At 34.0% G+C, this 68,709-nt stretch overlaps 11 protein-coding genes across 14 annotated transcripts in view; 4 read left to right on the top strand and 7 right to left on the bottom strand.

Annotated features, from left to right (window-relative positions):
* The window catches only part of LOC130614815 (uncharacterized), a 5,163-nt gene extending 4,236 nt beyond the window's left edge, over nt 1-927 (top strand). Inside the window, exon 5 of the mRNA XM_057436272.1 lies at nt 1-927. This exon is cut by the window's left edge and continues 676 nt beyond it. The gene's annotated coding sequence lies outside the window, so the exon portion shown is untranslated.
* On the top strand, nt 786-5,626 carry LOC130614817 (selenocysteine lyase-like). The gene is made up of 4 exons (XM_057436274.1): nt 786-1,387; nt 1,851-2,034; nt 2,780-2,949; nt 4,401-5,626. The coding sequence occupies exons 1-4, from the start codon at nt 836-838 to the stop codon at nt 4,749-4,751; spliced, it is 1,257 nt and encodes a 418-aa protein (XP_057292257.1). The 5' UTR covers nt 786-835; the 3' UTR covers nt 4,752-5,626.
* Nucleotides 5,627-5,809: 183 nt separating this feature from the next.
* LOC130614811 (kelch-like protein diablo) lies at nt 5,810-11,573 on the bottom strand. Its single transcript, XM_057436268.1, has 5 exons — nt 10,405-11,573; nt 8,732-8,899; nt 7,769-7,937; nt 7,184-7,318; nt 5,810-6,400 (listed from the first exon to the last, which is right to left on the bottom strand). Exons 1-5 carry the CDS (start codon nt 11,333-11,335, stop codon nt 5,980-5,982), a joined length of 1,824 nt encoding a protein of 607 aa, XP_057292251.1. The 5' UTR covers nt 11,336-11,573; the 3' UTR covers nt 5,810-5,979.
* Nucleotides 11,574-11,711: 138 nt separating this feature from the next.
* LOC130614826 (exosome complex component RRP42-like) lies at nt 11,712-19,681 on the bottom strand. 3 transcript variants are annotated; one of them, XM_057436285.1, is made up of 7 exons: nt 19,494-19,681; nt 16,806-16,900; nt 14,372-14,534; nt 13,861-13,931; nt 12,957-13,077; nt 12,375-12,530; nt 11,712-12,068 (listed from the first exon to the last, which is right to left on the bottom strand). In XM_057436285.1, exons 1-7 carry the CDS (start codon nt 19,650-19,652, stop codon nt 12,000-12,002), a joined length of 834 nt encoding a protein of 277 aa, XP_057292268.1. In that variant the 5' UTR covers nt 19,653-19,681; the 3' UTR covers nt 11,712-11,999. The 3 variants fall into 3 exon arrangements, 1 of the variants encoding a protein (XP_057292268.1); XR_008975973.1 differs by lacking the exons at nt 11,712-12,068; nt 12,375-12,530; nt 12,957-13,077; nt 13,861-13,931; nt 19,494-19,681 and adding an exon at nt 17,365-19,487 and having other exon boundaries at nt 14,480-14,534; nt 16,806-17,325; XR_008975972.1 differs by lacking the exons at nt 11,712-12,068; nt 12,375-12,530; nt 12,957-13,077; nt 13,861-13,931; nt 19,494-19,681 and having other exon boundaries at nt 14,480-14,534; nt 16,806-19,487.
* A 4,397-nt stretch (nt 19,682-24,078) lies between these two features.
* LOC130614823 (alpha-1A adrenergic receptor-like) lies at nt 24,079-26,238 on the top strand. 2 transcript variants are annotated; one of them, XM_057436282.1, is made up of 2 exons: nt 24,079-24,097; nt 25,062-26,238. In XM_057436282.1, exon 2 carries the CDS (start codon nt 25,072-25,074, stop codon nt 26,071-26,073), a length of 1,002 nt encoding a protein of 333 aa, XP_057292265.1. In that variant the 5' UTR covers nt 24,079-24,097; nt 25,062-25,071; the 3' UTR covers nt 26,074-26,238. The 2 variants fall into 2 exon arrangements, with proteins under 2 accessions (XP_057292265.1, XP_057292264.1); XM_057436281.1 differs by lacking the exon at nt 24,079-24,097 and adding an exon at nt 24,314-24,889.
* Nucleotides 26,239-29,874: 3,636 nt separating this feature from the next.
* Nucleotides 29,875-31,285, bottom strand: LOC130614824 (L-rhamnose-binding lectin CSL3-like). Its single transcript, XM_057436283.1, has 5 exons — nt 31,236-31,285; nt 31,049-31,104; nt 30,686-30,959; nt 30,307-30,600; nt 29,875-30,237 (listed from the first exon to the last, which is right to left on the bottom strand). The coding sequence occupies exons 2-5, from the start codon at nt 31,101-31,103 to the stop codon at nt 29,946-29,948; spliced, it is 915 nt and encodes a 304-aa protein (XP_057292266.1). The 5' UTR covers nt 31,104; nt 31,236-31,285; the 3' UTR covers nt 29,875-29,945.
* Nucleotides 31,286-34,518: 3,233 nt separating this feature from the next.
* LOC130614813 (major facilitator superfamily domain-containing protein 6-B-like) lies at nt 34,519-36,253 on the bottom strand. The gene is made up of 2 exons (XM_057436271.1): nt 36,200-36,253; nt 34,519-36,079 (listed from the first exon to the last, which is right to left on the bottom strand). Exon 2 carries the CDS (start codon nt 36,065-36,067, stop codon nt 34,574-34,576), a length of 1,494 nt encoding a protein of 497 aa, XP_057292254.1. The 5' UTR covers nt 36,068-36,079; nt 36,200-36,253; the 3' UTR covers nt 34,519-34,573.
* Nucleotides 36,254-39,211: 2,958 nt separating this feature from the next.
* LOC130614830 (cytidine monophosphate-N-acetylneuraminic acid hydroxylase-like) lies at nt 39,212-42,071 on the bottom strand. The gene is made up of 4 exons (XM_057436289.1): nt 41,884-42,071; nt 41,092-41,202; nt 40,011-40,123; nt 39,212-39,703 (listed from the first exon to the last, which is right to left on the bottom strand). The coding sequence occupies exons 1-4, from the start codon at nt 41,980-41,982 to the stop codon at nt 39,487-39,489; spliced, it is 540 nt and encodes a 179-aa protein (XP_057292272.1). The 5' UTR covers nt 41,983-42,071; the 3' UTR covers nt 39,212-39,486.
* Nucleotides 42,072-43,443: 1,372 nt separating this feature from the next.
* On the bottom strand, nt 43,444-48,739 carry LOC130613379 (uncharacterized). The gene is made up of 5 exons (XM_057434734.1): nt 48,039-48,739; nt 47,385-47,697; nt 46,166-46,276; nt 44,942-45,684; nt 43,444-44,139 (listed from the first exon to the last, which is right to left on the bottom strand). The coding sequence occupies exons 1-5, from the start codon at nt 48,709-48,711 to the stop codon at nt 43,823-43,825; spliced, it is 2,157 nt and encodes a 718-aa protein (XP_057290717.1). The 5' UTR covers nt 48,712-48,739; the 3' UTR covers nt 43,444-43,822.
* A 3,077-nt stretch (nt 48,740-51,816) lies between these two features.
* On the bottom strand, nt 51,817-55,513 carry LOC130614825 (serine/threonine-protein kinase Nek7-like). The gene is made up of 2 exons (XM_057436284.1): nt 54,924-55,513; nt 51,817-53,338 (listed from the first exon to the last, which is right to left on the bottom strand). Exons 1-2 carry the CDS (start codon nt 55,462-55,464, stop codon nt 53,022-53,024), a joined length of 858 nt encoding a protein of 285 aa, XP_057292267.1. The 5' UTR covers nt 55,465-55,513; the 3' UTR covers nt 51,817-53,021.
* Nucleotides 55,514-59,034: 3,521 nt separating this feature from the next.
* LOC130614816 (dnaJ homolog subfamily A member 2-like) lies at nt 59,035-67,561 on the top strand. Its single transcript, XM_057436273.1, has 12 exons — nt 59,035-59,246; nt 63,260-63,322; nt 63,583-63,688; nt 63,956-64,009; nt 64,094-64,199; nt 64,305-64,385; nt 65,126-65,259; nt 65,337-65,413; nt 65,527-65,592; nt 65,669-65,867; nt 66,601-66,728; nt 67,229-67,561. The coding sequence occupies exons 1-12, from the start codon at nt 59,175-59,177 to the stop codon at nt 67,424-67,426; spliced, it is 1,284 nt and encodes a 427-aa protein (XP_057292256.1). The 5' UTR covers nt 59,035-59,174; the 3' UTR covers nt 67,427-67,561.
* The last annotated feature ends 1,148 nt before the right edge of the window (nt 67,562-68,709 follow it).

Here is a 68,709-nt window from a genome sequence, read left to right as displayed (position 1 = left end):
ATACATGTACAATTCTTTCTGACACGCTAAATGGTAAAAAAAGTAGCATGATGCACGCAATGCTGTAAAAAAAGGACGGGCGCACCCGCGGATTTCCTTGGACCACCGATTAGTTTTAATAAAATGAATTAGGTATTGATTATATACAAGGGACACGCCTAGTTATCACAAATCTGCTACCTATGTTGAATATATCTTCTAATTTTTCCCCTTAACTCTCCTATTTCCCTGCGATATTATTTTTACTTGCAAATCTGTGCCATATCCCGTGTAGTTTATTTATTTATTTCGATTTTATATTGACATTTAACAGTATTAGTATATGACGTCATCAAGAGTATTCAGATTCAATTTGGAAGGAAAATTTGGAGAATTAGAAATAATTCAATCTTTTGTTTGTTTTTTAGAATTTTTTTAAAGGGTTTAATATGTTTATTAGAAGTTTAGAATATTTTTACATGTGTACATATAGCATAGTGATAAGTATTGGTGATTAGGTGAATTAATTTTTCGCCAGAACCTGTCTACCATAAATTTGAAACATATTTCAAAATTAATGATTATCAAGCCTTATCAAAAAATGAAACCCCTATTCTCTGTAGACAAGAGTGTCGCTATACTTTCATTTTTAGTTTAAAACATTTTTGTTTCAAAGAAATTGTTTCATATTATTTTTTGTAAATATAACGTTATAAAGAAAAATGGACGGTGATAAAAAGCTGTTCTTTTTTTTTCAAGTCAGTGTGTACGTACTAACACATTTACGGCGATGTTTATTGGATAATGGGTTGACCAGAATTATCGAATTTTTAGATAAAACACGTTTACAAAGGTGATGAAGCGAAGCCATTCTGAAGACAATAAAAATTTGCAGACTGGTAACAAAGTTTATTTGGATTACAATGCCACCACGCCTATGGAAGAAAATGTAAAAAACAGAATAACCGAAGCAATGACAAGAGCATGGGGAAACCCTAGCAGTTCTTATGACGCAGGTGTTAAAGCTAAAGAAATGATTAACGAAGCAAGATCTCACGTTGCGAAGATGTTGAATGCAAGCGAATCGGAAATAATATTTATGTCCAGTGGAACAGAGGCTAATAATCACGTAATTTGGAATTGTGTGGAATATTTTCAAGAATACAATAAAACGAAAAGGACTTTTTCCGACGACGTCAAACCGCATATCATTACGACGACGATTGAGCATGATTCTATTTTGAAAGTGTTGCGTCATATGGAAGCCAAGAAGTTAGTTGACGTCACCTACGTGTGTGTGCCGGAGAAGTTGGGCCATGTTGATGCCAGTGATATTTTGCAGAACGTCCGCAATGAAACTGTCCTGGTGACAGTGATGCTGGCTAATAATGAAACAGGAGCAATCCAGGTTTATTGATTTATTTATTTATTGACCATTTCTTAAACTGAAATTAATCTCTGAGGACAGTATACATTATTTGTGCTAATTTTCGCGCAACTGTGCTGAGTTGAATATAGCGATAATACACGCTTTTTTATAAGCAAAGTGAGGCTCATATTTGTTAAAAATAATACAGAAACTAAAGCAACATTCTTAACATAAACTTTTTTCTTCTTGTCAACAGCTAAGCACCAAGTCAAAAGTCAAACTGCCTATGAATTAGTGTATTATTTAGAAATATTTTTCTGCCAAAAAATTCGGAATTTTGCGCTACTCTATTTTCGCACATTGCTCCCTTTTCGCGTAATAAATTTACTGACTGTTACGCGTATTTCAAAACTGTACGTGAATTTGCTTTCCCATGATCAGTATGTTTTAATCCAATCCATCTCTGTTTTTAAGACAATGTCATTGTTATACTTTTTTAAAGCCAATAAAAGAAATATGCAGCAAGTTGTCGAAACTCCAAGTAAGCCGTCACACGAAGAATTTACCTACCATTTATGTACATACAGATGCCGCGCAGGCGATTGGGAAACTTGAAGTTGATGTGCAAGTCTTGGGTGTTGACTACTTGACTCTTGTTGGGCACAAATTTTATGGACCTAGAATCGGTATGCGAAACCTTTTATTTAGTCAGATAGGTTGCAGTAATCAAATGTAAAACATCCATAGTAACTTCCAAATATTGCAAAGATATGGATTGAGCGGGATTTGAATCCAAGACCTGTTGTTTGCTGGGCAATTGCTAACTGTGATATAAGTCTGATACTATCTCCACAACACACATTTGTATAAAAACGTTATTCGCAAGTAGGACGTGCGCCTCGCCTCGTCTAATAAAAGTCGGTAGAGCTGTCGTTGTGGTAGTGGGTTTAAATCCTGCTCAGTCCCATCATCTCTGGAAGCCGCTGTACGGTTTACTTGAACTCACTATAACCTCGCATATGCACTGTTGTTCCTAAACACGTTGTAGAAAACACGTTTTTTTAAAATCGTCAGTAACAGATGATGTTGTAGGAATGAGTACACATGAGATAATCTTGCAAATGAAATAAAAACATCGCATATCTTTAGCTTTCAGAAAAATTTTAGAAATTGTTACGGTGTATTATTTGTCTTCCTATTGTTATTGTGTCAACTGCCTTGTCATTTGATCATTTCAGTAATAAAATTAAGGTTGTTTTTAGATATACTCGAAATCTGTGTTAAAAAATTATGTTCTTTCACCTGGAAAAAATAATAAACCTTTCTATAATCAACTGTGGAACATAGCTTACCAAGCCAATCTAATACCTTGAGTTCTTGTTCGTGCATCTCTTCTAAATAATTAGCATCCATCTTTAATTTGTTTTTCAGGTGCATTATGGGTCCACAGTAAATGTCCATTGTATCCTATGTTACACGGTGGTGGACAGGAGTATGGGAAACGGCCTGGTACGGAAAATACTTGTATGATAGCCGGACTTGGAGAAGCTGCTAAACTTGTGAATGAAAATTTATATCTGTATAACTGTCACTTTTACGAGGTGAGTGTTTTGTAAATTCTTGTTTTCAGTTTTTGACGCATTCATCCATTGACTGGTTTCCAGTTCTCCCAACGTGCAGAATGGAACAATTGAATTATTCTGGCTGTACCCAGGTTTTTTTTGTAAGCAGCTTGGGATTTTGGCTAGACCTCAAGTTGGTAGGTCTGGAGTTTCTTAATGGTTGGCTAATTTTATTTTATTAATCTTTGTAATTTATGTAAGAAGTGAAAAGAAGAAAAAAAGTCATATTTTTGGTAGAAGAAAATTCGTGAAGTAATTTAAATCGTGCAACGAAGAAGTTAATGTAGTTTTTTCTTGTAGTTTTAATTCTTGTTTTTGAAGCGTGAAAATAGAGTTCTATTTTTTTTTGTATAAATATACTTCCAAAGCTTTTGCCGCCTGTATCTTTTCAACAACCAATTCGAATTCTAAAAACGCTGTTATTTTTAGTATAATGGTATAATATTTAGTATAATTAGTATAATGGAGGTTAAGCATCGACGTTTAACCCTATTCGGTCTGGGGTTTTCGAGCATACTATGACCGGGAGTGAGGGGAGGGGGGTGGATTCCGCTCCCCCACCTCTCTCAATAACTTTTTATAGGGTTGTTCAAATTAAATGAAACTTGGCACACTTATAGTACGTCATAAAAGGAACAAAATGCCAGCAATAAATTTTTCCTTGCGTCAGGACATTTCCTGTGATGTTATCAGAAGCTTGAAATTTGTTAAAAATGCCAATATCTTCTCAAAATTTAATTACTTTTGTTTTAGAGCGAATTTTTAACTTCTGTTTAAAGTTTCTGAAAGCTAAATAAAAGTTATTTTAACATATTTTCCGGCTTTTACATGGATCGCATAAAAAACTGCCCGAAAATCTGTTTTTTTTTTCGATTTTCAGGTAAAACCCGATAAAAAAAGGAAATCGGATTAATCACGTGTCTAAATTATCCAAAACGATTCTTTTTGATAAAATAAAGAAGTGTTACGAGTTTTAAGTTCTAAGGATAATTATAACAGGCGTTTTTGTATTTTTCTTATTATAAGGATTTTATAGAGATTTTTAGGGGTAGTTTCGAGTAATGGCCAATATCAAAGTCCCTGGAAGGTATGGGACCTAAAAATTTAGCATGTAGGTGTCTTATAGATAAATATTGAAACTCAGTAAGTATCATAGCCAATTAACAAAGCAATAAGGAGTTCGGACACCCCCTCCTACCAAATAAGCTTAAACCCTGGAAACTGCGGTTTAGAACGCGTTACGGGGTGATCTCCCCGTTTGATAGTCCGAAAAAGTAGTAAAGTGTTTTTAGCGAAGTTGGCTGAAAGTGAATGATAAAAAGTCTGAATGATGAACATAATGTAACTTGCATAAACTTTCAGTAAACACCTAAACTAACTTCTGAGGGAACTCAAACTCAATAAAGTTTAATTTCTGTTTCGTCATTTAGATTCGTCGATACCTTAAAGAAAAACTTTTAGAAGTATTCAAGGATAAGATTGTGTTTAATGGACTTGCTTGCCCAACTTTACCTAACACTTTAAATGTTTCCTTCACTGAAAGTGAGTCATTACGAGGCAGAAAAATCTTACAAAACTGTGTTTGTTTACAAGCGAGTGTTGGAGCAGCATGTCATACATCCCTTGGAGATAAACCTTCGGCTATTCTTTTGGCGCATGGTATCCCAGAACACATTGCGAACAACGCGATTCGTTTGAGCATAGGACGTGAAACAACAGAGGATTGTATTGATAAAGTGGTGGAGGATTTAAGAGCAGCTGTACAACGAATACTCCAATGAAGGGGTGTTACAGCTATGATGGTCTTTAATGACGCGGTGTATGGTATGTATCAAACTTTGGCTAGTGGGAATTTTTTGAAATTGTTTATCAATTTGTTAGAAATTTTGACAATTTAGTGACAAATATAAAAGAAATGGATTTTACGTCGTTGCTAGTCCTTTCTAAATTTTAGGGTTAATTTTTATCTAGAATATTTTTATTTCTTATTTCTTAATATTTATTAAATTTTAAATATTTATAATATTTAAGTTAGGAAGGTCATTTTAAATGTCTGTTTATATAAAAAACGGGTCTGTTGGTGTAGCCAAATTTTATCCCGCTTAAGCAAAATGAGAAATGTCAGATTTTTTCCTCGTAAACACTTCAACCATTCGTATAATTTTTTCTCCTACCATTTTCCTTGTAAAGGTGGAACATCATCCTATTGTTAGTGTTTGACGTCAATTATTCCATCCTGTCGTCATGTAAACAGCTTATTTCATTCTGGTGTTGTCACTACTACTGGGAATGAAATAAACTCCTGCAAAAACTCCTGGAAAATAATTTTTCTAAATCTGCCATTTCGTTATAGGTTCATGTGTTAACCTCCAAATTATGGGAATTGTTTACGTTTCTTTTCTTTTCAATAAAATCTTTGTTTTTATCGAACCGTATCACCGTAAAATCCTTGACTACACTTCGTAAAAAACGAATTACCACCCGAATGATCTTATTGAAACAAAAGTTAGATTTTATATTTTACAATACATACATAAGAACGTACAAAATATAATTTTTTATGAAAATATAGAAATACATTTTATTTAGTGCTCCGTTTATATGAGTACATTTCGACATTTTGACATGCGCATAACAATAAACGAAAACAAAATCAACAATTGAAATAGTCTATCGTATATTTGTGTGGCTTTCAAATCGCTGCAAATATTCAAGTGAACGTATTTTATTGGATAAAACGAAAAAAAAGTTTGTAAGAGGTTGACGGTACCTCTAGAATTTTGATCCAGATAATTTCCTTAATGTTAAACTAAAGCAGGGCGTCCTGCCTTGGACGGCTTATGTTTGATGAGCGCTCAGGGCGCATATTGATAAAAGGGCTTTATTAGGAGTATTTGCCGCCTGATATGTTTTGCCTAATTCGTCACTACTCGATTCCTTATAAAATGTGCTCTGCTTAAAAAACTACAAATAAATATTGTATACTAACAGTTTAGGAATACAAAGCGTTTAAGAAATAATACAATTGCTTGAGCGGCCATTTTTATGACGCGGCTTTTGTTCACTGGATGTCTGATGAACTAAAATACCGCATCTGATGCCTGTTGTAGGCCGGGGTAGACTTGTTATACGTATCCATTCATGTGTGACTAGATCATAGTACTCGACGGAATTCAAACTAACTCCGTCCCAGCCTCCGACAACGTAGATCTTTCGGTTCATATAAGTAGCTCCAGCATTGGATCGGGCAGTGTTCATAGGCTCGATACTCGACCATTCATTTCTGACCATACTGTATACTTCGCAAGTTCGAAGGGTGTCGTGACCATCGTAACCTCCCATCACAAAAATTTCGTCATTGATATTCACAGAACACGGAAACGAACGTCTGTCGGACATAGGCGCGACATCTGTCGTCGACCAAGTGTCGCTGTAAAAAAATCGATATATTTGAATACAAGAAAAATTTCATTCCCATTTTTCCTTATTAATCGTTCCTGAGATAGGCGAGAAATTAGCCTAATTAACCAAACCTTTTTCAATGATATTCAGTTTCTCTCAAACGAAGGTTTAGACGCAAGCAAATGTCACCTTAACTATTTAAATTTCCTGGTGGTAAGAAAAATTATGCTGGGTCTGCTAGCTAGTGTGGAATGAGGAATGCGACGCGAATAATTTTGACGAGAAGGTTTCGGTAACAATATCCTATCACCCTAAACATTTTTAGCCAAATTGATGTAATTAAGAGTTGGCGAAATAAAATCAGACGAAAGATTATTGTCGAGAAAATTTTTGACCAACAAAATTTAGAGAAAGAGTTTTTTTCCGAAATAGGTCGATGGATCATCCGATCATTCTGCACTTTCACGTTTTTTTGTAATGCAGTCTCTTCTTTCACAACAATCCTGTTAACAACCAATTCTTAGGATGGAGATAAGCAATTAGTTTTCTAGGGATCGATTATCGATATTTTCATCCCGTCTCTTCAATTACTGACCATTTTTAAATTTAGTTTAACCGGCTGGGACCCAAAAATCGTTTCCAGCGCATATTGTATGGTATGTTGTTACTTCCCCCCGTCAGATGTAAAGGAGAAGCAACAGGCACTGGGGACTAGGTTAATGCCCCCCCCCAAAAAAAAAAAAAAAATACTTCCCAAGGCAAGATATGTTTAACTACAAAATAGTCACACAATAGATGGGTGAGAACTTACCGCTCAACATCATATGTTTCTATTGTGTTTAAGATTTGTGCGCCATCATGACCTCCAACCACAAATATAAAGTTGCCACTGGAAACTGCGCATGTGCAACGCCGATGTGTGACCATAGGTGCAACGAATTTCCATCTAAAACATACAAGAAAAGAAAAAATTTGTCAACTCAGACAAAAAACAGCACAACCACACCCTCGTTCCCAAAGTTTTTTGCCTTTTGATTATCAGAGAGTAAAAAACCCTCTGGACGAGGGTGAGCACAACCACACAGTTTTTATTTTGTATAATAAAACGGCGTTTTTCCTGAAAATTAATTTTGCTACTTTACGAAGATCAATGAATTACTTGATAAGCATCAAAACTCGCAAATATTTTAAAGCGGAGCATTAACGCAGAATACGGGTGTGTTCTTTTTGTAATGCAGTAAACAACCTTAATTTGATTGCTTTGGCACCAAATTTGTGTGTAAATTAAAAACAAAAATAACATGGATAGGAAATAAACAGTTAAAGACAAAATCAAGGCGGCAAAAAATTATTGCGGGAAAATAGCATTCAGTTAACTCCATGACGTTGTGAGTACCTGTTTGTAGTTGGATTGTAACATTCGACTGAATTTAAAGTTTGCGAACCATCAAAACCACCGATCACATAAATGTTTCCACAACATTCCAGAACAGACATCTTGCTTCGTTTGGTGTGTAGTGAAGCGATATTTATCCACATATTCTGGTCCAAGTCGAATTTCTTTCCTATAAGTACATATAATGACATTTACAAATGCTTTTAATATTTTATTTTAGTCTTCATAAGCAACCTTATTTTGGGAGTCAGTCTTTAGGTTGCCAAGAGTAGACAACCTTGTCCCCAGGACTTGTTAGGATTTCCAAATATAAAAAGCATAACAATTCCTCGTGTTAAGAGTTAAGAATAGAGAGAATTATTGACGAATTATCAACAATTATTGAATTACTTTAGTTTCCTATAATACACTGTATAATATACTAAACACACGCGAAAAATCTTTAATGCAGAATAGTGCTGTTTAAACACAAATAAAGAAAAGTGTTAAGGCGATGGGTGCGAGATATAAAGATGGCTGAGCATATTCCTTCATGTTTCGTCAAATTTGAGGCCGATATCTTTAACAACTGGAATTGAATTAATATTTTACCACTTGTGGTGAATTTCACAGATTTTTACAGACAAGTAATAACCACATTCTCAGTACTTGAACATATTCCGTTATTTAAAAACAGGATTGAAAAAACTGTTTTCAATCTCCCCAGTCTACAAAAGCATGCAGAAAATTCATTTATTCATATATTCAGGAAAAATAATTGCGGGTACAAACGAAGCAAAAAAGTCTGTTGGCACGCAATACTAATAAATTTCCCTGATGTTAACAAAATGGACAAGAGAATGGGACAATCCCTGAACCCCACACAAGCATCCAAATTCTTCTGGTTGCTATGTGCCTGAAGAAAATCTATGCTATTCTATGCGTGTGCTTCGATAACACTAAATAGGTTATCAGAAGACTTACCAGTGTCAAGCATTTCTGTCGTTCCTTCGCGTCCCTCAGCACGGCTTGCTGTCACTCCACCTACGATAAACATCTCGCCGTCTATTGTAGCTAGCCCGTGGTAACCTCTCTCGGGAATTAGCCTGGGTAGCTCGTTCCAACTGCTTTTTACCATGTTGTAGGTAAACACTGGAAAAAAAGGTTTTTTTATCAGAAATACGATTATAAGAAACACCAATATAAGAAACATGAATATATAAGAAACACGATTACAGTAAATGACGGAATGAGCGCCCGGGGCGCTCATTTGAAATTTTTATGTTTAGGCAGGGGCGCTTATTCGGCAGGGGCGCTTATTTAAGCAGGGGTTCTTATTAACTTTACTAAAATAAAAACAAGTAGAATGTGCTATTTCATTTCTTTCTTTTCACTTTTAAGGAACAATATCTAAACAAAAATTAGTCTATCTCAATATATAGATAGATAGATGTGCATTTTTTACATGGCTAGCCTCACAAATATCGAGGGATATACTCTGTCTGTTATTTCCAGGAGCGGCCATGGCTTAGATGGAGAGTCCTAGAGTATTTAATGCTCATTTTGAGCTACGCACACCAAATTAGGGCCCGCGCTGTACCAGACAACTCCCGGCAACATCCAACGGCCCACACAGTGTGCCATCTCCCTAATTTACCTCACATGGCTTGGGTTAACACGGGACTATGGTAACATTCACTCGACCATGTTGAATCGCCGTCAAGAGCAATCGAACCCCGGTCTCCCGCACAGAGTAGGAGAACTATAACCACTAATCTACGGCACCACATTGTTTTGTCTTCCTGGTCTGATTCTTTACTTTTTTATGCCTTGTTCCAAACAAGCGCCCCCTTCTGATAGCCGTGTGATGAAATAAGCGCCCCCTTTGGCTATATAGGGAGAAGGGGCCGGTTATTCAAGCAGAGGCGCTTATTAAATAAAGGCCTTTTAGAGAGGGGGCGCTTATTCCGGTAGGGGCGGTTATTCGGCAGGGGGCGCTTGTTCCGCCATTTACGATATATCAGAAACACGATTATAAGAAATACGATTATAAGAAACTTGAGGCTGAGGGTATAAGTATTATTAACAGTTAACTCTTAAATTTATTGACAGATTGACAGACCCTTGCTGAGAAGCAGTGCAAGGATAATTATTATTTCAAATACTTATACAAGATGCAGCCCCTTTAGTGTTGAAAACACTGTTATTAATGTGGGTCCAGTACTCTGATTGTATATATTAGGTACACATTCAGAACAAATACCCTCACGTGGCATGGGTTGACCCGTATCTATAGGGAAGTCACTTGCCAAACATGCCCGCACTGTAGACCAAAACCACGAACCCTGTGATTACGAAGCAAATGCCATAACTGCAAAGCCACGCATCAATTTCTTTCGTTATCGTAATGACATAGACATGACATTTGCGTGTTGCAATGTTTGCTTTAGATCATTTTAGATAGAAGACTTTTATAGATCATTTCAGTATAAAAAGTGAATTTCCACCTTCTGATGAAACCTTCCTTTTTTCCAATCGAAAAGAATTTTCCGCTAAATTTGCAATCTTAGCACCTGCGAGCGCTGAAAAACAGAGGTATCTTATGTTTCGCAGACAAACAAGAGAAATCTCACTTGGAAGCTTAAGCTAATAGCTACCTGTGGAATTAAGTGATGTTTCTCCATTTCCTCCACAAGCCACTAAGATTTCATTGCTGTTTTCGTATTTCCGTGGGCGTGTTCGCACAGACTGGATACACCCTCGTCTGTTTGGTAGCAGCAGATAATGATGAGCTTCCATTAGCAGTTCTTTGCATTTAGGATACTCTCCAAACAGCGGTTCAGATTCCACTTGGTCAATAAGATAGTCAGGTGAAAGCATTGGTAATCTAATATGTTGAACAAGCTCGGAAAAGCACTTCTTTCTGTTTTTTGAATCGTATCGAGTCCATCTTGTTAGTGCTTCATACACTTTCTCCTCATTTAAAACTCGAAGATCATCACTAGAAAGTATTGGAGCTAGCTGTGCAGGATGTAGCTGCAAAAATTCGTCCGTATCAGTAACATATCCAAAGTTTTCACAAATGAAGTTTGTTGTGATATCAAACAACTCTTCACATGCGTATGACTCGGCAAATTTCTGCATACCTAGGCAATTGGTTACAGATAAAAGGGTTTCTAGGAACCGACAACAGACATCTTTTAGTGACTTGATGAGCATCAGGTTAGCTGCTTGCAATACCTGTTCCACATTTTCATTGCTCAGAGGAATGCTGCCTGTGTAAATAAAATTTAACACAAGCTTCATGATTTCCACATCCACGCCATTTAAATCAATCACCTTCTCTTTACTTTCTTTCATATTTCCATTAAACATTGCATAAAAATAGTCCGAGCAGGAAGCTAGAATAAGCTTATGGGCAAAGAATTCTTGTCCTTCCAATCTAAGAATTACATCACAAAATCCAAGGTCTCCATGCTGTCTCAGGTTGTCAACTTTTTTTAACACATCTTTTAAATGATTCTCTTCCACATGGGTTATCTGACCATCTTTTTTATTTGACGGAAGAAACATCATAATAGCAAACATTTAGCAATGCCTGTAATTGACGCTACCTGGACAAAGCATCGCTATAAAAGAAAAAACACAACCGATCTTCTTGTTTGTGCCCTTAAATTCACGTAAGACACGTTTGCAATAAATTCTTCTTTTCCAACCGAACGTGTTTTAAATGACGTTAAATTTTTAAATTGGATACCATCACAGTGCTATTGCTCAAGCGTAACGGCCACTTATAATGGCAGTTACGTCATTTTCAAACTCAATTCACATTGCAATATCTTCCCAACGCCTTTTTGAATAAACAAATACACGCAAAAGTACGTCCAGCTCGCTAAAATGAAAATCAACTGAAAGCTAACTTCGATAAGATTTTTCTATCTCAAACATAAAAAAGTTCTTTGAATGTTTAACTTATATATTCATCTCGAATATAAAAATATTGTAAATAATAAATAAAAAAACATGAAAATCTGTCTAGAATGTTGTTTTCTTGTGTAGAACACCTGTTTCTTTAATTCTGAACATCACTCTCTTTTTACTCGCATTTCCAAGCTGCAGCAGATGTTTTCCCTTTCAAAGGGAAGTTATTTGCCAATCAATAAAAGATGTTAAAATCTTTCTTACAAAGTCCACGACGCATTTTCAGACAACCCGACGACTTTTTTCTGCTGTTTTTATCTGCATTTGCGTCTTAAGCAATAGCCAGTTCGATTGTATCGCGAAGTCTCTTGTTTACCAACTTCCCAATTTTTTCACCAACCTGTTAAACATACGAACTATTTTAAACGGTATTGCCAGGACCAGTGTCAGAACTTTAAGAGAAAAAGCTTGAACAAACTCATGTTTTCAAAAATAGAATCTTTTTTGATCAGTTTAATCGTCGAAAACGGTTAATGCTCGGGTCCGTAAATCCCGAACTCGGCCGGCTAAAGTTCAATGTAAGCAAAGCAAATGCCCAACCGATTTCAAAAAGTAGGGAATTTGAACAAATTCATGTGTCCAAAATCACCTAGCATTAATTTCTTTGGTACTTGAAAGTGAATTATAATGTCTCAACTATTCATACCTGCATCATTTCAAACAACAGATCAGGATGAAAACCACCACGTCCATGTTTTTGAAGGCTACACACACGCCCTGCTTCGTTGATTGACACCAGGAGCTGAGAATCACTACACACTTCTTCCTCTGCAGTTGCATCAACTACGTACCGATTGCCAATCTGAAAAAAACAAGTGGGCTAAATAAATTACGAATGTTTTATACATCAGGCAACTAAATTAATTGACACATACCGATTGCCAGTCTGAAAAAAAAAACAAATGGGCTAAATAAAATACGAATGTGTTACATATCAGGCAACCAAATTAACAAAAGTGTAATAATTCCAAACAAAGGATAAAATCCCCGTTTCTACAAGCATGGAGTACATTTTCCAAATTCTCTATCCTTGAGCAAGATTTAGGAGGATTGTTGTCGTTAGAAAGCACCAGTTGTTCATTTAGAAACGCCCGCAATTTGAAGGTTTACAAACGTAACGTTATTTCAATGCAAAGGTTAAATCCATGGACGTACAAGATGAACTAAATCTAAATTGAACTTAAGCGTTTAGACAACCTATTTAATATGCCAGAACAAAATTATTTACTTTGTTCAGGGTGACCATGACAGGAACGTTGTCCACGTTTAATGGTGAAGTATCATAAGGGTCGTCAGAAATTTCTATATCTTGCTCTGAACCTTCGCCAATGATCTTTAAATTTGGAATTCTGAAAAAGGAAAGCATTTTGGTTTTTTAAGAATTTGAAGTCGCGATGTATCTGTCAACATTTAACAAATCAAACAAAAATTAGAATATGAGATTTTTAAAGCTCTGGAAATGCACCCCCAGAATGATCTGTTAATGTTAAGGCAAATAAGTTATATATGTTACATGGAAAACAATGGCGAATATTCAGGAAACAAAATATATATTCCGCGGAACAAAAGAAAACAAACAAAAATCAGTCCTATCTAAAGTTTCAAACTTATTTATTTAAGCTTGGATTACCCTGAAGAAATGCACAATTAACTGAAGGAAGTAAAAGATTATTTGAGGACGATTGACCATTTTAATCTGAAATTCCTGACATTTTCTTAACATACAAAGAAGTTGCAGATACAGACTTTTTTCACGACATTTTGAAAATACTTTAAGATTACTGACTTTCTTGACATTCTCGACAGAGTGGACACTGTCAGCTAAATGCTGGCATTCTATTCTTTATTAATGGTGTAACCCTAGTCCAGGGTTTTCCAAACTTGGTACACTGCCCAACTCGGTACACGTCATAAAAGAAACGTAATGTCAGCACTTTTGCACATTGTATCCTGTACTGAATCACTGAACAAAACACACTTAACCACTCGACCGCACACCAGTTTACGGGGGAAACTGTTTAAGCAGGTTGGTTGTTAGGTAATTTTTTATTGCCACTTAAAGACAATGAAACATTGTTCTTCCTCTGTATAACAGCATTTATATAAAGATAACAAACAAACAAGAATATAACCTTGTGTTATGTAATGCAGCCTTTATACCGATAGACACGGCATCAAATAAATTTCCTCCACATTCCAGTACCTAAAACATTAAAAATACGTATATAGCTATAACATTTTCAGCAAAACAAAAAATTATGAATTTTAATGTGCTATATAAAGGTTGTACCCGTAGATTAATCCACGGGCCACCGACTAGTTTGCTATATAAAGGATGCGCATTTTTGTTGTGCCATTAAGAAATAAGACACACGCATGAACACCTTATAAAACAGGAAACACAAAAAAATTATCCCTTTGAAGGTAGTTCAAAGTCAAATTTGAAAAAGTTTCTCAACATTATATAAACCTCAGCCTACGGTTTCTCTTTAAACAAAGTAAATTAAAAAATTCAACCTAAATAATTCCGAAGTATATCGATAAAAAATAAACTCATTGTTGGTGAATCACCTTCCAAATAAATAGTCTTGAATATTTATTTATTGCGAAACAACTTTTTCGTCAAACAAGTAAACTACATACCAATGCATCAATATAAAGTACCCAGCATGTTTTCCCAGGTATTACACAAAGTGAAGCCAAGTTAAGTGTGTTTTTACAAAACATTCTTTGCAAGGCAGAGCTTAATTCTAAAGCCAGCTCATCACCACCACGCCCTTCAAAAATAGGCGATGCATTTGCTGAGCTATATTAAAAAGAAAGAATAATTTTCATATGATACAGATAAATTTAGTTGAAACAATTTATATCTTTCATTCTTGGCCATTTTTTTTTACCAGAAGACACCTTCTCTGTACAGAACACCGGCACAAGAATAAAAATTTGTGTATTTCTGATATTATACAATGATTTAGCACATTTTATTTCTCTAAATGTCTATTATACATATCTCAGGATTAAAATGTAAGTCAGTGGAAAGAAAAAAGAGGGGTTTTAGCTTACTGAGCTGTTACCATAAATATTATGTCATCATATTTTCACACAAAAACAATTTATGTACCTTATTACACGAAATTAACGCTGTATGGTTATTAACCCGGTTGACTTTAAACCGCGTTAATAAAAACCGCCCTTAATTTCTGGTCCGTGTTAATTAAACCGCCCTTAATTTCTGGTCTGTGTTAATTAAACCGCCCTTAATTTCTGGTCTGTGTTAATTAAACCGCCCTTAATTTCTGGTCTGTGTTAATTAAACCACCATAAAAAAATTGTTTTCTTTTGAAGGAATTTTTTTATCGTGGAAAAACACAAACTGAACTAGACGAAACAAAATTCATCTCTTGAGAAAAATGTCGCTTTTTAATTATTTTAAACGGACAAAGCCAACGGATGCCACTGAAGCTTGCAAGTCTGTAAAAGAAAATCTACATGAAAACATAAGTATACTGGAAGCCAACTCTGTTCAAGAAAGGCTAAACGCACATCCAAGTATAAAATGATTTACGTACAAAGAAGGGGAAAATCATACACATGGTACTGCAGCCGCAGTTAGAAAATTTAAAACACTTTAACCAAACTTGAGCGAAAGCACTATTCGCCCGTGGCTAAAGAGATACAGAGAGGTTTTGAAAGAAAAACGAACATCAGATGTGCAAGTTTTAATCGGAAAAAAGCGTGGAAGGCCACTTTTATAGATAAAGAACTAGACACAAACCTGCGATCGATGTTAACGTCCTTAAGAACTGCCGCTGCTGGTATAAACATACATGTTATTAGAGGTGTTTTAATGGGATTAATTGAGTCAAACCCTGAAAAATTTGGAAAATTCATTAACTTTGAAGTAACTAGAACTTGGGTTAGATCATTGTATCAACGCATGAATTTTTCACGGCGAGTTGCAACCACGTCCAGGCCCGTGATTACACGCTCTTTATGGAACGAGTTCAGGTCATTATTTCTTTACGAAGATTCAGAAAAAGTGTTACGTTACAAAATTCCTGACGAATTGATTATCAATGCCGATCAAGCAATATCTAAGTTTCTTGCGACGGATAATGTAAAAAAGGCAAAGAAAGGTGAAAAGCATATTACCAGAGCGGGTTCTAGTGACAAAATATGAATAACATTAACTGATTGTGAATCTCTAAATTGAAAAATCCTCCCATTCCAGTTTATCTACCAAGGGAAAACGCAGAGATCACTCCCAAATTTCGGTTTTCCTGACAGCTTTTGCTTATCTTACAATGAAAAGCATTGGAGTAACGAAAAAGAAAGTATTCGCCTCATTGAGGAAGTCTTAGTGCCCTATATAGAAAAAGTGAAAGACACGAAATTTTTGCCAGCAAATCAGAAAACCCTTTCGATATGGGATGCGTTCAAAGCCCAATCTACTGAGAAAGTAAAAGATGTACTCTCTCAACACAGCATCGAGTGCGTTATGGTCCCTAAAAACATGACGCATCTGTTACAACCTCTAGATTTAACGACCAATGGTAGTTTGAAGAAGTTAGAGAAAAGAGCCTTTAGCAAGTACTTTACGTCTTCGATAATGTCAGCCCTTCGCGAAGAACCGAACCTGTTACTTTAATCAAAGTAGATTTGAAGTTGTGTACGTTGAAACCGCATCGTGCCAAAGTGATGGTCGATACGTACAAGTTCCTCCAATCAAAGAAAGGAGTTAGTTTATAAAAAATGGTTAGCAAAGAGCTGGTATTACAGCCGCCGTTGAAAATACTCGGGAAATGGGTACAAATTATATTCATTTGAACCCATTCGATGATATGGAGTAGACATTTCTACTAACTTTTACATTGAATTGTTGTTGAATAAAAATGATTAGTCACATGAAAATTGTCAAAACTTGTCTCTAACCGCGTTAATTTCCACACACTTAAACTAGGTCTTTTCAAGCAACCGCGTTAATTAATGACCTGTTATTTTTAAGCGCGTTAATTATTACACAGCGTTAATTTCGTGTAATAAGGTATACATATATTAAAGAAAAAAAGAATCTCACCAATCAACAAAAAACTCTATTCTCCCTTCATTAGTTTGTGTAGGTAAAGGTTCATCGATGACTGCTTTTACACCAATTAAAACATTTGTACCAGCCTAAAATATTTATTTTACAACTATACATAGAAAAGTCACGTGATGCCTTTAATCATTTTATTTTCCTTACCTTGTATAATAAGTGTTATAGTATCATGTCAATTACCACGTTAATTATTTTATGTTTTAAAAAGTCAGCATTTATGGCCAGCATTAATTTCGGATTATGTTATTTTCAGGTATGCACTTCACCATCATCATCATTCATCATTCTCGGCTTAACGTCCGTTTTCCATGCTAGCATGGGTTGGACGGGGTATATTAATGACCCTCTTCCAATCTGATCTAGACTGTGTTAGATCTAAACTCAACTTCCTCCTGCCAAGTCTTTCTCGGTCTGCCTCTGGGCTTTGCCCCAGGAACTATCAAGTCTCTACACTTTCTTACCAAATTATCCTCCTCCATTCTTTCCAAGTGCCCTAGCCAATTCAATCTTCTTATCTGGATAACATCTTTAATTCTACGGAGACTTAGCCTGCTTCTTAGCTCATCTGAACTCTTTCTGTCTCTCAGATTGGCGTTACACATCCACCTAACCATTCTCATATCATTCCTTTCTAAACGATCAAGATCTTCCTGCTTTACTGCCCATGTCTCACTACCGTACAACATAACACTTCTTACACAGGCCTCATACAACCTGCCTTTTACCTCAATTGACAGGACCCCGCTAGTCAATAAAGGAAGTAACTCTCTAAACTTTTTCCAAGCAGAACCTATCCTGCAAGTAACACTTCTTCCAACACCCCCTTCACTGCCCAACATATCACCTAAGTAACAGAAGTTCTTAACTATCTCTAACGAGCCACTGTTGTACATCATTAAAGCTGGAAATACTTCATTCTCTATAATCTCACATTTGCAACGCTTGCATACAAACTTTATGTCAGCTCTTAACCTTCCACTAATACTACTGCACTTCTTATGTACCCAATGCTTGCAAGTCTGACAAAAAATTGAGTTACTACCAACCCCTTTCCTGCAAACTACACAAGGCCACTTTCCAACTACAAGGTCACACTTGGCTGCAATGCTACTAATCATGACTTTAGACTTTGCTGTGTTTACCTTTAGCCCTTTCTCTTCTAGTCCTTTCTTCCACTTCTCAAACTTTTCAACTAATTCTTCCATCGACTCTGCTATGAGAAACAAATCATCAACCTGTTCTGAACTCTATCGACAGCGCTTCTAAGACTAAAACAAACAACAAAGGACTAAGTACAGAACCCTGATGTACATCAACATTTACACTAAATTCATCACTAAGTGAATCTTTAATCCTGACACGACTTCTAGCATTGCTGTTGATTGATATACTTGTAGAGATCTATTTAACTATTTCATAAAAAATTTTCTTGGTGTTATATAATACAGTCTTGGTCATGAATATTTGCACCCGCGTGCGGTTGTACGTACGCCTACACTAATACAGGCGTGCGATCAGTATCGCACGCCTAGCTTATGATTTTGGCGTGCAATTATTACATTCAGGAGAGCGGCAGTGCGGAGTTTTTGAAGCATTGTTTTTTACTTTTTATTTGCTTCTTTTTTCGTTTGTTGACTTATTTATTTTAGCAACAAAATGTTTACAAACCATGTTCACAACAAGCTGCCATATTGAATGAAGCATGTGAAAAATGAATAACCAACTTTAATCCAGACCCCAAACAAAAAAAAAAAAAAAAGAAAGTAAACAAAAAATAAACATGTCACTAATTAAAATTATTCAAGCAGCAGAAAAATTGCGGTGCCTTTCGATTCGTAATAATGATCAACAAGAATGTATATCGTATTAAAAAGAAGTCCAGAAGTTCTCTCTCCCACACGACACAGCAGGCAATAAGCCCTGCCCTCAGTTTTGTGAGAAGAAATGTTCTGCGAAGACTCTCAATTGAGTTTCCTGTACAGTTCTGCTTTGCATTAAACTGTGCCTGTGACAAGTATTTTTGAAGCATGTGACTTCTGCGATATTCAACTTAATAATGCCCTGACCTTCGGTTCGTAAATAGCATTTCCATTTGTCATCGTCTTAAGGAGATCAATACAAGGGTAATGAAGAAATTTTTTGCTAGCTGAAAAACAAAAAAAATATTGTCGATGCAATGCTGACGCAAAACATTTGAAATGTATCTCACGTCAGCAATTTTAATGAAGGTGGGTATTTAATAGAAATACATTTTAGAGATACATTTTAACGCGGAAGAACAATTATGTATTGGGTAAAGTTTGGGTAAGGGATTACTCTAAAATAGCTCAGTTCTGCTTGGCGTGTGTACGAAGTAGAACGAGGCGTGTGATAAAGAGCACGCCCGACTTTCACATGGCGTGTGCGGAGGAGTGCGGGTGCGATCGCACGCCATTCATGACCAAGACTGATAATAGATTGATTTTTGCTTCACAATTTTATCTTTAATCAGAGCCATTGGAAAGAGTCCATATCAATACTGAAAAATCTGGATGTGACATTGCCAAAAAGACATCAAATAATGCATTTGCTAATTTCTTTACTACACCACTTCAGCCACAAAAAAACTATATACCACACAAATAATATTAATTAATGTATAGATCTTGAAAATATTAATCTACCCACCAACTTTACTTGTGCTGATCCATTTGTATTGGATAGCACATTGGTTTCAACTGTGACCATTCGATAATCTTCACAAGAGCGACCATCAGTGCGAAAATCTTCCTCCACACCTGCAATGATGAAATGTTTTTCCTCTGTGGAAAGATTTAATGAAGCCATTTAATTTTACTCTATGGAAAAAATATTTATATAATGTGTTTTTTATAAGATTAGTATTTTTTGTTTATTCCTAACATTTGGCCAAAATCATCCTGAAAAATTCTTATCATATCTTTGGCACATTTTTGCATCTATTTAACACAAAAAAATGACACAAGCTAAAATCTGCTGACCTCTCTCAAAGTGCACACATGTTTACAAGATGACGTGTACCCTAAGATTGAAAGATCAGGAAAATGGCAACTGGTGAAGAAATCACCCCTAAGGTACTGTTGCTGAAGGAGTAACTAACAGACTAAAAACTAGATTCATGTGGAAAATAACTTCATATGAAACATGAGAAAACACATTTTACATCAATATATATATATATATATATATATATTATATATATTAATATTCCAATGCAAGCAAAAATTCATGATGACGATTTTTTAGGATATTCTAACATTTTGTCCCATTTCATCTTGAACATCCTTATGCAAAATGCATATATACTGTAAACAACTTGCATAAATGTGTTTTCACTAAGTTTCGGCACATTAAGATATATAACTTTTGAAAATTTTTTCAAACATACCAATTCTCTCGGTTTGATTGGGAGCCTATCCACATCAGTAATTTAGAAAATTGATTAATGATCACTACACAGAAAGTGTATACTGTATGTATATTATACAAACTATTACATTCAAAAACAATGTTTAACAGTCTGATTTTGCAGTTCTTTTAACCTGTTATTAAAATAAACATAAAAGCTGTTCTCCAGATGGCCATACACGGCTCTTTCACTATGGTAAAACAGCTGACAAAATTAAAATAGCCTATTTTTCAAAAATTGTATTTTTAGCATTTTTTAAATTATATATATTTTTTGTGTATAACTTGCTTTGTCACTACACTTTACGACGTTTCGGCCGTTCGATTTTCAAGTAAACAATTCCTAGTACAATGGTAACAATTGTATCGTACAATCAAAACTTATCCCAAGGGAGAAGTCAATTATCAGAGAATAGAAAAAATGGCATGAATGCAATATATCTATTGAGAATTGGCTTGTCCCTATGGATCAACAGACTCTCTTTCAATTCCAAATTAGCGGGGAGAGTATAGAAAAGTTCTCCAAAGTTAGGTTTCTTTTTCCAGAAAATTATATGCTCTAAAACTGCACTATGATTTTGTGCTTTGATGGTTTTTTCAGTCAAGGCAAAAACACCCATTATGTTCGCAGACTCTTACTTTTAAATTTCGCATAGTCTTACCATAATAGATAGCATTGCAGCCATCCCACTTATATTTAAATACAACTTTTGAACGTACCTTGAAGGACGATCCTTAAAACGGAAAAAATCGCTTATTTTACAAACAATAAAAACAACCCTAAACTTACAAGATGGAAGACTTTTATCAAATGTGTTAGTTAAACGAGATTGCAATTTCAAGGATAATTTACCTAGGCACGGCAAAATATAATAAAAAATTCTAGCTGAGGCAGAGTGATGACAACTTTCTTATCTTGAAACATTTTGTCGACAAATGACTTATACATCGATCAATCAGGTTTGAGGGATAGGCATTTTTTAACAGAATGTTTCTAAGATCCTGCATTTTCAAATGAAACCTTGAAAAATCTGAAACAGAGGATTCGGCAAATCAATGTAAAAACTAGACCATTTTTATATACCTTTTGGTTCCTCCTTAGCATACACACCGCTAAATGTTGGTTTTCTATAAACAGACGTTATAAACTTCGACACACCATGAATAAAAAGACGTTTATTAACCTCCCTAACGGATATATGTTGATGTGTTGACTATTAAGATAAGCCTTAAAAAGAGGCAGGTGACTAGAAGATGGAAACAACACAAAAACATCATCTATATATCTTCTATAATATACAGGTTTAAACGCTGACGGACTATTATCTAACCAAACCTTTTCATGGTGTGAAAGAAAAGCATTAGCATTAAAATCACCTTCACATTACTAACTTTGTCATGTGTTCAAATAATATTCCTTCACAAATATTTTTTTGTATATATATATTAAGTTAATCCTACCTAAGAAAAAGTATTAAATCAATTCTACCTTTCGCATTCTTAAACATATAAATATGTTCCATGTGTGTGTGAAGTTTTACCCGGTACTTTTATGAAGAAAAACACAAAAATTTGAAAAGCAGTATTTTTCTGTAAAAAGTATGCCATCTATCGAACCTTGTGCCAAGGTTACGCTACCAGCTACAGACATGAAAATTGGTATGCGAAACCTGGGAACATGGTAGTATTAAGGAGTGCCTGGAACGGTTTGTCCAGCACACCATACACCATCTAAATTTTTTAATAACATTTTTTTCAGTGCTAGAAAAAGGGAAAAAGTTTTTCCTTTCCTTCAATTCAAAGTGATGGCATTTGATGCTATGTTAGGTATGGGTTTTTTTCAAGATTACCACATCACTGTGTTTAGAGAGATGTGCATATTTTACATGGTTAGCCTCGCAAATATCGAGGGATATGCCCTGTCTATTATTTCCAGGAGGGGCTATGGCTTAGATGAAGAGTTCTAGAGTATTTATTTTCTAGAGTATTGTTCTTAAAACTCCAAAATGTGTCTAGCTAGCTAGATCTGCACTCTCTTTACTAAAAATACGGAAACTTTTCACCTCCAAAAAAATTGTTATGATGTCAAACGGAATCGCCAATTCACTGCCACTGGCATGAGAGCACACAATCCTGAGCCATAAAAACAAATTTTAGCTAGCTAGGCTACACTTTCTTTGAAAGAAGTTGTTTCAACAACTTAACATAAAAAAATTGGAGGTACCTTCTACACATAATGTGCAACAAGCACAGCACATAATATATAGTTATGTCACACATGCATAATTGTGTAAGGTAAGGTTTTTATCATATTTACTCTGTGCACCACATATGCTAGCTATTGCATTGGTACCAGCATCAAGCTCAAATGATATATCGTCAAAAGCCATAATTTTCGATAACGGTTGCGTTAAAAATTGCAGACCCCACAGTTGTAGTCAACCTCGTTTCCAGGCATATTGTCCGTCCGGTGATAAGACAATTGATGCGTTTTTAATATATTTCATTTTAAAAATTTTAAAAAAGAGTTGTGTTAGTTTCTCGGAATATATTATAAAAAAAAAATCTCCGACAAACTAATACAAAGTCGGTATTTTTCTCTCTAAAAGTTTAGCGACCACAACCAAAAAAATCGGTGGTAAAAATATATACCCCAAAGCAAGGGCAGCCGAAGTAAGAAAATTAGTGGAGATCTCGATGTGCAAAAATATTTAAAACTCTCCGAAAAATTGATGAGGTAGTCGCTATAGAATAAAGTCGATTTTTTAGCTCATTATTCTTTTTGATTGGCCGCCGAATTAACAGCTCTTGTACCCAGGGGATAAAATCTAGCATAGCATTTTAGGGTAAACGAAAGGAAGATTCACTTTTAGTAAATTTGCGAGGATTTGTTTTTGCATATTCACCTTTCCCAATTTTCCACGCACATAAATTTGCGGAAGTAAAATTTGTGCGAATTAACAACGAATGCTTTTTAAAAATATTATCAGGAACTGATCCAATTCTTATGCCCAAACAGGTTTTTCAATCTTCCTTTTATCATTTACCGTTTTTTTGTGTGTGTGAAACATAATAATGACATGTTTTCAAAAAAAATTTAAGAATTACGAGTTTTATCAAGTTGAATCGTTTTTGATTGATTCCTTACCTATGAAATAGTTTTTTACATATTTAAAAGTTGATGGTTGGATCAAAGAGGAATTCAACTTTTATAAAACAAGTCTTCCGAATGTGTTTAAACAATACGAAATCAGTTATTGACAAATTTATTCTCTTTTCCTAACTGCTATATATTTATTCATTTAATTTTTATTTGCTTTGTTTTATTATTTAGCGTATTTTCATTTATGCATACTATTGTTTTTATGTTATTTATTCTTTTGCTCCCCAAAAGTTCTGACACACAGAAATTTAATATCACAACAACTCGTTATGTGATATTATGAAAGAAAACAGCGTGGAGTGTCAGTATACATTTCAACGAATTATAGCTTCGCATGTCATTGATAATTTTTAGTTTTATATACACTGGATGCTATATACTCAATAACAAACTTCGTCACAGAGGGAATTGTTTTATTGCAGAATATCTAGCTTGCTTTTTTGGTCTTTTCAGTTTTTTCATGAATAAATTGAAGATGCATTAGTAGAGATGTCAATCTCAATGTGAGGTGCACCGTATTAAAACAGGCCGTTGTATAAAAAAAACGGTTTGGTTCTTCGAATCGCTTTTCATCTTCTTTTTAAGCTCGCGTTTTTTCAGACTAGGAAGTTAAATTTTGTATAAATATAGCTAAACACTATTCTATTAGAAAAATATGTGTTTTATTTTGACCTAGACTGAGGTAAGTTTCGTATGGATTTTTTTCGCAATGTATGTAGTTGAACATAAAATCAGAAATAAGTCAAAAACTGTTCTGAAAGTTATGCCTGAAGGTATAACTAAATATGCGTGTTTTTGCTTGTATTTTTCTATTAAAGTTTGAGGTACAACATATTGCAAGTTGAATTTAAAACTTATTTTTTTTAACCTCCTTGTATTTTGTGATAAGTTTGTAGTGAAAGGTTATAATCGTGCTCCTAGGTTGAGTGTAAACATGGGAACTTTTTGAAAGCTTCTTCTGCTGAGGTAACGGAATCAATATTTAGATTTTGCATACAATACAAGTTTTTTTAAAGCCTTGTTTAACATGATTTTGTTTTATTGTAAAGTAGATTTATCAAATTTTTTGTTAATTAACTCTTTGTTTACCTTTTTTTTACTTTTTTTGCTTCATTCAATTTTTTTCAATCTTCTAAATTGTGTTATATAAAGATAAAGAACTCACGAGAGAGTGGAGAGAAGGACAACTAATTGGAACTGACGTGACGCGGTTTAAAACGCTAAGGCAAATACATTCAGCTGTTCTTGTTTTTTCTACAATTTGTTTATGTGAATTTGATTTAAGTTTATTAAATTTTACAACCTACTGAGATAAAGAAACTCACCATTTATGTTATGTTACTTTAAGACAGAGAAAAAGAATAAAGTAGAGTATATACATATTACATCTTTTTCTTATTTTCTTTTATCTTATTATAACGATCTGTTATTACCCTTTTTATTACATCTCCACTCATATTCCTACGTTAACAGTGTGAGTTTTTCTCCGTTATTTGTTTTGTTATATTACATATAATATGCTTGTTTGTTCCTGTTATTTTTTCCAAACAGTAGATATTTAGTTGTTGTTGTTGTTGTTGTTGTTGTTGTTGTTGTTGTTGTTGTTAGAAATAGCTTATCTTAAGTATATATTTACATTTTTTCAGTATAACCATCATGGATATTTTAAACACCACCGGCTTTAACAATTCCACGCCAAACGTTATGAACCAAACAAACAATGGTACAAGTCTTTCTCAAGGTTTTTCTATCGCAATGACTATATTATTCACTGCAATAATTGTTACATCTATCATTGCCAACGCGTTATTAATACTAACTATTGTAGTATCGAGACACCTTTACTCGATAACCCATGTTTTTATCGTGAACTTAGCAATTGGAGATGTGATAACAGCGTTATTTGTGATCCCATTTGACGTCAGTTTTATGATCTATGGCTATCATACATTTGGTATCGTGCCATGCGGGTTTATGCACATTGGTTTCCTAATGTCTCTCCCGTTAGCTGTTTTGAATTTGTGTCTTCTTACCGTGGAACGATTTCTTACAATATCATACCCTTTCAAAAGACATACATATTTTACTGCACCGAAAATTGCAGTGATGTTGATATCGACGTGGTTATACACGCTGCTTATCTCACTTGCGCCTGTTATGCATAATAGTGACATTTTAAGGGTTGCGAATGGATTCTGCGAGTTAAATGTTTCAATCGGCTTTACTATATTTCATGGCGTACTGAATTTTTTGATTCCTATTATCGGAATATTAGTGTTAAACTTTTTTATTGTACGCATTGCGAATAGACATGAGCGACGAATTCATTGCACTATTAAAGACCGAAAAAAACACCAGAAGAAGTTGTTGTCATTCCGAAAAGGAGCGAAACGGATAATGCTACTTGTGGGAGTCTGTGTTTTCACCTGGGTAACTTTCATCATTCTTGTTATATGGAATACGCTATGCAATTTGTGTCATCCACGAGAACTCACATGGATCGGAAATGCAATTAATTATTCGTCTGTTTCGGTAAATCCGATATTGTACGGAATTATAAACACTTCAATACGGCGGGAGATGTGGAAGCGTTTTCGCAAGCTTCTTTCAATAAAATATCACGCAGAAAATAGCACAGAAAGCTTTATGCTCAAATAGACCTGCCACGTTCTTCAGATTCGTAAAATTGAAACAAGTGGTATCTGAAAGTATTCTCACCGGAAGACTATATTTTCAATCTGTAGCCTCTGTGACTGTGGCACTCAATGTATTATGTTTTTCTATACTGCGGCGCTGGTTTAAATGAAACTACGAAAGAAAATATTTCTTTCTTACTTTATTTGTACACATTCTCGCGCAGAAGCACTCAAAATTTATTTTTACGTGAAAATAAACATGCGTTAAAATGAAATGCAGGGAAAATTCCAATTAAGGGACACCATGGGTGACGAGAGATTTTTTAATAATAAGATATGTCTCCATGAATGAAAAGATAATATTTATTTTAAGTCCTTTACTTCTTCTTATCTATCTAACAGTTTATAGGAAAGGAGAATAACAAAATATGAAAAGTAAAATTTAAAAAATAAAATCAGACAAATATAGGAACACATTTTTTAAGCTTAAAACTATTATACCTTCAAGTCATTTTCTTTTACATACTTTAATAAAAAACACTTATCCAAGTTTGTCTTTCTGTTCAATTGTGCGCGTTGTTTATATAAAATATTTCTGCATTTGACTCTAGCTTTTCTTTTTACGTAGGAAGTAAATTTCCTTTCTTTTTTGTTGAGATATTAAGACTGAAATGTTTGCCACTCATCAATAATGCTTCTGCTCTGCTTACTGCTCACCCTCGCACATTCTTCACCAACGTCGTCATCAGAAACAACTTATCCTGACTTTTTCTACAGATATTCAACAATCCTAGTTGGAGAAGAACTTACTAAGGACTCTCATTTGCAATTAAGGTCAAATAGTTAGTGAAAGAGTAAATCGTAGCGGGGAAAAGACTAAATAAGCCATTTCGTGCAAAAATATAATGTCTGCTTATTCCTATCCCGCCAAATTTCTTCTACTTTTTCATCTGATGCATACTTAATCAAATTTTTTATTAAAGTTTCTGCAGCAGGTCTAACAACTTTGATGTTTTTACAGGGGTAATGATGGAAATAACAGTAATAAAATAAGCATGAATTATTAATTTATGTTTTTTACCTAAGTTACTACACTGCTTTTTAAAGTGGCAAACGGTTACAGAAGATATGTATTAATTAATATAGTCTAGATAAACACACACAATTTTCGAATTGTTTCATCTGCGCTACTTCTTATAAAATGTTACCTAGTTTTAACAGCTGTGTGTATAGAGATTCAACATAAAATCGTTCGAACATATAATTTTACTTTTGTTAAGTTAATAAAACCAACATACGTATTTGTTGGCAAAAGCTAACCAGTCCTACGTCTTATCACTGGAGAAAGAATAGCGCAACCTCGTCCCCAGGGTCTTTCGACCCCTGAGGCGTTATTACAGAGTAGCCAACAATGACCCTGGAACAGGCTTTTCCCGGCTATCAACTTATCCACAAGGCAAAATGCCCTGGGAACGAGGTTGAGAATAGCGTGGATATGCTGGATGCTTTGAGTAACCAAAGTATGAAAAAACATTTGTTTTTGAAAATGTATTTAAGATATCATTAGTAAATAAGATCGTCACAAAATTGAAAGTAGTATACACCTAAATACACAGGTACGACGCTTTCAAATACTTGAATACTCCCTTGCAGCGGTCACGAAAAACTTTATTTGAAGCAGAGATGGAACAGGAAGGTTTTCCATTGCATTTTTTTGCCACTATAGAAAACGATGAAGGATCACTGCAAGTGGTGGTGGTGCCAGAATTTGAACTAGGACAAATATATTTCGAACGTCTGCCGTAATTAGCAGATGTAATCAGAATTTTAAAGCCAGCAGGACAAAGTACGGAGATTCTCAAATTAGCTATTAAATTAAATACCAGCTGTTGTCTGCGACTCAATAAAAAACAGGGGGTTTTGTAATTAAAAACGCTATTATAATTACACCTATAACCATAGCAATAACCCCCGCGTAAGTAAAGTCCATTAACGATGCATGAAATAGTGATAAAATATGCACGATGTGCGACTTCCCCTAGAGTTCTCCATAGACTAACAACTGGTCTGTTATATTAATCAACCGGAAAAGATATGCCAAAAAGATTACGTGTTTTGAGGCTAAATATAGGCAAATTATGGACTGACGCACAACGCCAAGCCAAATTGTTAAACACTGTTTGAAACTACAAGCGCCTTTTAGGTGTTTCAGTTCTTCAAATTTGTTGTACTTTGTAATGGAAATTCTTAAGGAAGAGAGAGGGAAAAAGATCAGAACACGTTTGTTATCATCGTACAACCCTCTTTTTCAACATCAAATCAGCTTTGTTTTATGATCACTTCATCGTTGGTACAACGATCATCGTAGGTGTACTTTACTTCATAACAAAGTGTCTTGTACGTGAATTTAGCGAAATGGATTTTTATAAGATTAAATCATTTTGTAATGCGTTAAATCTGTGCTAAAAATGGTATTCCTCGCAAATTGTATTAAGCATGTTCAGTTACCCCACTGGCGTAACCTGTTTACTCATATTTCTGATGCAATCGATAACGCCAGTCTATTACTTACATTTAACGATTTGTATTCGACTAAATTGCAACAACACAATCCCCAGCATAACACTCATTCCGATGCAATTATCTTTCACAGATGCATGAAATATCAATGTCTCTTCCGTTAGCTGTTTTCAATTTGTGTCTTCTTACCGTGGAACGAAACGGATAATGCTACTTGTGGGAGTTTGTGTTTTCACCTGGGTTACTTTCATCATTCTTGTTATATGGAATACGCTATGCAATTTATGTCATCTACGAGAACTCACATGGATCGGCAATGCAATTAATTTTCGTCTGTTGCAGTAAATCCGATATTGTACGGAATTATAAATACTTCAATACGGCGGGAGATGTGGAAGCGTTTTCGCAAACTTCTTTCAATAAAATAACACGCAGAAAATAGCACAGAAAGCTTTATGCTCAAATAGACCTGCCACGCTCTTCGGATTCGTAAAATTGAAGCAAATGGTATCTGAAAGTATTCTGACCAGAAAACTATATTTTATAGCAGTCAATGTATTATGTTTTGTATACTGTGGCGCTGGCTTGTACAAATTCTCGCGCAGAAAAACTTGAAATTCATTTTACGTGAAAATAAACATGCGTTAAAATGAAATGCAGGGGGAACTCCAATTAAGGGTCACCATGGGTGAAGAGAGATTTTTTAGTCTCCATGAATCTATTTTAATCCTTTCTAACAATTTTGATGTTTTTTAACCACGCTGTTAGGGTTGTATATTGGTAATCAGGAACTGTGGAAGTTAAAATGACATAGTAATAAAATACCATGAAGTTTTATTAACTTGTCCTTTTTGTGTTCCTTTCCGTGATTTTAAAAATGTGTATTTTGTGTTTATATTACTGTTTTTGAAAGTGGCAAACGGTTACAGAAGATATGTATTATTGTTTCATCTGCGCTATTTCTTATAAAATGTTACCTAGTTTTAACAGCTGCATGTATAGAGATTCAACATGAAATCGTTCGAGCATATAATTTTTACTGTTGTTAAATTAATAAAACCAACATACGTATTTGTTGGCAAAAGCTAACCAGTCCTACGTTTTATCACTGGAGAAAGAATAGCGCAACCTCGTCCCCAGGGTCTTTTGACCCCTGAGCCGTTATTACAGAGTAGCCAACAATGACCCTGGAACAGGCTTTTCCCGGCTATCAACTTATCCACAAGGCAAAATGCCCTGGGAACGAGGTTGAGAATAGCGTGGATATGCTGGATGCTTTGAGTAACCAAAATATGAAAAAACATTTGTTTTTGAAAATGTATTTAAGATATCATTAGTAAATAAGATCGTCACAAAATTGAAAGTAGTATACACCTAAATACACAGGTACGACGCTTTCAAATACTTGAATACTCCCTTGCAGCGGTCACGAAAAACTTTATTTGAAGCAGAGATGGAACAGGAAGGTTTTCCATTGCATTTTTTTGCCACTATAGAAAACGATGAAGGATCACTGCAAGTGGTGGTGGTGCCAGAATTTGAACTAGGACAAATATATTTCGAACGTCTGCCGTAATTAGCAGATGTAATCAGAATTTTAAAGCCAGCAGGACAAAGTAAATTTAATTTCCGGCGTTCGCACGCTTGGTTGGAACGAGGTGGTAATCTAAAACAAGGAAACAGAATTAAAAAAAATTGAAATTAAGTTTAAAGTTGCTGGATAAACGATACTTACACGCAAGTATAACGCACAGCCAAATATTTGTAGACACCAGGGCAAGGATCCCCGAAAACTTTGTTGGATGCGTAAACACTGCACGAGCGTCTTCCATTACAAACATCGCTGACTTTAGCAAAAGACGATGCTGCCCGACAAATACCCTTAAAAGGATAATGGACAGTGGATAGTGGACAAATGTTCTTGGAATATCGGCCATAGTTTGCGTAAGTTATCCTGATAATTTGTGCAGGAGGACATTCCAATTTCAATCGACGTCTCTCACAAGCACTTTCCTGTGGTCGAGGTACCCTGTAAGTAACAACGGAAAGTTTAAGTAGTAAGTAAAATGTCACATCACTTGTGTTGGATTTAGATTATGTGACGTGGCACGTACTTGCACGTGAAAGTGACTTTCAAATACTTATAAACACCATAACATGGATCACCAAACATTTCATTTTTTGCAGGAATTTTGCACGATCTTTTGCCATTACAAATCGCTTTGACTATACGTAATGATTTCGGTGCTTTGCAGGTGGTTGTACGTTGCGAAGTTCGACTTCTGCAAATTTTTTTCGAAAGTCGTCCGTAGTTTGCATATATTATTGTAATAGCTCTTCCTGGTGAACATTTGATACTCAATGTTTTGTGTTCACAGACAGTAATGCCTATAAAAGAATTCATTTTCTAGTAGCATGTGTGCCTGTAGGGCGACAATTATAATTATTGCATTATTTACGTAAAATGATGAAAATACCTGACACAACATAAAACATCAAATACAACGCGATCAAGGAAGTTGAAATCTTCATTCTAAAGGGAATTTAGTCGATTGATTTAAGTTTCTATATATGATGGAAATTTAAGATTCACTGAAAACAGATCTTTTGAGCTAATTTATTTCAATCTTTTGTACTTGTTACCAAAGAAAGTTTTTCGCTTACCTGCTTTTTCAAGTAGCTTGGTTCTCTGCTTAAAATATGACTATGACACACTATTATAAAATTTCACTCTTTATAGGTAGCAAAAAAATGTTCCTTTTTCGACTATAGGTCGTTAAAAATCTCTACAGTCTCTTTAGTGCATAAATTTATAATAGTTTTCCTAGACGGTGCATGTTTAAGCTTTTACATCTTTACTACTATCATGTTATGGAGATTCTCAAATTAGTTATTAAATTAAATACCCGCTGTTGTCTCCGACTCAATAAAAAACAGGGGGTTTTGTAATTAAAAACGCTATTATAATTACACCTATAACCATAGCAATAACCTCCGCGTAAATAAAGTCCATTAACGATGCACGAAATAGTGATAAAATATGCACGATGTGCGACTTCCCCTAGAGTTCTCCATAGACTAACAACTGGTCTGTTATATTAATCAACCGGAAAAAATATGCCAAAAAGATTACGTGTATTGAGGCTAAATATAGGCAAATTATGGACTGACGCACAACGCCAAGCCAAATTGTTAAACACTGTGTGAAACTACAAGCGCCTTTTAGGTGTTTCTGTTCCTCAAGCTTGTTGTACTTTGTAATGGTAATTTTTAAGGAAGAGAGAGGGAGAAAGATCAGAACACGTTTGTTATCATCGTACAACCCTCTTTTTCAACATAAAATCAGCTTTGTTTTATGATTACTTCGTCGTTGGTGTACTCTCCATCGTAGGTGTACTTTACTTCATAACAAAGTGTCTTGTACGTGAATTTAGCGAAATGTATTTTTATAAGATTAAATCATTTTGTAATACGTTAAATCTGTGCTAAAAATGGTATTCCTCGCAAATTGTATTAAGCATGTTCAGTTACCCCACTGGCGTAACCTGTTTGCTGATATTTTTGATGCAATCGACGAGACGTTTCTAATATGCTAATATCGGTAACGCCAGTCTATTACTTACATTTAACGATTCGTATTCGACTAAATTGCAACAACACAATCCCCAGCATAACACTCATTCTGATGCAATTATCTTTTACAGATGCATGAAATATTAACGTGTGAGAAATCTGTGTTTCCACGGGATGACGACCAGTCTCTATATCATATTTCCGTATGTCAACGTCTTATTATTTTGTAATTCTATAAATATTTTAAATCGTGGTACGAAACACGAAATAGAAAATGTGACATGTTTTAATCTACTTTGTTACGAAGGTAAATGTTAATAATTGTCCTAGCTACCAACTGACAACCATATTTTCATTTTGAATTGAAAAAAATTTACACATTTAACAAAAGTTTTGCTTTTAAATAATTTTTGTGTTATTTATTTACTTATTTTTCGTGACAACGTATTATTATTTTGTAATTCTGAAAACATTTTAAAAGAAAGTCTCACAAGTTGCCGAAAACCAACCCTTAAAATCATTTCTGAGAAATAAACCCCGGGTACCTAATCAAATATTTATGGAAGATCTAATTTGATCCCAGAAAAAGATCAGTTCTTGTGAAGTGTTACTTTTGAGTGCTTTTCGTACACACCATATTAACTTTTTAATTCCCCATGCGCCTCATTCATCGTTTTTATGAAAGCCCACGAAATCTGTTTGGAAAAATACAGTCGTAACAACAACTAAAACTGACATCAATCTAGAACTTGTGCGAAACAAAACAACACAATTTCTTATCTTGAACATGATAAAGATTATGACACATTATTACTGTTATATTCTAAAACACACTTTCCACTTCAAACCTCAAAGAATAACCCAAGCAGGTGTTTATATGGAAAGCGGAACGATACAATTGACAGACGGGACTTTTGCCGGGATCCTGCCCTCATCAATAATTGTACGAAACATTACTTGTTTATATGAAAATTTCTTGTCAGAAACAATTTTATCCCGTCAAGGCTAAGCAGGATCATGCTTAAGCTACTCGGGATCACGGCCCTTTTTCCATATAAACAAACCTTCTGCACATTTTAATTGAAAAAAAAACAATTCGGGGCAATCCTGACAATCGTCCCGTCCAGTCTCTTGTATAGACAGCCCTTAGGTGTATAAAAAGTCGCCAAAAATTGCAAAAGTGTAAATGTGCCACGTGGTGCGACGAAAGGTACATAAAAATGTTACTTCTTACTTGACAGATAACTTTACAATGCTTTTAAAAAAAGTAGTCAGTTGATAATTTTAGCAGGCTAGTGACTAGGAATCCGTAAATGTAGCGCAATGATTTTCCTGGAGAAAAAGTTCCTCGTATTTTGTGTTATTATTTGGAATCGCAGCTATTAGAAGAGATAAGTATATGAAGTCCCTTACCGGATAGAGTTTTGCGATTAACATTAAAACGAACAAGAAACTAAACTGTAATCTTCTCTCTTTCTGTCACACTACAACTGTGTACTATAAAGACTTTAACATCAGGAAAATTCTCATCCAACATTTTTTTCGATCAAGTGTGATTGGCTTTTCTTTTTGCATCTTTACTGTTTATATTATTAAAATTATCTCACTTGAGAGTTTGACTGCTATAAACTTCTTTTGTGCAGAGATTTTTATGATGTATGGAGCGAAAGCATTGACAAATAAGTTTGGACAGTGTTATCCAACATTTTCCTTCATATACGTACGCAAGTACATTCGTTCCTTAGATTGTGAAAAAGATGGTTAATATATTTGCTTATGGCCATCAAGAACAAATTGTAATATACTTCGTTAATGGTTTGTTCAAAAATTGTAAAAAAAAGACTATAGAATTTAAAAGTCTCCTTGATTGGTCAACTGGTGTATCATACCTGCTTTCTGATTTAAAAAGTTCGCGTAACTGTGGTAACTGGTTCTGTATTTTTGAAAATCTACCCCACCTTCTGAGGTTTCATTTAACAACCGCAAATTAAATTATTTATATTCTTTTTGTCTATTTCTAATAAAAATTAATTTAATTAGTTAACCTCAAACTATTTATAAAATGGTATGTCATTAACTAGATTAGGAACATGACTTGTTCTTTTTTTTTAAATTGACATCGTTAAGAATTGACCCCTTGATCATCAGTTTAGGGAAGACCTGTATTCATTTAAACAAACCAATTTTATTACATTTAACAACAAATTTAAATAGAAGAAAACTAAATACTTAAAATTTACAACTTCGTCTAACTTCGTCTAGTGTTCATTGTAGCATTTAGTTTACTCAAAAATATAAGTAATAAATTATTGTGTTGGGTCACGCTGGCCTTTACCAATGTATATTATTAAACTTGATTAAAAAACACATAAGGTTAGCGTAAGAAAATTCAACTATTATACTATTAAAAGATAGAAAAGGTTCTGTTGTTATAAACTTGTAAAGTACCAAACTTGTCCAATGTCATTTGTAATATGTTCTTTTTCTAATAATTGTTTATTTATACTATCATTTCTTTCCTGTTCATATTTATCACGACGAATGAGTATGATATAAGTGATTACAAAGCATGTCCATAATGCTGCACCATATGCCCCAACTAGAAACAACACTCTCCCACCATAAAGTAAATAGATTTGACCTCCTGCGGAGTTTGCTAGTATGTTCCCAAACCCAACATGAAGAGCTTGTGTTATGCTAAACATTGTCGTTAAAATAGCGGGCTTGCTAACACTACGTATATGAGTGACAGTGGTAGCTAGAAACAGCCCATATCCAATTCCATTTAAGGGCTGCAATAGCAAAACGATCCATGGATTTTGCAAGTAAGCCGTTCCAAGATATCTGATGAAGTAGGAACAACAACAGAGAGCTAGTGTCTTCCAAACACCTCCACATAAGTTGATAATTCTTGTTGAAAAGCGAAATGAGATAGTCGTTGCCATAGCAGCAATAACTGCGCACATACCCATCAATAAATTAGATGCACCAATTTCTTTTAAAAACAGAAATGTATAGTTAAAGTACAATGCATGTTCAGCGCCGTTCCATAAGACAATGAAGAAGAAAAAAAGGATGCGTCCATTGCTAAGTGTATTGAACAAAATCTCTCTTGTTGAAACCGTATTCTTTTTTGTTTCACGTTTAAAGGTAAGACCACTAAACAAAAACTGTGTACTGATGAGTAAATTCAACATAACGAAGGTGTACACGAAGAATATTGCACTGTAACAAGTAATGTTAAATTTGGGAAAGTAATCTGGTGCCACTGATGAGATGAACACAAATGATGCTGCACCAAACCCATCGTAGAAACGTTGCTTGCCGTAATCGAGTGGCTTTGGACTTTCGTGTATTCTTTGCACGACTCCAGCGTCAACAAAACTGTTCAAACTGTTTTCAAAAAACGAGGCAGCTATATTTATTGCAATCATAGACATGAATAGTTGGTTATGCTTTGTTGATCTAGTCGGTGCCATCAAATCACTTTCAGGGGCATTAGAGTATGTATGATTTGTTATGTGAGGACACTTGTTGGTCGAAGAATTTCCAAGATAGTATGCAATCAAAAGTTGAGTATTCATTAAAAGAATTGATGCGATGCAAAGTACACCTGAAATAAGCCGATGTGCTTGCTTATTGTCGGCGACGTATCCCCAAAATGGAGCACCAATAACGAATCCCAGCAGACGTAACCCGCATACTGCGCCTGCTTCTGCAGGATCAAGCCCAGCATGCATGAGAAACAGAATTAAATGCAAAGCGTAAGCGGAGTCTTTAGCTGCAACAAAAAAACAGGAGAGTTTTGCGGGTAAGATGTAAAAGTTGATCCACTCCGTTTTTTCTCTGATAATTGCAATTTTTTTATTCGAAGGAATGCTGTTGTTATTTTCATCTTGCAGCAAGCACCTCTCTGTTTTCATGTTGCGCTCTCACTAAAATAAACAATATATATAAGCATCAAGAAGAAACATATGACGAAACAAAAATATGCGAAAAAATTAATCATATGACTATCAGCTTTTAGGACTATGTGATAAATTTTTTCTACTCACCGCTACTTTGCTATTTCAACGTGGTGTTACAAAACGATCACTGAATAAATGCATAATAGATAGACTCCCTGATCTAGATCATTGATGACAAGTGAAAAAAACCGGTTTAAACCGGCTCAACTTGTATAAACCACAAAAACAATTGAAATCTGTAGTGAACTTTAAAATTTTAAATGAATAATTGATTTTTCGTATCTATAAAGTGTTTCATCACTCTTGAAGTTTCATGAATTTTTAAGCTGGACACTGAAAAACATTGTTGACTGTTTTTAACACATTGCTAGCCACAATTCTTTACGGACACATTAGTCCTATATAAAGAAATTTGAAATAAATTGGAATTGGAATAATCTATCTAGGCTATTGGAATAGCCATGAACCAAAAGTAAACACAAAATAAATAATTTTTTAGGTTAAAGGGTTATAAAGAGATACTAGTGGTTAGCCCGTGGAAAAATCCACGGGTTCGCCCGTCGCAGCTAAGCTACTATTTTGCGTGACAGACGGACGGACGGACGGACGGACGGACGGACGGACGGACGGACGGACGGACGGACGGACGGACGGACGGACGGACGGACGGACGGACGGACGGACGGACGGACGGACGGACGGACGGACGGACGGACGGACGGACGGACGGACGGACGGACGGACGGACGGACGGACGGACGGACGGACGGACGGACGGACGGACGGACGGACGGACGGACAGACGTATACGGGCATTATAACATAGATATTTATAATTGGTTTTATTTAGTCTTAAAAGATGGATATTGTACAATTTTGTATACATCACCGAGGACAGGAAAGAGGAAGAATGTATTATTATATAAATATACAATATATTTAATTTTTAGGATTCGTTGTTATACAGAACAAAACATCAGAGCAAATCTTCAAACGCCTCTTTCAAATAATCGCCCTTTTTCAGGGTAAAAATTTTTTTTAATAACGCCCAGGGCGTTTGATCATCCGTAGAACAGAATAGTCTTTTAAAACTTTTAAAAAATGAAATAAATTTAAAAAAATTGGATGTGTATATCTTTTAAGCATGTTACCCGTGCTCAGCATGACATGCAAACAAACTTTTCGTTCTCAATGCGTTCGTGCGAAAATGGAAACAAGAGGTTAATCAAAAATAAAAATTTAATTTCTAAATTATGAAAACTACGAAAAATAAATGAACAATTTATGTAAAAATAGGTTTGGCTAATTAAAATCATAGAATATGTTTATTAATTATTTTTTTTGAATTAAAATATAAGAAATGCAGAAATTTAGTTCAACTACTTTTTTTCCCTTTTATTTTACCTTAAAAAATTTGTCCCAAATTTTTTTTTTTTTTTCTGACAAAGGAGATAACGGAAACAAAATCTGGAACTATCACTTAAAGAAACAAATAAAAAGACCTTCTAGAAGATTTCTGATTTTCGTTTTTTTGTGCACGGTATAATCTGGAATAAACTGTGAAAAACAATAAAGAAAACGTGTAAAAGCTTTTTACAATCTAGCTCAAAACCGGTAAAAGTCCGTAAGACATTTTTATCAATAAAAACAACTTATAATTTTTTTGTAGTGCTTGATAAATAGCAATTTGCGAGCGGCATTCTTTTGTTTAATCCTAAACTACGTAGAAATTGACTAAAAGACACAACGGGTACAGGGATTTTACCTAAAATGTTTGAAACTTCTGAATGATTTGGCTATATGACTATACCGCGTCCTTGATTATCTCCAAGGTATAAAATTGGTTACATAATTTTCAAATGGTAGTGTGATTCTAGGTGCTTGATTGCAGGTAGATAGGCGATTAATCAATTTTTATATATTTTTTATTTATTTTGGCTGAACCGAAGTTTTCCTTGCTCTCAATATACTTAATAAAATGCATTCTTTACTGTACATAATCTATTGATATATCCTGAAATCAGGAGAAATATCGTCGTCGTCGTCCGTTTTCCGTATGTTAATTTCTTAAGGCAATCAAACATGTCGTGGCTGTTTGTCTGTTACAAAAATGTTTTTTTTAAATGGATTAAATATAACACCTGCATTTGTGTATTATCAAGACTAGAATTATCAGGAGTGCCAAAAAAAGTGTGTTCTAATGACATCAGCAAAAAAATATTGCTATCATTTGCTCCTCCTTTTATAGTCCAGCCGTCCCAAAGTTTGCTTTTTTTAGTGAAGAAAGAGAGAGGGGGAGGGGAGTTTATCAATAGTTATGGAACGGGATCTAGTCCTAAACACTAGCTGCATGTTTTTTTGTATCCTGTTAAAAGGATTAATAACTCTAAGTTAATCTCGACAGACTTTGCCAATATTTGCAAAAACAAGCTACAAATTTCACAGATTTTTTAGCAACAGAGTGCTGGCTGAAAGAGGGTCAACGTTATGCATTGCTAAGCAATTTTTGGAAGATTCTGTGAGACCTGATTTGTTGGAGCACATCATATTTTTTAAAAAGTAACATTCATGACAGGTTAGATTAGTATTATGTGTAGAATGTTGACATTATTTTACCGGATCCTAAATCCTAATGCTAATATTTCTGATTAAACTCAAAAGGTAGCTTAAAATATGGTTCTAATTCCTTTATAACATGTGCAGAAGCCTAGTAAAATTAATTTTAACGGAAATCTTTTCAATGTTTTCATTATTTGCTCAAAATTTATAAATTTTTAATAAAACAATATTTCTTCTCTTTCTCCAAATGCCTAATTTTTTACAGTCAACAGTATGCCTCATGCAAAATTACCTTTTTATCAGATTGGTCCATGACACTTCATAACAAGTTTCAATAACGTTATTTATTTATTTACCAAAGTTATTCCACTTTTATTTTTTTAAATTTGATTGGGTAAATGTTTACTCAACGATGAAATGATGGTTAACCTACTGCTTTCTTCATATTTTAGTTCTTAAACTGAAATATATACAAAGTAATAAAACATACTTGCTAACCACAACCCGGTATAAGTAATTTAAAACAACATTTGGTATATATTTGTTAAAAAAACTTTTTCAGTAATTTTGTCTAGCTACAAGGAAATGACATAGAAAAGAGTTGTGTTTATCATACTACATAGCTAAGTAATTACAACTCTGGTGCAAAAATTTTATACTGTTATAAAATCAAGTTTGGAAAAATTTCCAACTTATTATTCTAGTAAGTAAGAATTATCCTATAAATCTCAATGATTTTTGGTTCGTCGCTTCTAGCAACGCAGCAATGAAGACTAAATCATTCGATACACAACGCCATATGAATATATATCTGTTTAGGTCTCTGTGCGGTAATATTTGAGTGTATATCTAACCCAACATCCTGCTAAAACTGTACCAATCGTAAGAAAAGGTACAAGCACTTGTCGAATTCTAATTATCAAGTCATCCATTGACTTTGTATTTTCTGCCTTTGATGTTGCTTTTGAATCTTCATTGTTTTCCCACTTTGGTGCCTTCTTTGGAAGGCTGGAACAAAAATGCTTCCAAAATCTAAAATGCAAATTAAAATTATATGCACCTACTTTTGTTCAAGTTAGCACTTACCATATTTGTGTCAGATCAATTGTTTCATTGACATCTTTATCTCTATGTCATTTCAATGGACAATCTTTATTTTAATTGGAGCTAAGCAAACCTTTTAGATGTTGTAGGAAGATACAAACAAAAATAAAATGTTACAAGCAAATCAAACATGTTATTAGATTTTCAAAAGAGAGCGTTGTCGTTGTCGTCAATTAGTGACTATTTTTAGATCATGGTAATATCATCTCTGAGGTAAATTAAAAAATCTTCAAACCTTTTTTCCACAGCATCCATATTTTCTTCTTTTCGTTGATAATTTTTATACACTTCTTGCCAAGATATTCCATGAATAATCAAATGTCGAAGTGATTTTGTACATATTGAAAACTGAAAATACAAATTATAAACACAAAATATAATTACTAATTGCAATAAGAATAAACAAATTATTAAAACCACAAACCACACAAAACGCAAGCAAGAGTACTCGCAAAACAACACAAAACAACACAAAACAAAACAACACAACACAAAACAAAAAAAACCTAAAACAATACAAAACCACACAAAACGAATTAAAATAACCCCCCACTACCCCCACGAAACCATCTAGAACCACACAAAGCGAGTCGATATATGCCCAAAACCACACAAAATCTCACCGAACCACAAAAACGAACCAAACCCAAACAAACATTTTGAGATAGTGAAGAACATACCCAGCGAATGTAGCTATGACAAAGTCACGGTCTCACTTTGTTTCTTTAAATAGATATTAATTAGTGCTTAAGTCAACACATAAACATTTTTCTGCATTCTCGTGTCCTATAAAAAGTCCATACTTTGCCTTCTTAAAAAGAAGACTGTTTGCTAAAAGATCCGAAGACATGTTACTACTGCGAATGGCTCAGTAGCATATCAACGTTTAAAAAAATTGGAAAAGCTGGTATAAAAATATGAGAAAAAAATCAGAAGCGCTGAAGGAATAAGTAGATTTCTATGATTGTATGCTTCGAATTTTCAAGCGATAGAACTCTGAGGAAGTCATATAAGGACTTTCCATTTTACTACAAAATTACCTTCAACATTGTAGCAAGTCATAAAATGCTGGCTTCTTTTCTTTTGTAAAATTTTAGCTGGTTTTGGTTTGATTTTGCTCTTTTTAGCTGGTTTGTGGTTTTAGTAGTTACGGCAATATTCAAAAATTAGAGAAGTCAGCATGAAGCACGTGCAGTAGAAGCAGTAACAATAAAAAAATGATGAAAGCAATCATTCTCGACCCCAGAGCTCTTTGAGAAAAACTCAGGGTTTTATTCTCAAAGAGCTCTGGGGACGAGAATGCAAAACAATGTTACCTCAATGAAACTGTGTTTATGCTTTGGTCTTGATTTTGGAAATGTGATGTTATTAAAGTCAATCAATAATTCGACATCTCTATCACCTGTTTTAGTGTCGAATCCTGTTACCTGCGGTAAAAAAAAATACGTAAAACAATTTTAATTGTTAAAAGAATTTATGATGATGTCATGAAACGTGTTGTAAATTATCTTGTTCATGAAGAAATAATTGTAAAATGAATATTGAACAGTAGAAAAGAAAAGCTACTTTCAAATTCACATTTTGTTTCAATTGACCGTACAAATCGTTTAATCGTTAAGAAATTGAGCTGCTTGTTAGAACAAGTCTCGAATTGAACGTCTGTGTTTAATAAATAATTGTCACAAACCTTTTTGTGGTTGCATCTCCTAAACTCACTCAGATTATATTCAACTTCTGGTAAACTCTTTTTAAAGTCCTTTTAATAATTGGGAGGCATTCGGGTTTTGTTTTAATGGGAAGAGAAGAGAGAAATGGGAAATCGAAATTTTAACTTTGTAGATGACTTTGCAGCGTCATCAAAATGTAGCTGATTTTTTCAAATGCGCGCGCATTTTCGTAGGTAAAAAAGCAGGATTCTAAGGCTCTTATATATTATATATTTTCGTTAATTATAAGCGAAAATGGTGTTTTTAAATCGATTTGTTAGACTTCTGAAGTCTGTTGTTTATATCTTCTACCTACAGAAGGAATGCGCATGTCTATTGTTGGCAACGCAAAATCAAAACATTACGTCACACGAAAAGTAGTCTGTTCAATAACATACTAACCTTGACAACACAGTTGCAATTTCGAAGATTCGCCCATTCAAAATATACTTTATACCAATCTTCTTGTTGAAAAATCTCCATCTTTCTACCATTACCCATCTTGGTTGTCTCACATTATTTAATCGGGGAACTGTAGCAACTTTTTGTAGACTATTATTGTTAATGACAGGGGGTGTTGCAATTAATGACAGGGGGTGTTGCAAGTAATGACAGGGGGTGTTGCAATGCAATTATGCTTTTTGGTTTAAGGTGAACCTTACAAGCTCCATAAAAAAAGAGAATCTACAACCGATTTTTCTCCTAAACAAGGATATAAAAAAAATTAAGAACTTGAAATAAATTGGCTGTATTTTAAGTTTGTTTAAAAGATTATGGGAAACATAATTAGACTTTTTGATTAAATAACCCCCGGAAAACATTTTCGACTGCTCGAACAAAACACTTTGATGTAATTACATCTTAAAGATAAATTCAAAGAAATGTACAACTGCGCAAATAATTTTTTTTTGAGTTTATAACTTTATTATACATGTTCCACAAAGCGAGTCCAGATGTACTAACAATTTTTAAAAAACTGATTCATCTAAGAAAATTATAACAATTTTGTACATTCAATATTTACTTTTGGTAAAAAATAATTCAACCATATTAACAAACAGGCTACACTTTTTATTTATGTATGTTACTCATGGTTAAAATATTAAAACAGTATAAAAAAGGTAAAATTATAAACTCATCAGAAAGAATACCAGACTCAAGGCTTATTCAGCAGTTTAACCTACTAATATCGTTATTTTAAGAGATTCCTTGTTCCATCGGTTTCAAAGAGCCCATTGCTTGAAGTTAAGTGAGTTTCGAAAAGGTTGAATTTCACTTTTATTTTTTCTGATCCGCAAATTGATTAATCCGAGCCTATACAGACTCTAAATTTAATCCAAAGTAATAAATGTGATGCACAATATTTGTCATGTATTTTTCTCCAGTGTAGCAATGTGAAAAATGGTATATTACAAAATCTTGTCAACAATAAAAAATAAAATAATTATTCTCTTGGACATGGGAAGCTAAGTGATCTCAAGACATCTCAATTTTTGTAAACGAAAAAAACAAGTACAAGAATTGATTGATGTGTAGAACTATTATGTACAGCGAGAGAAAAATATTTTCGTAGATTTCCCATCACATTTGCGTCCTTTTATATATCAAGAATGAAAGTTTTGTCTGTTGTTTTAATTCACTGAAGTTTACTTTCTTATTAAAACGTCTGACATCGTTTTTGCGATATACTGTTAGAAGATTTTCTTTATAAAATTTGTTAAAGTCTTGCCGCGAAATTTCCACTAAAAACGCCAATTCGTGAAAGTTTATTTAGCAATTTTGCGATTTTCTTCCCTTAGTAAAATTTCGTCCTTAAAGTTTCTGATGGGTGGGGAGAAAATAAATACACTGCGACATTTTTTTAAAAATTTAAGAAATAAAAATGAATAAAAAATGCAAGGAAACTTAGAAACAAAGATGTCTGTGTAAAATTATAAGAACTAGTTTATAAGGAACACAACTTTCAGGTTTTGGTATTAAATAACAAGAATCCAAGCTGAATGTTTCTACTGTCGATCGATTCTTCTTTTATACATTACATTCAAGAGTTGTTTTACCCTCTACATAGAAAAATGAGTGCAAAAAAAAAACGTTAACAAGTGTTTTTTAAATTAGACAAAAGTGACAAAAAATTTATTTGACGAAAAATCGTCTGCCAATTTTTGTTTAACAGCTAAGATAGTTAGATGTTCTAAGAATATGAATAAGTCAAGCAAAAAAAGGTAAAAGCAGCCAGCCTTTTTGCGTCACACAATTGGAGCTTCAATACTTCAACCAACAACTAAGTCACAAACATCTTGTGTCTCCACCACCTGTAGTGAACCCAATAAAAGCGGATACTTCATGACGCATTCTTTGCTGTGTTCATGTTTTTCGCAATTTCATGAACCATATCGATATTGGGCCGTTCGTCTGGTTTGCGACTGATGCATGCATCGACAAGATTTCGTAAATCAACCGAATAATTCCCCGAAGAGAGACGGGGGTAATCACAAGTTTTAATCTTTTTGCATAGGGTTAACAAGTCCATCTTGTCACCATAAAATGGTGAACGTAAAGCTGACATTTCGTAAAGGACACACCCCAGTGACCACATATCTGAAGCGTGGTTGTATCCTTTCTCTTGGATCATCTCAGGCGACATATAGTACGGTGTTCCTAAAAGATAAGTTAAAGTGGTAAGTTTTTGAACTAGCATTTTCAACTACCAGCCCATGGTAATTGTTGCTTTATCATTTAGTAAACTTGGTATAATTTTTTGCCCACGTGGTATCGCAAAATCAAAATAATTCTATGTGTGCTTAATGATTTTATTTCTCAACGAAAATAATGACTGCAAACAAACATAGAACGTCAATTGTGTTGGATAACGAGGAGCCAGTGTAATAATAGGAAAAGCATCTTCATATTACCATTTAACCTTTCCTTATAACTTTTTAATTTGGAACATTTAAGGGAAACATGTTGCAGAACAAATGTCGTAGGGCTGCAGAATAAAAATAATGATTGGTCTATAATGAGGAACAAAGTTTCAAATTAAATTCTTGCGTCGCTTTTGAGTTGTTGCAAATCATGAAAGAGTGTCGTGATGTAGTGACTAAGTGTGCTCTATGCCTTGTCCCAAATTTAGGTAGTATCATAAAAGAACCACAAAGTTGTCATTCCAATCCATAGTCAGTAAAGAATCTGAAACAAAATGACTTTTTACGTTTAATTTAATTTAATTTAATGCATTGAATTCACACTAAAAAATAAAAAATGATAATGGCGAGATTTCTTTAACGTCATTTTTTGTAGAATTAAACTCTATTTTAAGGAATCATTCTTAGTGTTTTTGGACTGTTGGATCCTTGCCTAATTCCTTAGTTTTATTGTTGTCATTAACATTGCTATTAAGAACGTTATGCTAAAAACGAAACAAAAACTATTATGGCAGAATACAAGATTAAATATTTCTTACCTACAAGAGACATAGCAGCAAGTGTTTTAGAACTAAAAAATCGCCCTAACCCTAAATCACCCAATTTTACAACTCCTTTAGCAGTGACAAAAACATTGGCAGGCTTTATATCACGATGCATGATTCGTCTTGAATGCATATGCTGTAAAGCTGCAGTGATTTGAACAAAATACTTCCAAATCGTTTTCTCTGGAATCAAACGCTTTAGTTTTCTAAAATGTCTTATCATTTTGGAAAGGTCGCCAGCATCAGCTAATTCTAAAACGATAACAAGTTCATTGTTTTCAACAAATGATGCGTGATATGTTATAATGTTTTCATGATTCAGTGATCTTAGAAGTGAAGTTTCTTTGATGCAGTCATCTCTCGTCTTTTTATCTTTCATTTCAAATATTTGGATGGTTTTCAATGCAACAACACTGTTATCAACCAAACATTTAGCACGCAACACTTTTGAAAATTGTCCTTTGCCAATTTCTTTTTGTATTTCAAAATTTGCAAGAGTGTTGTATTTATTATCATCAGTTTCGTCGATATTTTCTGCCATTCTGTGTTTACTTCCTTTTTTTGATTGTACAAAATCTTTCCACTTCGATGAACGATGAACTATATATATATAAATAAAATGACTGCTCTCAAGTAAATTTTTTACTAAATAAATTGTAAATATAAATACAATAATTATTTTTACATGTAAGTTGATTTTATCCAGCAAGAACCAAAATAGTTCTGAAATTGAAAGAAATAGGAGTTAAAAACTAATAATATAGACAAATATAACTTTGAGAAGTAATCGAATAAATATAATGAGATTACAAAGAATGTATAATTATTCTTTTTAACACTAATATCAAAATATCACCATGTACGCAGAAAAATGAACTCAGCATTTCAGAAAATTTCAATCCGAACATTCTTTGAAAAAAATTAACATTTAATGTTGCTCTCAAATGATATTTAGATTCAGAGAAAAGCTTGAATACAGTTGATTGATGATAAATAACAGGTGGTAGGTAGATTAAACGATTTTTTTATTTCCACACTGACAGGGGAGAGTTATTGCAAGAAAGTAAAATCTAAACATTAAGGGGTCACTGGTTTAGATAAAAATAAAAATAACCTTTTTTATTTTGAAAATATAAGAATTTACAAAACAGGAAAGGATACATTAATATCGTGCGTTTTATTCGCAACTTGTCTTCAGCTTAAATCAAAAACAAAAACTTCTTCATCTTTTTAAATATTCTAAATTCTATTCTTGAGCTGTCGCGAGTTATATCCATAAGTGAGGACAGCTGATATAAATTTAACATTTGTTCTTTCACACAAAACTTTCTTAAAAAAGACTATTCATAAAAGATGAGGGTAATATTCTGTGAATAAAACTAGAAGAACCGTACTATTGGTAGAGCCATAGAAATATGGAAAAATCGATTAACTTTGCGTTCTATTAAGTGCTTCCTCGTGCTTTTTTTCTAAACATTACTTCGCTGAAAGCATATTTTCTTAATCAGTGTTTCAAGCTCTACTCAATGGAGACAATGGGTAAATACACTTCTAAAAGAAAAAGTATCGACGTGGGTCGCACGACTTCTCAGGATATTTAGGTTCGGGGTCAGGATGAATAAAGATGTTGTTCTGGATGAACCTGTGCTAGCAATCTTCAATTTTGAGCAATAGTACTGAATCGATTTTGTTTCCATAATCATAATCCACATTAAATCTCACTTTATCAATCTACTTTGTTTGATTTCTTCTTCTTGTGTATCATAAAACTGCGAGAATAAAAGTGGGCGGACCAAATTAGTTTGAATTTAGGTTCAAATCGCACCACATGCTTTTTTTTGATAAGAATATGCTTCTCTACGAACTGTAGACCAGGATTAAGTTTAAAAATAATAGGTTTATAGTCTGGAACAATAGAAAAATATAAATGATGACCAGCCTGGTTAGAATCTGGGTATTCTTATAAAAACCGTGTAATTGATTCCGCATAAACGCCCAAAAAATATATTCGTACTATTAAATTTTGAATTACGGGAAAATAAAGAACAAAGAGAGATAAATACAAATCGATGCAGGAACAAGTAGAGGACGTTAAGTGATTTTTGTTTTTGTTTTTTAATTTACAATTCGCAACAACTAAAGAACGGCATTGTGGAAAAATTACGGTGTTACCGTGGAGGATATTTTTAACATTGTTCTGTTATCAGGGATTTAAGACACTTGTAGTTCCAGTAAAGAGGTGAGATCAGAAGCTATTGTTAACAAGGATACGGATGAGTTATTTACATTGTTCTGTTATCAGGGATCGGGACATTTATAATTTCAGTAAAAAAATCGGAAGCTATTTTCAACAAGTTGTGTTATCTATAACTAAATTTTATCACCTATACAATGTTTATAAAAAATTTGTTTTGGAACAATAAGTTTTAAAAATTACTTTGCAACTTTCACTGCATACATTTTGTCTGCAATGTCATGCACATAGTCAACATCCGGTCTTTGTTCCGCTTCTCCTTTGATGCACATGTCCACTAAGTTGCGAAATTCAGCCGAGTAATACTGCGACGGTAACGCAGGATAATCGCACTTTTGAATCTTCTCACACAACGCATAGAGCGTCATTTGGTCACCAAAAAAAGGAGACTGTAGGGCTGCCATCTCAAACAGCAAACAACCAAGCGACCATATGTCTGATTTGAAGTTGTAACCATTTTCGTGGATTCTTTCAGGAGACATGTAGTATGGCGTACCTGGAAATGGAAATATGTTTATACAAAACTAACGAACTATAGATACAACTGCTATTAAAAATATATAAGAAGTAAATTAATTGATTAATACCTTACTACAAGTGCAACGCTTAAAAATTTTATTCCATTTTGCTTAAAGTTCAATCCCAACAAAAATTTTAAAACAACCTCCCCTTATTTATATTTAATGGTTGTATTTCACAGATAAGGCTACATATTGAAGATAAAAACAGGATTCTCTGTCAGATTTTTGCTTAATTTTATTACACTCTAGCTTTCTCTGTTATTTTGTGAAATGAATAACGTGTTGCTGATGTTATTAAAATGAGTGGAGACCCTACCAACAAGTGATTCTGCAGCAAATGTTTGGGTGCTAAAATATCTGCCCAACCCTAAATCACCCAATTTTACAACTCCGCTTGTCGTGATGAAAACATTGGCAGGCTTTATATCACGATGCATGATTCGTCTTGAATGCATATGTTGTAAAGCTGCAGTGATTTGAACAAAATACTTCCAAATCGTTTTCTCTGGAATCAAACGCTTTTGCTTTTTAAAATGTTTTATCATTTTGGAAAGATCACCAGCATCAGCTAATTCTAAAATAATATTCAGTTCATTATTTTCGACAAATGATGCGTGATACTTAATTACGTTTGGATGGTCCATTGATTTTAATAATTCAATTTCTTTAATACAATCATTCCTTGCTTTTGTGTCTGCCATTTCGAATATTTTTACTGTTTTCACAGCGACAATGCTGTTGTCGATAACAGAGCGTGCTCGATACACTGTAGCAAATTGTCCTTGACCAATCTTTTTTTGAACTTCAAAGTTTTTAAGACTACTATATTTTCCATTCTCGACATCTTCTGTTGCCATTGCCTCGGTATATATTCTCTTTCTTTTCTTTCTTTTAAGTATAAAAGGTTTGAACAAAAACAGATATCTTAAACTCAAATGTAGATACACTATCCAGTTTAGAGAGATAAAAATGCAATATTTATGAAACATGAAGGAAAGGATAAATATTAATCATGGCTTAAATTATTTAAATTGACATTCATGTTGTGGACCATCTTTTTCTTCATTTTATTTAGTACATTTCAATTCTCAAGGGCCTGGTTCCAAACCAGAAATGTTACCCTTACCTTGGGGATTACTTACAACGAATGACCACAGATGAAACAGGAGGCGTTTCGCGTTGAACAATGATCAGCATCGATAATGGTGTTATAAGTTAAAATGTCACTACAATTTCCATCTAATTTTCTTTAACCCAATTCCTGCTAGGCTTTTTGCGGGCTCCTCAATGTTGGGGGGGGGGGGCGTCAAATATGCCAGGACCCTCCCCAAAATTAAGTAAAAAATGGCTTTTGGGATTCTTACAATGTTTTTAGAGTTCGCATTTTTCGCAGATGTTTATTTCGTGAAAGCACCACTGACAAATGTCTTACTTTCGCGAAGTTAGTAACGAATATAGATATATATGACTGCGAATTTGTATGTTTTCTCTGCCATAAGTTATCTTATGCTAATACTAAAAAATGACTTTTGTGTCTACTTTTCCGTTAAAACTATGTGTTTTTCCTTTTTTAGAAAGAGGCACATTGCAAAGCCTAGACATATCTTAACACGCTAGATTAATATTTTATTGGATTTTAACGTGGGAAATGAAGATTTGAAAGTACCATCAAAAGCCATCGAATACCTGCGCAAAATATTTTATTAAATATCAACGTATAGTTTTTTACCCTTGTTATGCTGGTTTTAAGCTAGTTTTTATTCTCCCGATTAAAGCAAACGTATAATTATGCATGACAATTCAAAAAGATTTTTTTCATTTGTTCAGAAGTAAGTGTTCTCACTGAACAAGCAAAAAGGATCATAGTGGATTTACAGTCTTGTAACCCCTGAGCCGTTACTACAACAATTCCGCCGCTATGAAATTCATTAAAAATAAAAAATGGCCTGGGAACGAGGTTGCTACAAATTATTATGAGACAAGCTGGAAATATCGAAACTTGGAAGCATGCTTCTAAATTATTAGATAAAAAGATGACGACGTGTATTTTACAGATCCGCAAACAAATAAGTGATATTTGGTCGGCAAAATAGACTATAAAAGACAGCGGCTGAAAAAACTAATGCAGGGTGTTCACTGTTCTGTAAGGACAAAAATATTTTACTTCCACGGGTTTTTAGAGTTTTGGTACCTTAGAGAAGTAATTTTGGGGGGAAGATAATTTAGAATTAATTTTTGTGATGGGTTGCTCTCATTAGAAGATTAGAAACTAATGTTTCCGATCGAAAGGTTTTTTGTGAGAGATCAAAATCGCGACGAGCTTGCTCAAACTTCATTATCTTGCTTTTTTAGTTTAGACGACCTTCATGGTATTGTGTAGGTTTTACAGCGGGGGTCGTCGTAAAGAAAGTTACTAAATGAAAAAGTCAACAAAATAAAACGGAAAAATAGTTAGCCACTGTTAGCAACTAGTTTCTTTAAATCGATAATGACCACAAAAATTGATTTTTCAACAGCAGAAAGATGATATAAAAACTATACAAATCCGTCAAGTTTAATAATTTTTACTTCTTTTTGTCTTATTTGAAAATTTTCTCTGATATAGTCCTCAACTTCTTCCTTCTGTTTCTTCGGATGTTTCAATAAAAAAATGATATTGAATCTCGATCAACACGTTGTTTGTCCTCCCTGGTAAATACACTTTTAATCCAAAAGGTGCAAAGACTGTCCCAATTAAAAGTGTAGATGACAAGAGACAGATCACGGTAAATTTTTCTATTAGTATGACTGCCACATCTTTACGAATACACCTTACGAAGGAAAAACCCGAAGATGTCTTCCCAACTACGACTTTCCAAAAGGCTTCAACGTCACGTATTCTCATAATCATTGGTCCAACACTGAAAAATCAGTTGATTAACGATATTCTCCTAATCTTTGCAAAAAGCATTTTTGTCATGTCGTTATCGCCACACACACACACACACACTCTTACTAACAAGTCCCAGCCTTTGCAAATCACTGTCAACACCTGCTAAATCCTTTAATTCAAACAAGCACAACGAGTGGTTCGCTGAGCAGCTTGCCAAACAACTAGAAAAGGGGATAGCACCTGAATTGAGCAAAACGGATTTTCTAAACACTAGATCATATCTCAAGTAACTGATGTGGAATTTCTAGGATGAGAGTAGAGCTGAAACAGGGCGAAACTGGCAATTTCTCGGCAGAAAAAAGGCATATCTCTATATGAAAATCGATCCAGCTAAAACACTAGGTGCTTGAGATTTCCTTAAACAGCAAAAAGCGCACTTAAAGATTTTCTTAGAAAATATTTGACTTGTGGGTTGAGAAAAAGTGTACGGCAGCACTATTCCTAGTTGTAAAGCACCTGAGACCTAACACCCTTAGTCTTAGATCTCAAAGCTGACGAGTCCACATCTCAGGACACACCGTGAGCCTGCTTTGTAGTCACTTGTAGCTTAATTCAATTGTGGTGTGCAGAAATTGCATGTATGAATTGAAATGTAAAGGAAAGAAAAGTAATTGGAAAGCTACTTGGAGTTTGTGAAAATGGTTTCTATACTCGTTGCTATGGAATTTGTTCCGCGACTGGTTGTAAAAAGCCCTGGATTGCACCATAAAAAAGCGAAATTTATCACAAGCACTATTTTCCGTCGTATTCTAAGATAAATTTAGTATCCGCGACCTAGTAAGAGAATTCTCGTCACTATGCAATTTTTTTTACGGGAATTACTAGTAACACTGCAGGTAGAACTACCACGATTTTACAGAAATCGTGAATCGTCTTGAGTTTTTTTTTCTACTGTGCTTGGTACTGCTTGGAATTTACTTGCTACTTTGAAAAAAATACTTTTTTAGAATCATTCTCATGAAAATTTATTAAAAATTCGGTAAGGAAACATAGAAATTTATATTTTCTGCGGATAAGTGACCTTGTTTCACGTGCTAAATAACCTCTCTCAAGGTAAATAGAGTAACTTGAACGATTTTACTTTATTAAAACACTAGTCAAAATGTTATTTTGATTGTCCAAGCTTTACTTTACCGGGAAGTTAAATATGATAAAATATATATCGCAAGATAAACGAATTTATTCAATCATAAAAGAATATATCACACGCGCATATTCCACTATATTCGTTCAGAGACTCACCTTCTTCAAAAAAAAGGCATTAAGAAGGACCCTCTTAAGCAAAGATGGCGTCATTCAAAAAAAGTAAATTACAAATAATATATAGATTAAAAAAATATTTTACTATTAATCTTATGTAACTATCTACCTTATCAAAGAAAAAGATATTCGTCGAAGAAAATATTCACCACCTAAAGAAAAATTCGTCACTTTTGTCGACTTTTGAAAAGACAGTAAACATACCAAAACATAGACCGTGATTTTTATATCCTGAAACATTATCTGTTGAGACAAATTTCATTTTCTTCTGATAAGGTAAAAAGAAAGTGAGTAAATTTACGGCGTAGGTTGAGTCTTCGAATGCAAGTTCGAATATTAATTTGAATGTCAATTCGAATATCAACTCGAATAGCAGTTCGAATATTAACTCGAATGGCAGTACGAATATTAACTTGAATGTCAATTCAAATATCAACTCGAATGTCAGTTCGAATATTAACTCAAATGTCAGTTCGAATAATAACTCGAATGTCTGTTCGAATATTAATTCGATAGTTAATATACGTGTTACCTTACACTACGTCTACTTATGGCAAGACCATTTTGCATGAATATTCCTGTATTTCATTTCAAACAATAAAAAGGAGGTTATACGGTACATTCCAAAAAAAATAACTATTTTTAACCGTAACAAAAACTAATTGCGTACGCATGATGTATGTAGAAGTACAAATATGAAATGTGAAGCAGGCTATAACTTAAATGCGAACGAGATTAAAGTGAAAGAAGACCGGCTTCCATTAAAATCACATATCCCAAGAGAGTGGTAAAAACACCGGGATACTTTTATATACACACTCAAATATGTAGTTCTTCGCACCCACGAACTCAAAACTCTACTTCTCCATTATACTTCACCACTCGACATAGCTCTCATTAAATATTTAAAAATTAAAAACCACTGCTCAAAACTATCATCCTTGGTGTCGGTGACCAAGTACAAAAACAATCTTTAAGTTACGAAATAACTTCAACGTTGCCTCGCGCAATTGAAAGTAGATTTGATAATACAGGCAAGCGAGTCAACCACTCATTCAGTAGCAATGTTAGTGATCAGTATCACCTTTTATTAAACTAATCCTCTGTTTATTTGCTCACTTTAATGGAGTACATTTTTTGTGAAGTTTCGTGAACATAATCAATAGCTGGCCGCTGCTCTGGTTCAGGGTTAATGCATACATCAACTAAGTTCCGTAAATCATCAGAGTAGTATTCCGAAGGAAGTGGTGGATAGTCACACTGCTCTATCTTTTTGCACAACGAGTATAAATTCATTTTGTCGCCATAGAATGGAGACTGCAGGGCTGCCATCTCAAACAGCAAACAACCAAGCGACCATATATCTGATTTGAAGTTGTAACCATTCTCGTGGATTCGTTCAGGAGACATGTAGTATGGCGTACCTGGAAGTAAAATTTTGTAGACACATTAGGAACGAATATATTGTTCCTTAGAAAAATAATTGAACAAAATGCAATTTAGTTTTGTTCCAGGGTGTAGTGCTACAGATCCAATAGTTTTACACAAGCAGCTACAGGACAAGTATTTCGGAAGATAGAGAATCTTTATTTTCCCTTTGTAGATTTAGAGAAAGCTTTTGATATGTCATGTAAAGTTTTTTGGTGGGCTAGGAAAAAATTAGGTGTTAATGAGTGACTAGTTAAGATGGTTAAGCTTATGTACAGCAATGCTAGAAGTTGTGTCAGAATTAGGAGGCTCTGTACTAAGCCATTGTTGCTGTTTTAGTCATGGAAGCATTGTACACAAATAGAATGTCCATGAGAATTGTTGTATGCAGATAATTTGGTTCTTATAGTAGAGTTGACGAAAGAATTAGTTGAAAAGTTTGTAAGGTCAGGGTGCAATCCAAAAATTCTGACCCATATAGCTGTTTGTGTCCCATTCTAAATTTGGTATATGCTCTCCTGCAAGGAAAATTGAGCTTTTATGTCATGTCTTTCATATGGAACAGCTACTGAGTACACCTGGATTACACCCTGGAAGTTAGAAAAAAAGGTTGGGGTGAATGCAAAGTCTGAAGTCACGATTAGTATTATTATAGCCAAGTACAGTCTTACATTGGAGGAAGGTCATTAATACACCCTAAACAGTCCATTCTATCCATGAAAATGATGATAAAAAAGAACGTATATATAATAGGTATTGTGTCCAAAAACAGAATTCCATACTTGTAATTAATTTTCTGTAAAATTCAGACAAATATGGGTATTTTAATATTTTGCACCAAGAAGTTAAGGGAGCGTTCACATATTACATAATCAAGTAGGGGGGGGGGGGGCGTTTATCGAAATTGCTTACGCTTGATTATGGGGGAGGGTGGAGTTGTCAAGTGGTTTGATGACAAAAGCAAATCAAAAAAAATTAACACCATATTTTATCATGAGTGTAAAAAATATCAACTATCTAAAGCGTTTGTATTCGCTATATTCTATATCTTGCATGTATAAAATATAAAAGTAAAATATAAAACTGTAAATATTTAAAACTTTTTTAGTGTCTGGTAGAAATCTTTACGGATTTCTTTTTTGCTTTTTTTTTTTTTTTTTTTTTTTTTTTGGGGGGGGGGGGGGGTAAGTAGATAATGAAGTAATTTTGGGAGGGGGGTCAACCAAATGATTACGACTGATTACATGGGAGGGGGGAGTAGAAAAAAGGAAAAAATTTGATTACGTAATATGGGAACGCTTCCTAAACAAATTTGCAATTTTTTTCTCACAAAGCACATGGATTTGTTTTCAAAAAAGGAAAATATAACAATTAAGGAAATTATAACTTTGCTTTCTACATGCTTTATTTCAGCTTTCAGGTAAGAATTTGGCAAATTTTACACTTTAAAATTTTCAAAAGTGATAAGAATTATAACAAGTCCTTAGTCTAAGCAAAACAAGTGAAAATTACCAACATTGGTGCATATCATACCTGGATTTGTCTGAACTTTACAGAAAACTGAATCTTAATAAGACCTACCAACAAGTGAATGTGCTGCTATTGTTTGAGAGCTAAAATATCTTCCTAATCCTAAATCACCCAACTTTACCACTCCTGTAGCCGTAATGAATACATTTGCAGGCTTTATATCACGATGCATGATTCGTCTTGAATGCATATGCTGTAAAGCTGCAGTGATTTGAACAAAATACTTCCAAATCGTTTTCTCTGGAATCAAACGCTTTTGCTTTTTAAAATGTTTTATCATTTTGGAAAGATCACCAGCATCAGCTAATTCTAAAACAATGTTTAGTTCATTGTTTTCAACGAATGATGCTAGATACATGATCACATTTGGATGGTTGAGTGATTTTAACAATTCAATTTCTTTGATGCAATCGTTTCGTGCTTTTATGTCCATCATTTCAAATATTTGAACCTTCTTTAATGCCACTATGCTATTGTCAATTAAACAACGAGCCCTAAATACCTCTGAAAATTGACCTTTACCAATCCTCTTCTGAATTTCAAAATTTCCAAGACAATTGTATTTACTGTTATCAACAACTTCAGCTTCCATCGTTGGCAATTTAAATAGCTTTAACTATGGGGAAAAATAATATATATATAGCTCCCTATATGTTTTCTAGAATGTGAAATAGAAATACAATAATATACTGTTCAATACTTGACTTAAAAAATTGAAAATATATTTTTCACACTGAGTTACCCATCCTCTAATTCAAAAGTCGTTTTGTGGCACCCATAAGCAAATGTCTGAATCAAAAAGCCTTATGGATTAGAATCCCTAAGGTTTTTTGTATTGAAACACCTATAAAACACCATTATTATTTCACAAGATCTACTAAAATATTAATGGTAAAAGATACATCTTCACAAACATTCAATTAAAAGAAACTTGTTCCACATGCACATAAAAATAATATATGATAATTATTAATAATAATAATATATGTATCAGTAATAAAGCTAAGTTGAATACAAACTATTATATCCCTAATTCAGAGTTTAATTACAGAAAAAAGCAGGTGAGAAAAACAAAAATAAAGAATAAAAAACATAGCAAAAAAAATTATTTTTAGAATTCTGAATAATAGAATGTGAAAACACTCTAATTGAAATAAATTAACACACAAACATGAAAAACAATCAGAAAAGCAAGGCTTCATAATTTAAAAAATAAAAGAATAGTTTGAAGCCTAAACTTAGCATCAAAATCAGTCTAAATTTCTTACATGTTATGGTATAGTTGTTCCTAGCACAAGAAAAGTAACAAAAATCATACCAGAACAAGATTTCAATGAATAAAGCTGTTGCAGAATTATTAACATACTTATTTAAGCAAAGAAAAAAAATAGCATGGCTAGAAGTTGCAAGAGCTTGCATAATGTACACCTACTACATAAATATTTAATACTATTGTGCAACATACATTATATAGAACCTCTTTGCATAATATTGTTTCTTGAAACCACTTATTTTTTGCATCTAAAACCCACAAAAGACGATAATTTGCGTTCATTGTATAGATACTATTACCACTACTAATTTATTTCGTAAAGCAGGTTAAAATACAAACTTAGCTAAAAGCTGATGTGGACCTACAACAAAATATTAAAAATTAACCAAAAAGCCTTAAACAATAAAAATGACTCATGGAGTATAGAAGCTTGTAAAGCCTAGTGTAAGAGACTATCCAGAAATTGCAAAACGAGAGGACTAGTTCAGGATCGTTGCATGCTAGAAAAATAATAATAAATATGATGAAATATATGAATATAAAAATATAGCTATATGAAGGCAAAATATAAACAATCAAATAAACAAAGTATAAACATTCAAATAAAGAGAAAACTTTCCTCAATATTTTAAGTATTATAATAAAAAAATAGGTGTTTATTTTATTACTGTGCAATGCAAAATTTAATTTAAATTCAGGATACCTGTCAATGTCTTTTAGTTCATTAGGCATTGCATTCCAAATCATTGCAAACTAAATTTATGTTTATCCAAAATGGTTTTTACAGGAGATATTTCAAACTGATGCTTCTGTCTCGATGTTTCACATTGTACTTTCTTTACATGTAATCTTGAGCGAATGCTTACATTGTTATTGTAATATAGATACTGTACATCAAACACAATAACCGACATTTGTACAGGTATGAAATGGAGTGCCATCCTGCTTAACAAGGACAATCACTAGTCAGAAGATTATTTGGCAGCCGATAGATAACACGAGCAGCTTGAGCATGAACTTCATTAAGTATTTCTAGCATTTTTGGAGAACAATTTTCCCAAATAGATAGATGTGCATATTTTACATAACCAGCCTCACAAATATTTAGGGATATACCCTGTCTATTATTTCCAGGAGGGGCCATGGCTTACATGGGAAGTCATAGGATATTTAATGCTCATTTTGAGCTACGTGGACCCAATTAGGGTCCATTCTCTACCAGACAACTCCCTGGAAAATCCAACTGCCACCGTGTGCTCCAAATTTTTCTTAAATGGGTTGGGTTAACCCAGGGCTATGGTAACGTTCACTCGCCCATTTTAAATTACTGCCAAGGGGAATCAAATACCGGTCTTCTGCACAAAGGGCGAGAGTAATAACCACTAAACTACGGTGGCATATTACCTTTGGAGTATACCTCTGACTTTGATACCTTTTACTTTTACCTATACCTTTGAAGGATGATTATTGATCAATGAGATGCCATGTGATTATGTAGGAGGGTAATTTTTTGACAGTATATAGCACTGTCCAAGAATAAAGACGATCTGGAGGAGTCAAAATCTAGTTTGACATTTAGAGGAATTAATTTACGTCCTAAACAAAAATGAGATGTGCATATTTTGCATGGCTAGCCTCACAAATATCGAGGGATATACCCTGTCTATTATTTCCAGGAGGGACCATGGCTTAGTTGGAGAGTCCTAGAGTATTTAATGCTCATTTTGAGCTACCAATTAGGGCCCGCGCTCTACTGGACAACTCCCAGCAACATCCAATGGCCCACACAGTGTGCCATCTTCCAAATCTCCCTCCCATGGCTTTGGTTAACCCGGGGCTATGATAACATTCCCTCACCCATGTTAAATCGCCGTCACGAGGAATCGAACCCCGCACACAGTCTCCCGCACAGAGTACAAGAGCTTTAACCACTAATCTACGGCGCTACGAAAAAAAAAATAACAACATTGCCAATCTTCTTAGCAACCAAATAAAATGTAACAAAGAAAAAATATAAGTCCTGCACATAACTGAGACAAAAAAAACATAATAGCAGGCATATGTGATATATACAATGTTCTCAATAAATATATAGCCAGGAAGCTAGTCAATGAAATCCTTTTTATTAATTTTAAGGATCGTCTTTTTGATTTGACCAGGTCAACAATGGAATTGAGTTTGGAAAAGTGTACAAAAGTTCAGAGAATTTAGCAAAACTCTCAACCTTAGCTCTAGCTACCTATTTAGGCGTTTGTGGTTTAATAGCATTCTCGCAAAGTAGCTCCACCAATACCATGGAGGAACTAGCTAGGTAGGTAAAATTGTTTTAGAGAAGTGAAGTGCATGGAATTTATAAAGCATCCATCATTAAAATACAAAAGTAAAATGGTGGAAAGAATGACACTAATGTGAAGTTCTCATTCTAGCTACAAGATAGTGGATAGAAAAAAAATAATTACGCATCACATAAGAAATTGGGCTAACTACTGGTCTACTTTGTTTAGTGAATTGCAAAACGACTTTTAACTGTCCCATTTTGCAGCGATGTCTGAATATGTGATTATATTCGCAGCCTGTTCCTTCAGCATATTTCCGGCATATTGATTGCGATTTGTCTGACTGGCATTTTAAAAATTTTGACATCGGGTATTGCTCGTATAAAACACAGACTTTGATAGACCCAAATTTATTCAGTTACATAATTTTTAAAAAGTAATTCAACTAAATAAAAAATAATTTAATGCAAAAAACAATGGAGAATTAGCATATTGACAGCACAAATAATACTTAAAAACTGCTAGTACAAATTTATTACATAAAATATTGTAGTCTGTAATAAATTTTTATCAATATTTTGCAAACGAGGTTAAACGAACAGCACGTTAATGTGGTGTTTTCTTTATTTTACTCACTTGCAAATCAAACTCCAGTGGTGCAGTGTTCCTACTTTCTTTTTTCTAAAAAGTCCTTTATGGCCTGTGTAGGATATTAATTTGATAATAAACTCGTAAACAGTCAAACCTATCAACATGCCTGTGGATACAAAACTGTATGATCTCCTTGGTGTGTCACCAACTGCTCACACAAACGAAATAAAAAAGGTAAGGCAGTACACTATTATAGCAAGCTAGCTATATATTCTCGGATCTGGGTTAACATGTTTAAAATTTTCTGATCATTTTTTGCAAAAAATGACTAAAATATTTGAGTTCAGGATTAAAATGTATGGAAACAGGCAAATTTTCAAGTTTATACACTTCATATAGCTAGCTAGCTAGCTATAGACCTTTTTACATTTTTTGTTTACATTTTCTGTTAAAGGGATTACTGCGTCAAAAATTATTTTTTTATATGTTGTGAAGACTAAAAATTTGTTTATCAAGACCTTTAAAATTTTTTTCAAATTTTTTTTCGTTCTCAATATATTCAAGATTTTCAATATTCAAAATCCGGAATCTTATAATGTTTTAAAAAATGCTGACATTACTTTCCTACATATACTTAAAGATGGGGCCATTCTTAAACTACAAAACTTTGCACATGCCAAGATATCATCAAGAGTATAAATCCACACTGCATAAAAGTTTCAATATTAAGTAAATTTGCAAGATACCTCAAGTAATAATTTATGCTTAGTACCTAAGGTACTGATCTGCCCAATCTTGGAACGCGCCCCGTCTTAAGACTGGCCAGGCCAATCTTCGGACAGTGAAAAATGGCTGCCCAGTATGCATACCCCAAATATAATTTTTGATTTGCCTCATGAGAATGTTTGTTAGGTCTTGCAAACAACAGAGCTTGTGTGGAACATCCCTTCTTTAAAATCTAAAAGGCTTCTGAAGATGGGCCTAACATGGTCTCCTGCCTAATCTCGTGACACCCTGCCCAGTCTTAAGACTGGCTGTCCAGTTTTAAGACTGGGCATATTAAGTCCAAAGATTGGGCAGAACAGTACTAAGGAAATCTTTGAGGCTTAATATCTTCAGAATGAAAAAAGATTTTTTAAAAATTCAAAAAAACTTGATAAACAACTTTATAAAACATATAAAAAATCATTTCTGCGGCAGGAATCCCTTCAAGTTAAGCTTGTTTCGGCTTTAACGATTGGGTGATGGGCAAAAAGATGCGTGCTCATGTGAAGTAAATTCCTTTTTAGTTTGTTTTTTTGCACAATTGCAACTTTATATGAATATATGTCAATCAGAAGTTACATAAAATAAGCCCTGTTCTAATAATCATATGGTATTCAAAATTTCCTATCTTGTATAATTTTCCTAGCTAAGAAATTGAAATATGCCAGTTTCCTCTTTTAAAATTTGATGTTAACATGGATCTAAGAATACCTTTTTTCTATTGTCAATACAAGTGTTGCAACAAAGAGAATATGTATTTAAATGATTTTTGACTGAAACAATGTTTGGCTGATGATTAGTAGCTTACTTAATCAGTTAAGCTAAACCTACATATACAATCCAGGGATCCCATGATCCAGCCATCTTGTCCCCAGAACCAAGGATTTTAAGGTTTGATGATGAAAACAAATATAGGGGAACAAGCCTAACTTCATAATAGCACCTAGCTTTTTAATCAGGCAGAAATTGCAAAAATATATCGGTAGCAAATTGGAGCTTTAACCACTCTAGAACCTTCTTCGTGCCCCCCCCCCCCCCCCCTGGGAAACAATTGACAGGACAACTATATCCCTCAAATTACCAACTAAAATTAAATTGGTAGCTTTATGAGGTATTCAAGAGTATTCCTATATATTATTGTTATTTATAAGGCACATGATCGCAAATATGTTTGGTTTGTTACAACATTTTTTGAGTTATTATACCGTAAATGATCGATTAAGCCCCAACTCCCGAATAAGCCCCCTCCCCCAAAACCCATTTTGACAAATAAATCCCCCCATGGGGGCTTATTCGAATTCACATAATTTCAATATAGTTGATAGGGACTGAGAAAATACTACTATAAACAATTGATTAAATGGTATTTATTTCGCTGGTTGAGGTATTAATAACACTCGTGGTTATAATATCCAATTCAAAGTTAGGGTGTTTTTCTTTTTTTCTTTCAACTTGTCGAACAATATATTTCCAAAATACTTGCTCCCTGTTAAAGCAACATACTTTGCTTTAACAATAAGTCAGACCTCCCTTTTTCTCTTTCCAGCCACAAATGCTTCAAGTTTGTTTTCAGGCGCTGTGTTTAGAAAGTTTGTAAGTAAACAAGAAATTTCTATTGGTAGATGTCCAACCAGTAGTGTTACTTCATCGGTTGATTTAAAAACGCAAATAGCATTTTTATCATTTTCGATTGCTTCTTCCCCGGTGTCTGTTTTACATATTGATTTTTGTCTAGTATGTGGTGCCCAAGCGTCTTTATAAATATGATGTCCACGAATAGCTGTAGCAATTTTATACGTTATTGACAATGCTCTAGACATCTTAGAGACGTTTGTAGATGAGAACGAAGAATGCGATAGTGATATTGAGATCGATTAGTGTTTGTTTTTTTATTAAAGTGCAAAATATTGTTCTATATTTATGTTATTTTGTTCTTTAGCTGCCACCAATAAAACCCAATCACTTCAAGAGACTTTTTCTCTGCGACAAATTGCCCAAAATCAATTGAAATTAGCTCAAGATGGTGGTGGTTTTAACTTATAGCTTAATAAAAATTTATTTTGCAAGGAAACTTTATTTATGAATTTTCATGAAATTTGCAAAATTCTTGAATATTTAGTGATGTAACTTGCAAAATTTAATTTAATTTTGTGAGAAATAATTTCCGAATGAGAGAAATAAGGGAATTTGCGAGGTTTTGATTTTTCCACAATTTTCTTCATTTTCAGTTTTGAGAGGAATATCACTGATCAGTATCACATCAGCCATATTTCAGAAAATATGTTTAAAACCAAAAAGGATAGTTTCGTATAGTTTAGACATACTATTCTTTTTTGAAATTCTACAACCTGGTTTTTACAAGCCAGTAAATTAAAGAAAGTTACACAAACGTGATTATAGAGTATAGAGAGACTTTATAAATTTTACTTTTGACCATGAAGGAAATAGCAAATGCAGAGCAAGGAGTCATGTTGAGCGAAGGATCAATTTTTTACTGAATTTGAATATATATTTCCATATTTTTTTTTTTTTTGATTTTAAATATTTTCAATAAGTAAACACTTAAATTGTGAGGAAACAGTTACACATTTTGGTCCAAGTTGCCTTGCTAAGTACTTCAAGAGGCCTGGAAATAAAGAGCTAAAGGGAAGTAGTTCAAAAACGTTAATAAGAACGATTTATTAACTTTCTAAGAACTACACATGATGACATTTAACACCAATATAGAAAGTTCTGTTAAACTGTTAGGGTAAATTTTTGCTACATTGTTATTTTCTGTGTTTACTCAGACTACATTTATTTGTTCTCTTTTGTAGGGAAACCCCATTTGCATGACATCATGTATCTTGTTCCCTAGGGAAACCCCTAATTGTATGAAATTATGTATATTTCTGGTATAATAGTGTTGTTACCATCACCTCATAATATTCCTTGGAGAATGGAGGATTGAAAATTCAAGATTAAACTATTGACAGATGTGATGTTCTGAATTATAATTTGTACCTTAGTTATTCCGTATAATTTAAAAGAATACCCACTATTTTAAAAGGGAGTGAGGAACTTTTGTCTCTTGGTATCATACAGCGCCTTTGTGGATTAGTAGTTATAGCTCTCGTACTCTGTGCGGGAGACTGGGGTTAGATTCCTCTTGACGGCGATTTAACATGGCCAAGTGAATGTTACCATAGCCCCGGGTTAAGCCAAGCCATGTGAGGGAAATTTGGGAGATGGCACATTGTGTGGGTCGTTGGATGTTGCCGGGAGTTGTCTAGATTGCGGGCCCTAATTGGGTCTGTGTAGCCCAAAATGAGCATTAAATACTCTAGGACTCTCCATCTAAGCCATGGCCCCTCCTGGAAATAATAGGGTATATCCCTCAATATTAGTGAGTCTAGCCATGTGAAATATGCACATCTCTCTACGGTATTTGACCCAAAAATACAATGAGAAAAGCACATTCATAATTTCTTCTTGTTTTTTAGCAATACAAGAAGCTTGCTCGTCAATACCATCCAGATAAAGCAGGACCAGAAACTGCAGAAAAGGTCAGTTATGCTCCAAAGGCCATGTTTTGTTTCTTGCCTGTGGTCTTTTATATAAAAACCAATCTCTAATCTATATCAAATTTTCATGAATTTAGACATCTTATTTAAAAGCTTCTTGAGTTTTGTAACAGAATATGGCGAAAAGTTTTTCTTACATTGTTCTAAAAAACTTAAGAAAGTTGCTGATTGTATTTTTTTACTCACACACAGGACAGCTTATATATTATTTCGTTTTATTTTTAAATTAAAAAAATATTTAGTTCAAAGAAATATCTTTTGCACATGAAGTTTTATCTGACCCTGAGAAACGTGAAATGTACGACAGATTTGGTGAGAAAGGATTAATGGAAGGTGGAATGGGACATGGTAAGTTTTTAATGCATGAACAAGTCAACTACATGGGATATATGTTTACCATCAACACAGGCTACACGTATTAACGCGTAAAATTAACACAAAAATTAACGCATGTGCAAAATGAAAATACAGGTTAAACTTTAAAACAAATTGAATTCCTCCGAACAGATTAAAAGTACGAACTTTGTTCTTATATAAAAAAGTTCATTGAAAGCAGATCTTTAAAATCTTTATACTGTACACATTTAAACTTACTTCAAAATAATTTTTTTTCAGGAATGGAAGATTTACTTGGTCATATATTCGGTCATGGTGGAGGTAGTATGTTTGGTGAGAGCTTTATTGTTTTGTTATTTCAGTGTTGGCTTATGTTGTTAGACAGGTATAGAATGTTTTCTTCCTGTTTACATTTAGGTGGTTTTGGAGGCGGTCCATTTGGAATGGGTGGTCCATTTGGAATGGGAGGTGGCAAAAGGAGACCTCAGAAAAGGCGTGGTGAAGATACTGTTCATCCGCTAAAGTAGATTGTTGTTTTTTAATTATACTTTATTACCTGATCTTGAAAAGAACGACACAAGAATAGTATTGGTTAAAAAGATTTAAACTTACCTAATCATTTTTTCAGAGTGAAATTAGAAGACTTACACAATGGACATGTTTCAAAGTTAAAATTAAGAAAGAAAGTTATATGCTCTGCTTGCAAAGGGTAATTTTTATTTTTTGTTTTTAATAATAATTATTCTGATTTTCTTGCGTTTTTTTTAAGTAAATTCTCTTTTTTATCTTATCAAAAATAATATTACTTTCTGTATTTACCCTATGTAGACACAGACGACTTTGTATAGGGCTGTGACATGCAAACTATTTGTAATGGAGTCTCAACAAAATCAAATTACAGTCATAGTCCTGCATGTGAATGTTGATAACAAGCATTTTTTTCTTACCCTGTATTTTTACCCGTCACTATACATATATATTATATTATCTCCAAAAATTTCAAACTGTTTAATTTTGGTCTTTTAATTTACGGACCTTAATTTTGTGATTTTGGACAAATGACGTTATTAAATATGGATTGGAAATTTCTAGTAACTTTCTAAATTCAAGATGACAAACAAAGATGTTTAGAGGCTGAAGAATTTAATCCATCAGAACTACAAAACATCGAAAATCGAAGCATTTGACGTCAATATAGTGGGTTTTGAGGAGTACGGGTTAGATACAGAAATCGTTTGTTTTTTGTGACGAGGACGAAGATAAGAAGTAAAAATGTTGTAATAGCTGTTTTACGTAAAATTAAAATAAAGTTAAAAAAAAAAATTTAGTAAAATATAAAAAGTTCGGACAATTTAATTTTCGGACAAGTATTTTTCTAAAAATTAAAAACATCCGAAATTCTTGCAGATGAATGTATTACATATACTTTCTTCTGTTTTGAAATTTCAGTGCTGGCGGTAAAGGTAACGCTGTTCAAAAATGTCATTCTTGTCATGGTAATGGTATCAAGATCAGCATACAACCACTTGGCCCTGGAATGGTTCAACAAGTCCAGAGAGTTTGTCCAGACTGTGCTGGAGAAGGTTTATTGATTTGTCAATTGTTTATCTTCTTATGTTTTACGTAATATTATCAGGTTAATTTATTTTCTGCATTTCAGGAGAAATTATCGATGCCAAAAACCGTTGTAAAAAGTGTTTAGGAAAAAAAGTTTGTGATGAAACGAAAATACTGGAGGTAAAGTTAAAATCTTTTGTTTTTTTATTTTTATTATTATTTTTTTTTAAATGATTTGTTATTAATGTTGTTTGTTCTTTTATGTACAGTCATGCTTGTGTCTCTATCCTTAGGTGCATGTTGATAAAGGTATGAAGAATGGACAAAAAGTTACTTTTCGTGGTGAGGGAGACCAACAGGTAAGTTAGTTGTTGAAAACGATTAAACTGAGTAAACTAGGCCCCACGTTAAACGGATATTCCGACTCTATTTCAGCCTGGCATTGAAACCGGAGATGTGATTATAGTTCTGCAGCAACAACCACACGACCGATTCACACGACAAGGAGATGACCTGCACATGGATTTAACCATCGGAATTACAGAGGCGTTGTGTGGTTTTAAAATACCTATCCAACACCTGGATGGAAGGGAACTGCTTGTGACAAATAGTGCTGGAAAAGTTGTTGAACCAGGTATTTAACCTGTCTTGTCTTTTTTTGTGAGTTTTGCCAGTATTTTTCGTCTGATGTTCTACCAAAAAGTCTACAGTAGCTAGCTTGAGGAAGCAATCAATGTCAATACTGCTATAATCATTCGTCAGTGTTAAAATTGTTGAGAACAGATTAGAAGGATGCTGTAAGGATTTTAACCCAGTTCTCGCTGTTAGAGTTTCAATAAGAAACGTCCTGTTTATTCTAAATATGAATTTGCGATTCTCTCACACAATATTACCCAATTCGGAAGGAAATGTTGCGATACTTTTGAAAAAGCAAGGTTTTTGTTTTCTGGGTAAATTTTCCTTTTTTGTGGTTGCACTAAATAATAGTCAATCCCTGTGATATGAGCCATTGCAGTTAACGGCATATCTGAAACTAAATTTGCGAAAATAAGTAGTAGATTCGCGAAAATTATTTTTCACGGAACACTTTTAGTAGAAATAAATCTACTTGAAATTGAATCAACTTATATCTCCGTAAAATAAGTGATTTTTCTGTCAAAACAATTCAGGCAAATCTAAGTTCAACATAACTGTAATGTGAAAATTACTGCGCTTAGTTTTATTTCAAAGAATAATTTCTTTAATCCATGTTTAGTTCCCTGCAATTGCTTACTGCGTCTTTTAAACGTCACCTTGCCTATTAAATTGTTTGTTTGTTGTTATTTCAAGCCATAGATTTGCGTACATATAAATTTTTATCATTCCAGATAGCGTGAGAGTAATTATTAATCAAGGAATGCCCATGCACAGAAATCCATTGGAGAAAGGAAATTTATACATAAAGTTTACGGTTGTTTTTCCCGAGAAAAGTCATATTGAAGTTGAAAAACTGAAGGTAATTTCTTCATGCTGGTTTCTCTGTAATCACAGCTATTTTTGTTTTGATGTAATGTGTTACCTGAACCTTTTTAACTATTTTGTTAGCGCGTGCGCACTTTGAAAGAAATGGGAGATTTTGTGTAAGTGGGCTCGCGCTACAAAGAAAAAGCGTTATAGCTGAAAATGCAGTTAAATGGAAATAAACCTTCCAAGAATTTTGACGCGTATTCAATATGGCAATGTCCTAAAATGATTTTGAAGTGCATTTAATTTAGCGACGAAGTAAAAAAATCGCATTTGGTATCGTGGAGTTTTTTGTTGTTTATCGGTCTTTGAGTTGTTGTTTTTTTGTTTAAATACGGAAAGTCTTAAAATTTTTGGCGGGTTTAATTAGGCAATTTCAGGCCAATCACCATTTTCGCCAAAATTTGTACAAATAAGGTAAAAATGGCGAAAGTATGGTGAGTTGCATTCTCTTTTCACAATTTTTAAAAACAGATTTAACTTGTTGTTTAGGCACTCGAAGCATTTCTGCCACCTCGTCCCAAACCGATGGATTTCGAAGGTGACGATGTCGAAGAAGTGATGTTGTTAAATTTCAACGAGACGTCGTCAGCAGACGACGTTTATCGCAGTGACATTTACGATGACGACAATGATGATGAGAGAGGAGGACATGGTCACGGTCCTGGAGTGCAATGTGCAACACAATAATTTGTCTGATTTTAAGGAAAACTCATCTCTTATTTTGTAATAGTGACTGAGCGAGAAAATGTTTTTACGTCGAATTATAAAGTTGTATTTCAATTTGTTAAAGATTCGGAGGAGTCATAGCTCTCTTTTACGCTACCATTTTGGTTTTCCGTGCGAAAAACCTGGGTCGGATAACTTTGCTTTTAAAAAGTTTAGATGACAATGGCAGATGTCGTTGGTATTCACTTACAAGCTTATCCCGTTGAGTTATCGCTGTATTACCTTTGCAATTTATATAAGTAATTGTTTCTAAAGTCTGTACTGCTAAAAAGTTTTAATATCCTAATTAGTATTGTCCCATGATACCAACAGCCAACAAAATTTGTTCAAAATGCTCTGGTTTTACGAAATTGTGTATGCAATAAAAAAAATGTGCCAAATATTTGGCATGTATCAACCATCAGCAATGTATGGTTGATACACACGCATTCCGCATTCTGTACATTGTACAATAAAGTAGTTACCTTTATTCTCCCAAATTTTATGTGTCTCTATTGTGTACGTGTGTTAGTAGCACAACTGGTGGGAAATCTTGTAGCCCAGCAGAAACTTTTCCTGCCATCTCCAACTAATTTTTGCTTCCTAGTGACAAGTTTAAAGCAGATTCATACTAAAATGCAAGTTCGTTTGCCACTTAAACCTCGACCAATATTTGGCGGGTACAGCCTAAGTAAGCAATTATTATTTTGTTAAAATCAATCGCTTCCCACATTCTAGTATCAAGATGTCAAGAAGAAAACTTACTGAAAAACAGAGGCTTTTTCTGAGATCCTTTTTTAGAGTTATACAAGCAAGTCGTCGAAAAATGAAAACTCAACTTGAATTTTTACCTCGTATAATCTAATAATAATTCTTTGCCCGGCTTATTTAAGAGTTCGAGATGGCGAAACTGAACTGTATATTTTATTTCACCGTAAATGACATTAACAACTAATATTTTGACGAGCAATGAATTTATAGTTAATTTGTTTGTCCTTCATTTTTCAGCATAAAGCGCGTTTTCAAAAGAAGTTAAGTACAAGTTGTGTTTTTTTACATATAATTCAGTACAGGAATTGACAACAAAAAACTACATTATTTGCGACGTTTCGGGTGTTCACACACACATTTTGAAGCAATCAAAAACGTTAATATATAAATATATACAAGTTTAACAGTAACCATAGACAGATTAATTACTAATTGTATCAATACAAAGGAGCAGATCTAATGTTGTTACTCAACTGGGGACTATCCCGCATTAT

The sequence above is a fragment of the Hydractinia symbiolongicarpus genome, chromosome 11 (genome assembly GCF_029227915.1).
Source record: "Hydractinia symbiolongicarpus strain clone_291-10 chromosome 11, HSymV2.1, whole genome shotgun sequence".
NCBI lineage: Eukaryota > Metazoa > Cnidaria > Hydrozoa > Anthoathecata > Hydractiniidae > Hydractinia > Hydractinia symbiolongicarpus.
This window is presented reverse-complemented; position numbering and strand designations above follow the sequence as displayed.

What these genes read in the sequence shown, in the direction of transcription:
- LOC130614817 (XM_057436274.1), top strand. Translation starts at nt 836, where the DNA reads ATGAAGCGAAGCCATTCTGAAGACAATAAAAATTTGCAGACTGGTAAC. An exon ending in ATTTTATGGACCTAGAATCG is followed by an intron (nt 2,035 to 2,779) that starts GTATGCGAAACC and finishes TTTGTTTTTCAG; the next exon opens with GTGCATTATGGGTCCACAGT. An exon ending in ATAACTGTCACTTTTACGAG is followed by an intron (nt 2,950 to 4,400) that starts GTGAGTGTTTTG and finishes TTCGTCATTTAG; the next exon opens with ATTCGTCGATACCTTAAAGA.
- LOC130614811 (XM_057436268.1), bottom strand. Translation starts at nt 11,335, where the DNA reads ATGTTTGCTATTATGATGTTTCTTCCGTCAAATAAAAAAGATGGTCAG. An exon ending in AACATCACTTAATTCCACAG is followed by an intron (nt 8,900 to 10,404) that starts GTAGCTATTAGC and finishes CTTTTTTTCCAG; the next exon opens with TGTTTACCTACAACATGGTA. An exon ending in TACAATCCAACTACAAACAG is followed by an intron (nt 7,319 to 7,768) that starts GTACTCACAACG and finishes TGTATGTTTTAG; the next exon opens with ATGGAAATTCGTTGCACCTA.
- LOC130614826 (XM_057436285.1), bottom strand. Translation starts at nt 19,652, where the DNA reads ATGGCTTCATTAAATCTTTCCACAGAGGAAAAACATTTCATCATTGCA. An exon ending in TACTTTATATTGATGCATTG is followed by an intron (nt 13,932 to 14,371) that starts GTATGTAGTTTA and finishes TTAATGTTTTAG; the next exon opens with GTACTGGAATGTGGAGGAAA. An exon ending in TCATGGTCACCCTGAACAAA is followed by an intron (nt 12,531 to 12,956) that starts GTAAATAATTTT and finishes TGTTTTTTTCAG; the next exon opens with ATTGGCAATCGGTACGTAGT.
- LOC130614823 (XM_057436282.1), top strand. Translation starts at nt 25,072, where the DNA reads ATGGATATTTTAAACACCACCGGCTTTAACAATTCCACGCCAAACGTT.
- LOC130614824 (XM_057436283.1), bottom strand. Translation starts at nt 31,103, where the DNA reads ATGAAGATTTCAACTTCCTTGATCGCGTTGTATTTGATGTTTTATGTT. An exon ending in GATGTTTTATGTTGTGTCAG is followed by an intron (nt 30,960 to 31,048) that starts GTATTTTCATCA and finishes ATTCTTTTATAG; the next exon opens with GCATTACTGTCTGTGAACAC. An exon ending in GCTGTGCGTTATACTTGCGT is followed by an intron (nt 30,238 to 30,306) that starts GTAAGTATCGTT and finishes TCCTTGTTTTAG; the next exon opens with ATTACCACCTCGTTCCAACC.
- LOC130614813 (XM_057436271.1), bottom strand. Translation starts at nt 36,067, where the DNA reads ATGAAAACAGAGAGGTGCTTGCTGCAAGATGAAAATAACAACAGCATT.
- LOC130614830 (XM_057436289.1), bottom strand. Translation starts at nt 41,982, where the DNA reads ATGGGTAATGGTAGAAAGATGGAGATTTTTCAACAAGAAGATTGGTAT. An exon ending in ATAAACACAGTTTCATTGAG is followed by an intron (nt 40,124 to 41,091) that starts GTAACATTGTTT and finishes TTGTATTTTCAG; the next exon opens with TTTTCAATATGTACAAAATC. An exon ending in ATGGATGCTGTGGAAAAAAG is followed by an intron (nt 39,704 to 40,010) that starts GTTTGAAGATTT and finishes TTTGCATTTTAG; the next exon opens with ATTTTGGAAGCATTTTTGTT.
- LOC130613379 (XM_057434734.1), bottom strand. Translation starts at nt 48,711, where the DNA reads ATGTTTCATAAATATTGCATTTTTATCTCTCTAAACTGGATAGTGTAT. An exon ending in TATGCAGTGAAAGTTGCAAA is followed by an intron (nt 46,277 to 47,384) that starts GTAATTTTTAAA and finishes GTCTTTTTTAAG; the next exon opens with AAAGTTTTGTGTGAAAGAAC. An exon ending in ATATTTAAAAAGATGAAGAA is followed by an intron (nt 45,685 to 46,165) that starts GTTTTTGTTTTT and finishes TTAACTCCTATT; the next exon opens with TCTTTCAATTTCAGAACTAT.
- LOC130614825 (XM_057436284.1), bottom strand. Translation starts at nt 55,464, where the DNA reads ATGGAAGCTGAAGTTGTTGATAACAGTAAATACAATTGTCTTGGAAAT. An exon ending in AGCAGCACATTCACTTGTTG is followed by an intron (nt 53,339 to 54,923) that starts GTAGGTCTTATT and finishes TTTTACTTCCAG; the next exon opens with GTACGCCATACTACATGTCT.
- LOC130614816 (XM_057436273.1), top strand. Translation starts at nt 59,175, where the DNA reads ATGCCTGTGGATACAAAACTGTATGATCTCCTTGGTGTGTCACCAACT. An exon ending in TCCAGACTGTGCTGGAGAAG is followed by an intron (nt 65,260 to 65,336) that starts GTTTATTGATTT and finishes TCTGCATTTCAG; the next exon opens with GAGAAATTATCGATGCCAAA. An exon ending in TGGAAAAGTTGTTGAACCAG is followed by an intron (nt 65,868 to 66,600) that starts GTATTTAACCTG and finishes TTATCATTCCAG; the next exon opens with ATAGCGTGAGAGTAATTATT.